Here is a 72,089-nt window from a genome sequence, read left to right as displayed (position 1 = left end):
GGAAAGAACCAAAAGAAAAGAACTGCCTTGATTTGATTACAACTCCTAAGCCCTTCAGGGTTACTTAGTTGCCTTAGAATTGTATTTATTAATATAGACATGACTAGTAATGTGTAAGAAAATGTGTATGTGTGTGTATATGTGTGTGTGTGTGTGTGTGCAACTGCGAACACGATGTACTTCATATAGAGGCCAGGGGATGGTGTCAGGCACCTTCCTTTATTGCTCTGCACTTTAATTTTTGAGACACTGTCTCTCACTGAACATGAATCTCACCCTTTGGGCTAGCCTGGCTGGCCAGCATGTTCCAAATGTCAGCTAATATCCACGCCCAGGTTCTGGGGTTACGGGCTCAGCTAAACGACCTAAAAGCCTCAAATGAACTAAGCAACTCCAGATAGGAGTTTGAGAGGATGATAACACCTTTGGCAGGCAGTTAGGATCAGAGCAGCCCCCGCTAAGAAGTCAGCACTCCAAGCTCCAGTGGTATTTACAACATCAAGACAGTAGGGAAACATCTGCAAAAGGGATCACCCACAACTTCCTGCCCTATAAAAGCTCCATTCAGCCTGCACCCAGGTACTCTCCACCCACATTGAAAGACTGCTGCTGCCCTTCCTTGTTCTTCTGAGATCAACCTCCTCTTTCTTTTGTTCCCACATTGCCTCCATCAGTTCGCATCTAACAGCCGTGACTGGCCTTTTCATGGGTGCCAGAAAAGACTTTCACAAGTGCTTTTGACTGAGGCATCTCCCCAGCCTCTATAATAAAATTGCTAGCCATATCCATTGTGTTTCAAACTAAATTCACCTTCTCTCTCTCTCTCTCTCTCTCTCTCTCTCTCTCTCTCTCTCTCTCTCCCTTCCCCTCTCTTTCGTGTGTTTCGTGTGCACAAACACAACTGTAGATCCCTAAAGTCCACAGTAAATAATTTCTTCTCTACTTGTTTGCATTTTTCTTTGTACAGATCTTGGCAGAATTAGCCTTGCAAATCAAAAAGCACAATTGAGAGGGAAAGGAAGCCTGGTTTGAATGGACAGAAGTTAAGTTGTAAGGACTGGGCCGCTGTAGGTAGGTGTCTTGTTGATGCCAGTTAGAGCCAGCTTAGGGGATTTTGTTTGGAGAGCTAGGACCTGAGCATAGTTAAAAGTCCTTTAAATAACCTCAGATTTTACAGTAAGCCCCCTAGAAGGTCTCATCTAAGGACCATTTTTCCCTTCCTCTAATCTAGTTACGTATCTCAGTGCTACTGTTTGGAATTGTTCTGTTTGAAGGAAATCAAAAGGCAGGAGCCATGGCTCAATGGTGAAGCATTCTTTCTGATTCTCCAGCGGATGTGAGCTCACTGGGTCAGCAGCACCTACTTCAGGCAGTTTACAACTCTTTGTAACTCCAGCTCGAGGGGATCTGACACCCGTGTTGCCCTCTGCTGGCTCCCATGGCCACCTCCGCACACATGGCACGGCCACAGATACACTCTCATTCACATGAATACAATATGAACCTTTAAATCTTTTTCTTTTTAGATAAATATAATTACCAAGGTTCCTACTTCCCTTTTCTATCTCCAAACTCATATACTCATTGCCACTCTCTTTCAAATTCATGGCCTTTCCCCAACCCCCACTATTTGTTACTGCATGCATGTATGCATATGCCCCTTCCTGTTTCCCAGCTTATAAAGGTCCAGTTTTAGGAAGCAGCCTTGGCTAAGTTGGTTGCGCTTGCCTCAAGGATGTAGGCATGCAGAAGCAGTTTATAATACTAATTTGTATGAGCATAACATCCAGTGTGAGAATGGGAAGTGTCATTCAATAGGATTCTAGCCTTGGTTTTCCTATGGCTTGACTTTAATCCAGATTCATGCCCTCTCTATGCTTTTAATTGAGCTTAGAAATTGTTTTCAAAGATAATTTAAAAACAAAAGATCTCCTGATGGTATTTGGTCCACTTATGTAATTTAGCTCAGTTCTTTCACATGTCCTTTTTATTCATTTATACGACATGAATAGAATAATACATATGTCCTTAAATACTTAATGCAGTTCTAATAAGTACAGCTGTGTTAAATTCTACCAGATGGAATACTTATGTTTATTAGTTATTTCTACCTGAACATGATGGAATGACAAGAATTCTCTCTCTCTCTCTCTCTCTCTCTCTCTCTCTCTCTCTCTCTCTCTCTCTCTCTCTCTCACACACACACACACACACACACACGTCACCAGCCATCTCCCTAGCCCCAAGTCTTCTCAAGTTCCATACAGTCCTCTCTTTTCTCACAAGTACCCCAATACAGTTGTGGATTTACTTGATATGAACTTTACAGAAGAATGCAGTTTGTTCAGTTTTAAATTTTGGATCACTTGACATTATTATCTAATTTGGGTTATGTTTAAAAGTCAAAGTCATTAAATATTTTAAGTTTCCTTTGAGGTTTGTCTTTCTTATTAGGATTGGGACACAGAGAGAAAGGATATCTGAAGGAAATTGGTAATGAATTTGCCAAACCTCACGTGTATAAAGGGTCAAGTTCCCATGCAACAGAAGAGCCCTAGTTCCTGTAAAGAGGAATGGAACAGAACTTGATTCCAAAACTGAGAGTTTCAAGGAGATTTTGAGGTCAACTCTTTTCTCCTTTAAATAAATGTTTAGAGGAAAACTATTTTACTCTTTTTGTTAAGTTCTCTCTATAACAGACTGGCATAGAACTTGCTACATAGCTGAGCATGCCCGTGAACTTCTGATCTTCTGGTCCCCTCCTTCTGAGTGCTGGGATTACAGGTACCTGCCACACAGCCAGTTTATGAAGTGCCAGAGACCAAATGCAAGGCTTTATGCACACTATCAAGTACTCTAGGCACAACGGTATACCTTCAGACCTTCTTCTTTTCCTCGGTGTCCAAGGCCCAGGAAAGAGGAAAGGTGAGAGAGCTGTGCTGTCAGTTCAAGGGTCTTGACTGTGGTGTTAGAGGTAAATGATAGAGTGGTCTCTGTTTTAGGATGTGTTCAGTTCATACAGAAATCCTACTACCTTATTGACAGTGTGCCTTATAGCTAGAGAAGGTTAGAAATGCTCATCATTTGTTTGCTGAGGTATGGGCTTTGATGACAAAACAATCCAGACATCCAAAAATATGTTTCAGCTGCTAGACAGACTGCTTGCACAACAGTGTGGACAGATATAGCTCAAGGAGCATGTGTTTATATATCTGCTTTATAAAGGGATTGAAGGAGCTCTCTCTTTCTTTCTTTCTTTCTTTCTTTCTTTCTTTCTTTCTTTCTTTCTTCCTATATCTCCCTGCATATAGACTCCTGGGAGTTTGGCTATATGTCATTAACTTTCTGATTGTAAAATGTAGACCTGAAGGGAACTTGCATGACAGCAAGAGAATTTGAATTTCTACATGGCTTCCAGTAACTGACTTGACAGCTTTAGACAGACATATTGATTAATAATTATGTCCCTGGCAGTAAGTATCTCCACTAAGCCATTCTCCATTTTATTATAGTGTAAATATGTAATCTGCATAAAATTAAAGCTGTTATGTACTTGAAACACTGCCAGCTTGAGAGACGCTTACTCTAAAGAACAGCCATAGCTCAAATACTAACTCCTGTTTATTTTTTGTCAGTTTAATACTAATTATTCTACTCTCCATTTCAAAACTATATTTCTTTCTGTATTATCATTTTTGTCTAAACTGTGCTATCTCAGTCTTACATGTCTCTTTATAGAGCTGCAAATGATATCAAGTGTGACTATCCTGTGTTCATATTGCCACCTCTGCTAAACACTGAACTGTTAAATTATGAATCTGTGGTCTCGTTACTCACCATACTAGTCCAGGCTAAACGTTCCCCTAAGACACGTCAGTTTTCATTTAAACACAATCAACAGCAAGTGCCTTTTCCCAGAAGCATGCCTTATTTGTTGAAGAAAGACATAGAAATTTCAGAGTTCTCCAGTTATACAGAGTCATCACCTATCTGGTTTGGAAAACAATTGTGCATCTGGAAAAATTAATAGCTGACTTGGAGGCATTCTACTGTTAAGAGCAGTTCAAAGTGCTTTCTTTTTTTTTTCCCATTGTTTTAGTTTTTGTCTTTTCCATAAAGAAAAATGTCAATTTTCTCTAAGATTTGTAGAGATTAATGTGTTTGGAGGAAAGCCTAAATAAATGATGTTACAGACATGGTTAACAGGGTGTTGCTATTGCCATAGTGTTTCCAAGTTCATGGCTAAGTTTATTATGCTATACTGTAAGGATAAGGATATTTAAGTATGTAAATTATTAGCAGCTATAAATCACACAGGCTTCACAAAATTAGGACATTTTCCCCAGTTCAAGTGACTTTTATCTTTGGGGTATTTCATACCTGACAATGTTAGACTTGCATATAATATGGGCACACTGAAGAATGATTTAACTCCACAAGCCATCATTTGTAGGGGCATGGAAAGGGGTTGCTTTTATGTTTCTGAGCATTAATGTGCTCAGAATGAAATAACCTTGTATGTTTCTCAAAGGTAGACAAAATGAAAGACAAAGCCTTTCAAGTATGTGTATAGATTCTTAGACCAGGTATGTAACTCCAGATCTAAGAAGAACTTGCATAGATCCTGTTCTAAGGAGTCTGACTTAAAGTTTACAAATTAACTCCTGAAAAATATTTCATGATCCATTCAGAAATGCCTAACACCCAATCAATGGATAAACTTTCCTCCAGTTGGCTAGAACTGTGCTAGGGAGTCATCTACCATGCAGCTGGTGGCTGCACAGGAAACTGTAAATACACAAATGCCTGATTTCGGACAGGCCAACCAACTGGATAAATTACAAAATGTGGCTGAGGAAATTAGCAGCTAGGAAGTACCCACTATACAGACACACACAGACACACAGACACACACAGACACACACACACACACACACACACACACACACACACACACACACACAAAACCAAACAAACAAAACAAAAAAAAACCACGACTCATAATCTTGCACAGCCAAGTCTGTACTCTCCTGTTCTGCAAATTCTGGGAACTGAAGAGAACACTTTACACAGAACTCAGAGCCAAGGACAGTGCTCAGCACAGACAAAGGAATACTGAGACTGAGGCTTTAAAGGTTTAATATTGATATTATTCAAAAGGAAACAGATGTAGATAGACTAAGAGAGCTGAGTTCTTGTCTGTACTCCAACATATCTGAAGTTGGGCAAGACCATTTAATGGTCACGGCTCTTATTAACAAGGTCATGGCTGTAGCACTTTTAATGTGGGAGGCACTTGTTATATTTATGTTGAAATAATGAAATCTCTAAAACTTATGCTAAAATGTTTAAAGCTGTGTAAAGCCTTGCTTTTCTCCCCTGGAGAAAAACCCCACATTACCTTTTGCAACTTTAGAAAAAAAACACATTTTTTTTTGAGACAGGGTTTCTCTGGAATAGCCTTGGCTATTCTGGACTTGCTTTGTAGACCAGGCATGGCTCAAACTCACAGAGATCTGCCTGCTTCTGCCTCCCAAGTGCTGGGGTTAAAGGCATACACCACCACTGCCTGCCTTTCAGAAATATTTTTCAGATTATCTTTACTTTGAATGTAAAACACCACAGTAGTGTTAATGAGGTAGAGTATAGGAGAGTAGAGTTTAGATGTGTGCTGGTCCTTCTTTGCAATTTTTCTAACAGCATCACCATGTACTGATTTAGAGTGGCTAAAACTAAGCTTAGGTCATCATGGTCTCACTGGGACAGAACTGAATTGTTAAATGAGTATCTACTAATTTATTAATTCACTTATCCATATTGTTGGTTTATCAAAGTCACCCTCTTCCTGAATATTTCTTGAGTATCTACTCTGGCCTAGTCATTTTGCTAGGTAGCAAAATATAGAAGTGAACCAAATTGACAACATCAATGGCTAAAATGAGCTTATATCCCAAGGACAAGAAGAGAAAGATACCAAAAACTATATAGTAAGTTAGATAATGACTAGTACCAAGCAGAACCATACAGCAGGGTATAGCGTAGGGAGTGTAAGAGACTACAGAGACAGGATGGCATATCTGTTGGTATTGTAATTGTATAGGTCTTGTTTAGGAAGCCATGTTGTTTTGGAATCCCTGTCATTTCAAGGAAACACAATCTCACAGCAGATTTCTTGGTCCTCTGGCTGTTATAATTGTTCTGTCTACTCTTCCGTAACAGTCCCTGAAACTCAGTTGTAGGCGTTGGGTTGTAGGTGTCCCCACCGGGGCTAGGCACCCCATGGTCAATTGTTCTCCATGTTTCAGCCAGTTGTAGTTTTCTGTAATTGTCTCTGTTACAAAGGGAGGCATCTTTGGTTAGCAGTGAGAGCTATATTTACACATGGCTATAAGGATATGTATTTAAATTGCAGTTACAAATTACATTGGTTTAGGAAAACAGGAGTAGTGGGGTGAGAAGCACTTTTACTGTCCAGATGTTTATGCCAACAAATGATGCAAGCAGGGTGAAAAGACATAGCTCTCAACTTTACTTCTGGAGAGCTATGTCCTACCCATAGGCAGGGTTTGACTCAACCGGCTTAATTCTCACATTTGCCTCAACTTCCTCAGAGGCGGAAGGAGTTGTTTTTCCTACCCACATCCTGTCTGGTTTGGTGACATGCTGTCCTCCACCTGCAGCTGTTTCTGAAGACACTTCTCAGGACTGAGTTCCTGTCGGCTCGAAAGAGAACAAGAATGAATAATGAAAACAGCCTTAGTTGGAGAGTGAGTTACCAGTTGGGAGAGAAAAATCCAGCAATTCATCAAAGAAGCCAAGAGTCTACTCTGTTGCAAAAATATCACTCACAAGAGAGGCTGGACGGAACAAAAAGGAGGGAGTTGGGTAAAGAGAGACCCCGAGACAGGCAGCGAACAGAGGGTGCATCACATATAGAGCATTAGGCAAAAGAACTTGAAAGATCTATATATGTGTGAGTAAATGGAAGAAAAGCTATTTATTGACTTAGGAAATGTCTGGTTTGGAGTTTTTTTTTCTCTGTAATGTCCCCAATGTATGTTGAATGGTTTTATAACAGGCAAGCAAATCTTATTGAAAATAGATGAATTTTAAGTCTTTATAGCTTTATTTTTTTTCCTCTACAATTTATCAGGGTAAAAAAAAAAATAATGTGTCTTCCTAGTTATGTCCCCATGAAATTTACCCGCTGTTTACAGACTGCAGCTACAGCCCATGCTAATGGCTGTGACAGTCCATCCCCAGCAGCCTACCTGCTGTTATCCTTGTTTGCCTGGGTCCTGCCTTCTCCGGCTGATCTTTTATTAATGATCTTGAAAGCTGAAGCACTATGGCATGAAGTGCTTTCACAAAGACAACAATGAGATGCTGGGGAGCCCACTAGGAGCCAATTGTCCTGGTTTCTGAGCTTTTGTCCTCTACAGTTTGGACTTCCGATGGCCAGCCTTCCTCAGTCAGTCTTGTGTGGTCCACTCTGCCTGCCTGAAGACATTGTTTTTGAGAGGTGTGATTTGTTCTAGATGGAGCTTGGATTGACTGATTTTATTCCGAACATGTTTAAATTGCATCGCGGTTGAAATTTGAGAGGAAAAAATGTTGGAAAGTTCATGATACTCTTACTTTATTAATTTTTTAAACTAGGGAGAATGATTATTCAAGCTATGATGATCCAGCAGCCTAGTTTGCGGAAGTTAAATTATCCGTCATCACTGTGTTAAATTCTACAAAATTAAAAATGCCGTCGAGTGGTTCCAGGATCCCTTTTTTTTCTTCTTCTTCTGAGTTACATATAGGGATAGTCGTGCCTCATGTTTTATTTATAACGTAGAAGATAGTGTGTGTTCAAAGAGTGTATTAAACACTAGAAAGAAATTCAAAACAGGGAGATTGTTAAAGAGTCAGCAACTGCTTGCTTGCTTCTGTCGGGCAACAACCAGGGCAGTTTGTAAAGAACTGCTCATCTTGGGGATCACCAACGCACACTTGGTGGCATAAAATGATGAAACAGAATCTTTTTTAGCATCCAACGAGGTCATGTGGTTCGTAGGCAGCTGTTGTCCTTTGAAATGGAGAGCGGAGACCTGACATCTCGTCCTCTCTGGCTGTCACACATTTAGTACATGTCTAGTTACCATGGTTTTGACAGAGCTGTAGTAGGCGGAGCAACGACAGGAGCAAAGTTGGTCACAGCGGGTGCAGGTGGCACTCCTGCACCTCCACATGCTTGGGGAAGTGGATGATCGCTTCTGATTTCCCCAGATGAAGCGATGGAGGACACACAGCGATTTGATGGCTTACAGGAGAAGAGAACAAACCCGAGATGTTCAGACTTTCACACTCTGCACACAGCACCGCTCCACGGGGGCTTTATTAGACACGGTGTCCTGAAGCCACCTCAAGTTCTTCGTTGCTACTTATAAAACTTTCTTGAGGACTTCTAAAAACTTTTTTAAAAAATCCTGTTGTCTCTCCTCTAAGCATCTGCAAACAATCAACACCTCTAAAATGAAGTTCACCCAAAATAGAAAGGCCTTCCAGTAAGACGAAACCATAAAGAGCACACCTGGCACACTTGAGAAAAAAAAATCCATTTTGATGGTTTTAAATTGGTCTTCAGCATTAGACATATTTAACATGTTATAGATGACCCCAGAGTCACCTCCAGGCTGTCAAATGTACCTTTTTGAAGACTTACATCATACAGTTTATGCTGATGCGATTTCCTGAAAGGGAATCGACAGGAATGGCTAAATCTGAGAAGTAACACAGCGATTTTTAAAAATGCGTCGCCCCCCCCCCCCACACCCACCTGGAAACGAAAAGACTCATCGACATAAGTGCCTGTGCCGTGGCCATCCGGCTTTGGCAGAGTGCTTGGCGATCTAATTGGATGGCTTCTAATCCAGCCCTCTCTCAGGCTTCTCACCGCCTGCCTCTACTCAAGAGCTCCAATTGATTGGACAGTGATGGGTTATAAGGATTTTTCTCGGAAAGTATGTCCCTAGGCTTCCATACATCAATAGCAGAAGGAACAGGGCCTCCACGAGTGCCATTCATTGTTCTTGAGAATTATACTCCCAGCTTCTCATAATGGGTAGAAATGATTTCAGTGTCTCCTTTGTTGCTTATCGACCAGCTCCATCTGTTGCTGTCCTTCAGTTCCTTCAGAATCCTCTTCTCCTATCCCCACCAGAAGTCCTGCTTCCTTCTCTCACTGTAATTATCTTCTCATTACTCCTAATAAACTATCCAGGATACGCTGACACTAAAGTATAACTCGATTCTTTCTTTCTTTTTTTTCTTTTTCTTCTTCTTCTTCGCTTTGATTCATCAAACAAGTATATACTGGCCCTGCCTTACACAGTTTCAGACATTGGTGATACATCAGTGAAGAGAAAGCCCTCTTGAAGTGCATGCTCCTGGGGAGAAGGCAGACAGCGAACATAGTAATTAGAAGGTCAGATTGTCATAAGTGCTATAGAGAAAAATAAGATGGGGTGGGAGCAGAGATGCATGGGGTACCATTTTATTTTCAGCAATCAAGCAAGGGCTTGATTTTGAGAGGATGCTTGATTAGAAATGGGAAGACTGTGGGTTAAATCTTTGTATATAACCGGGTCTGGGAGAGTGGCTCTGGCAGCTAGGCCAGAAATTGCATTCAGGAGCTGATCACGGCTGAGATGGAGAAGGAAGCAGGGAGGAAGAAGGATGGAGATGAGGCTACCTAGAATGTTAGATCATGCAGGGTCTTGTATGTCATTAGGAGAGCTTGGACACTCACTGCAAGTGATAAATCTGGACTCCGGATGGGTTTAAGACAAAAGGGGAACAAACCTGGCTTTCATTTTGAGAGAATTATTGGAATTGCTAAGATAAGTACAGATGGTCCGAGAGGACGGGAGACAGCTGGGAGACCTGCTACAGTAGCCTAGGAGGAAGATGAACGTGGTTTCTACTGAGCAGAAATAATGGAGGCCGCAAAGTCAGTTGACTCTGAGATGTTAGTTATGATGATTCCATTAAGAAAGCTTGAAATTAACAACTGTGGATGTTTAAAGTTCTCCAGCTCTTCCATTTTTTTCCCTCAGTGAGAAAATTTCAGGTTATCTTATATGCCCTTGACTCTCCAACTTCAAGTCAAAGCTACATGATACCAACAAAGAAACAGAAAATGAGATGAGTGATTGACAGTCCTAAATAGAATTTAGGTATCTGAGGATGGGAGGTTGCCCAGGCTCTTCACATGTGCGCGCGCGCGCACACACACACACACACACACACACACACACACACACACACACACACACACACCCCTCAGGATGACATAGATGAGTAAATGATATGGACACACTGAAAGCACTTAGCACAGTGACTGGCATGTGAAGAGAATTCAATAAATGCTGGCTATTACCAAAATTGTTTTAGGTTACTGCACATACTTCTTTCTATGTCGTCAGTGAATGGCTAGAAAATTCTACTCTTTCCTCAGTCCTGAACCTTTATTTCTCAGCCTCTGAAACTGTTTATTCTAGCCACCCTCACATCTCTGATACATTCCTCCTTTTATACTTGGAGCCACATTTTGGGTTTAAATGATAGAAAAGAGAGCAGAGCTAAATAGATCCATGTGAAACTTTTCCTGGGATGCTCTGACCACAAGGAAGTCCATCAGTGACTCACCAAAAGAAACTAAGAGTGGCAGCAAATTCAGGTAGACTTTCCACCCAAAGTTCATTTCTACATCCTTGATACAAATAAGGGAGTCTGGCTTACAGAGAGTGGCTTTGACTGGGAAGAGTCTGAGCTAAGTTATAGGCAGCTCATTGTTTGGCTTTGACTGCTAGGGAAAGGCAGGCTTGCTGCATGCTGCTCCATCTAGTTTGCATGTTTATAGCTATTGTATTTTTAATTCTAGACCAGGGGTGAACCCCAGGTCTCTACTTACAGCCGTGATTTGCTTTGCTGTGAAAGCACAAAAGAAAAATCTGATTACTCTAACTCCTTTTCGGGTGGTCTCCCATGGTCTCACCAGTGTTTTCAGGCTCAGTCTGTTCATGCTTTCCTTTCCCAGGACCGCCCACATTACCCTGCACTTACACCCCAGAAAAAGTTTTAAAGAATTAATCAAGATTATTTCTCATTATATTCGTGGCCAACCCAGAAGCCTATTTACACCTGTTTTCTTAGATTTTTAGATCTGTGCTGATAGTCGTTTAGTTCCTCCTATCCATATTTTTGGTAATTTCTCTTTCCCATTCCCACCTGTCACTTCTACATCTGTCCTTCCTTTTTATCTGACTGCAGGTACAGGGAGGCTCATTAGCCCATCCCACCAATGTCTTCCAGTTCTGGCTTGCTACTAGGTAAGGCAGCAGTGCAGTTCTCAGCTCTTGGTTTCTTCTCTACCTCTTAGAATCTGGCTGTAGGTCCTCACTGCTTTACCTTTCAGCCTCCTTGTGATGTAGGCAATTTGAGAGTGAGTGCCTGCAGGAAGGATCATGGCCATGACTCTCTTTGCTAATAAAACTTTTTGTACTACTTTAGGATGCCACTAAATCCTGTAAATGTCCTCATGAGCCTCAACTTTGTGTCCTTGAACAGAGGCAAATGTGTGTTACCTGGGCACATTGGCTCTATTTCATGCTGTTCATCCTCAGAGACCTAAACTTCCCAAATGGACCTACAGTCTCCGAAGCTGGCTGTGACCATTTCAAGTCCAGGCTGATGGTTTGTGCTGTGAACCTGCCCACACCTGGGGATTCGTCCATGATCACAACAATGCACTGTTAGATTTTTCTTTCCATTGCGAGTTTTATGATTGCCTGATGACTGTACTTGTATTCTCAATGCATTCCAAAGAGGACTCAAGTGCACTAATGCACACTCAATTTCTATTCAAAAAAGAAGATAAAAGAGGGTCCTTAGAGAAGCATGACAGCATTAAGAATTATTACAGAGTCTGAGACTTTTCTTCTAAGGTGTGGCATTGATATCCTGTAATTCTGATTTTAAAAAAAATATAACTTCTATTTTTGTTCTTTTTGCTTTAGTTCCTTTTTAAATAAAGCAGAGCATTTAAGCATCACTTTATAAAGTACATTTATGCAAAGTCTATTATTTAAATAATGCCTAAAATATAGAAGACTCCTTTAGAAGGAGACAAAAATAAACTAGTTTTCTGTCTTCAGGGAGGTTTCTATCTACTGGCATAGAAACAAACATAAAATAATTAACTTGTGATTATGCTATTGGATTTATCACTATTACATAGCCAGGTTTGGTCTGGCCAATAGGCAGTATATTTAGACCAGTAGGAAGAAGACTGATGAAGCTTCTGACACCTCTCTTCCTCTTTGCTGGATGAGCAAACAGCTTAATCTGCAGCTTCTCCACCTGTCTTCTAGGGAGTGCCAAGAAGTCCCCGCCCATTCCTCCAACTCCCGCCAACTGTGCTGGGCTGGGTCTGTGAACTGATTGCATATGTTACCCAAGAAATTATTGGGATGTCAAATGGCAGTGTCATCTTCCTGGCAACCCATTCTTGAGCAGATTGTGATGTAGTAACCTGCAGGCACATCATTCAAAATGCCGGTTCCACTGCTGGTCCATCTCCTGCTTCCACTCTTCAGGCACAGACCCCCACCTGGCAAAACAGAGGCACAGATAGACCTAGAGTTCTACATCTTTAGCCTTTTTTAAAAAAAATAGCAGATGCTTAGTCCCATGTGATCAGTGAGCCTGATCCCAGCCACAGGTCAGGGCATGACTGGCCCCTGTCATTGCCTCTCTCTTTTGAATATAGTGTCGTGGGCAGACATCTGCTTGGCTTTGTAATACACTTCACAACCATGCAGAGGAAGGGCTTGTAAACTTACTAAACTAGAACAAACCTTGACTTTCATATTTTCAACCACAAAGTAAGCAAATACTTAACATATGTTTTCTTTCTTTCTTTCTTTCTTTCTTTCTTTCTTTTCTTTCTTTCTTTCTTTCTTTTTTTTTTTCAGGAGAATTTCTCACTTCTTCCCTGAAGACATCAGATACTTTTTCATCCTCGTCTCTATTCTTGAGGTGATTGCGTTCATGTACTGCCCCGGGTTTTCTTAAGTCTCTTTGATGTAGACTTAGTTTGATATTCCAGATGAATATTGTGTTTATTTTATTACAGGAAAACATAATTCTCTTCAAAAGTCAACAAGCATGTTTGAGCTCTTCAAAGCCTGCCTTATGCACATGGAGCATGAAAGCCTGGCTTGTTTAATTCATTGTTACGCAATCCTCCATGAATTCACTTGGAAAGATGGCTAGTATACATCAAGTGTAGTGCTCTATAAACAATATGAGGGTAGAAAGACAATAAAACATCTTGTTGATGAGAAATGCACAGCCCCCAAGTAAGAGTAATTGAAAGCTGAGAAAAGTTGAATTTAAATACCAAGGAGAGACACTCAGAAAATTTGGTTGGGAAATGTATGTTTAATTAACATTTTACTTTTTTTCTTGTCTGCAAAGTTCAATTTTCACAAATTCATGTTTAACATTAAACAAACAAACAAATAAGCAAAGCCCCCATGCACCCTATTTGGATAGGGAGAAGCTTTTAGAATCATTCTAATGTGAATGTAAATGATGATTTGGTGACCAATGTTGTTTTTGAAGATTTACTTGATTGGCTTTAGGAGTTTTTCTTTTTTCTTGATATTCAAAGTTTAAACCTAAGAGCTTAATTTAATAAAAATTTTAATGTGGTGTCTTAATTCTAGACATTTAAAATAATATACCTTTCATCAATTTTAGATGAAAATAAGGTTGTATAGTGATGACTCAATTTAGAACTGAAGGCATTCTAGTACTAGATGTGAAAATGGTAGATGAGCAGAATTGTGAAAAAAAAGAAAACCCAACCAATCAACCAAACAAACAAACAAAAAACCAAAATAACCAACCAACCAAACAAACAAAAATACCAAACAACCAACAAAATAAAACTACAACAACAAATTCACAGCACCATTTTTATTTCTGCCCTAAAATATAAACTAAATGTCCTATGAAAGAAAAAACAAACAAGCAAAAAGCAAAACAACAACAACAGCAGCAGCAGCAGCAGCAGCAACCTCTGTCTCTCCTCTACTTTTGCACCTCTGGGGCACTGACTGTCTCCTGTGAGCAGGAGAGAATACTACCTTGTTTCTCACAGCTTGTGGGGCATACACCAGAGCAGCACATAACAGACGCTTTTTAGACCCTGGGATCTAGGCATATTACTTTAAGATTCTCCTTTCTCTCATCTCAAACAGTAGAAAGAATTCTTCCTAGAATTCCTCTGCTGTTCTTTTGAACTCCTGGTCCTGACTGTGACTGGCATAAATTATGAATTAGAGGCATTGTGTGTCTGATAAGAGCATGATTGCCCTGTGCTGACTTGGGGCATCATGAAAAGTTGTGAATTTTGAAAGTAGGATAAAGAGTTTTACAAATACATATAAACAAGCAAACAAATCCACAGCCTGATGAGGGAAAAAATGTTCTTAACTCGTGAGGTTTTCATTGTGGAAACTGTGTACTTGCCAACTGTAGAATCAGAGGTTTGCTGTTCCTTGCAATGAATCCTGATGACATTTTACCCTAAATTTATAGAGAGAATCTTTTTTTGTTGATTTCTTTTATTTCCAAACAAATGGAATCAGAAAACCTTGACTAGTTAATGCTGAACTTTGGCTCCTTCTTCATGAAAAGGCCCTTTTCTAATTACTCATCTGGGACACACTTTTTTTTTAAATTTTTATTTATTTATTTATTTATTTATTTATTTATTTATTTATTTTACCTTTTATACCCCGTTATCCTTTTCCTGACTTCTCTCTCCTGTTCAAACTTTAAATATCAATTTAGGTTAGGCCTCTAGTGTATTATCATAATCCATGGTATCATGAATTTGTTTTTATATCTTTTCCACATTTTAGCAGCAGTATGTTGAGCTAGTTCATAGAAGCCATTCAGAAATACTAAAGAGAGAAAAGAAAGGAAGAAGCAGGCAATGAAAGGACTAAGAAAGGGAAAAAAGAAAAGAGAACGAAAGAAAACAACTCTGGTTAAATCAGGCTACTTTCCTTCTTCCCAATTTTCTTTGTATTTCTGTATTTACGAAATAACCAGAAGTTAAGAGGGCTGGCTTCTCTTCCACAACACTCACTTTCTGTTCCCAGCATTCACGCTGGGCCATTCGGCAGCTTACACCCCCTTTATAACTCCAACTCCAGGGGATCCAACACCTTCTTCTGGCCTCTGTGGGCACAGGCAACTATGTGGCACGTACACACATAAAAATTGAACCTTGAAATTGTATTTTTAAAATAATAGACAAATGTCACTACAAAATTGTTAACAAAATGTACAGAATTGAGACCTAGAAAATGGTAGCATTTGGAATTATGTGGTAGTGTATGGTGATTCATAATAGTATATGGTAATATATGGTAGAAACGTCGTCCTTTAATAACTCTACATGTATATATGGTCATTTTTTAAAATCATTCTATAAGTGTTTGGGTAGAGTTGAATTAATACGCCTACTTGTCCACTAATGACTATCAGGATGGTTTCCATTATTGTCATCTTCAAATATCACTGCAATAAATATCTGTACACATGTCAATATTTATGTAGAGGAATTATTACAAAAGAATTGGTGTGTCCAAGCACGTGAGCTTTGATCTTTAGAAACATTCTGCCAAAACGCTTTCCAAAAATGATGGTGTCAGTTTCTAACATTGCAACACTTTCATCATTATTTACTACACCTGACATTTTCAAACATAATTTGCCTTCTGGATCAGTTTTATGGATTAAAATTTGTTTAATTTTACTTTAATTTGCATTAGGGAGATAGACTATAATTTTATTTATCATAACTTATAATTTTTTTTACCTATCTAATGCCCTTATTTACTTACTTTGGTTTTCTACTGTATGAAGGATTTTAGTTTTGTTATACACTCAATAAATAATTTCTTTTACTTATTTACACGAATTTTCAGGGAAATCTCATAAAATTCAATGTTTAATGCAATTTCTTGGCAGTTGATGATGTGTGTGTCATTTCATAGCACTTCTGTGTCATCAAAAATTAGACAGAGCCCTTCTGTCCCCAATGGTTCTGTGTAACAAGGATTTCACACTACTTTAGTCCCAAAGGGAATCCAGTCCTACATGTAAAACATGCAGTAATTCATAATGCTGAATAGTTAATGAAATTGTGCACCAGCCTGGATTGATTTGATATGCACGTACCGCTTTCTTCCTGGTGAACTCCTTGGTTTTCAGGAAAACATGATAGTGATTCTGACATGCCCTTCATGGTTTAGCAACTTCCTTCCAGGGAGAAAGATGCACCTGCAGATCCTGCTTTCATCTGGTCTGGTGTGATCAGAACCCTCATCATGTCCTAGCTAGGAAATTCTCATCAGGGTAACACACTGGGATGAGGTTTTCTATTTAAGTTGTGTTTCAGACTGCTGGGTCAAAGGATATTTATTATATCTGCAGGTGCATTTTCCTTCTGCTTCTGTTAGATTTGAATGTGAGATGTAAAATTTAGCCAATTTACAGCCTCTTTAAGGGACTCCATTAACTCATTACTAGTCTGGGAAATTATCTCCACCTGCATCCATCTTTCTGCATTACCAAGTGCCATTTTTTATTATATAAATACAGTGAAAATACATAGTTTAACTTCTTTTATTAAGGAAATCCCTAGGACTCCCTATAACTAGGAAAATAAAATAATTACTGATGCCAAAAATAAAATCCAAGTCCCTTATAAGGCCCAGGAGGGGGGCATTTATTTATGACATAAATATACTAATTCTTTATTGCTCCTTATGCAAAATTCAAACTTCTCTGTCTGTATTGTAAGACTATAATTGGGCCCTCCCATATCACTTCCTACCTACTTCTTCTGTGTTACTTTGTTAAGATGCAGTTTATGGGACAGAGGGGAGGACATCCTATTGGGACTCTAGGTGAGAGAAGCATGGAAGAATGGCAAAATAGAAGGATCCAGAGGGTCCTAGAAACCTACAAGAAGAACATTATGATGGGAAGATCTAGGCCCAGGGGTCCTTCTCAAACTATGGCACCAGCCAAGGACAATATGTGCAGTAAACTTCAAACCTCTACTAAGATCTAGCCAATGGACAGGACATTCTCCACAGTTGAGTGGAGAGTGGGGTCTGACTTTCACATGAACTCTGGTGCCCCATATTTGACCACGTCCCCTGGATGGGGAGGTCTGTTGGCACTCAGAGGAAGGATAGCAGGCTACCAAGAAGAGACTTGGTACCCTATGAGCATATACAGGGTGAGGAGGTCCCCCTCAGTCACAGTCATAGGGGAGAGGAGTAAGGGGAAAATGGGAGGGAGGGAGGAATGGAAGGATACAAGGGATGGGATAACCATTGGGATGTAATATGAATAAATTAATAAAATTAAAAAAGAAAAAAGATGCAGTTTATATACAATAAAACTCAGCATATCTGTGATGGCTTTTCTTGGTTGTCAACTTGACATACTTGGAGATAGGTAAATTTAGTTGAAGAATTGTCTCCATCAGATTGGTCTATCTATGGAGTATTTTCTTGATTTGTAATTGAGAGAAGGTCCAGTCCACTCTAGGCAATACAATCCCTAGACTGATGGGCCTGGGTTATGTGAGAATAGTAGCTGAATGTGAGCCCAGAAGGAGTCAATAACCAGTCTTCCTCCACTGTTTCTGTTACAAGCTCCTGCCTTGAGTTTCTGACTTGATTCTCCTCAGTCAATGGAACAGTGAGACAAAGCACACCTTTTCCTCCCCAGGCTGTTTGGGGGCAGTGTTTTATAGCAACAGAAACCCACGCAACATTGGAACATGAAATTCAGCCATCTTTCTATAATTATATATAGTCTTGCAACCACTGTCACCTTCAGGATATAAATATTGAGTGTTTGTATCACCCCAAAATGTTTTTCTGTGGGTCTCCCCATGCTAAAATAACCAGAAGACTCCAGGAAAACAGTGTTCATTTACCTTCTTCTTTCAACTTTTCCAGAATTTCATAAGTATCAAATCCAATTGTGAATAGTCCTTTGTTTTTGTCCCATTTGCTTAGTGTGGTTTGTGGTTCACACCGGCTGTCCCATGTACCAAAATCTTGCTCTTAGTCCCAAGTATAGTCAGCTATGTGAATAAACCACCATTCCTTTGTTCATCAGTTGATGGATATATGCTTTTATCCCCAATTTATGGTTATTCAGAAACAAATTTCTATTAATCTGTCAGTGGAACCATTTTGCCATATGTGTTAATATGTTTAAGCACCTAAAGATGCAGTTCTCCAAGTCACCAGGCAAGAGTCTTTCTGCAGTAGGAACTGGTGAGCTGATTTGCAGATAACTGTATAGTTTGCATTCTTGTCATCAACATGTAAGAGTTACGGTTTCTCTAAATGGTTCCAAGCACCTGCTATTGTTAGTCTTGTTAATTATGGCTATTTTACTGCAAATGTAATGATGCCTCACTGCAGCTTTAATTTACATTTTACTGATGACTAATGATGTTAAGCATCTTTGCCTGCACTTGTCAGTCATTTGTCTTATGTGGTAAAGTGATTGTCAAGTCTATCGCCAATTTGAAAATGTGAATCATGTGGATTTTTATTATTGAGTTGAAATAATTTATCTGTTGTGAATGTGATCTTATCTGAGGTATGTACTGTGAAAATGTTCTTTGTCTGTAATTTTAAAAAAAGTTTTCTTAAAGTATCCTATGAGAAGCAAATGTTTGTAATTTTGAGAAAATACAGTTTATTTATTTTTACTTATGGTTTGTGATTTTTCTATGCCACGTCACAGGAACTTTATCCAACTAGATTATAAAGATTTTTTTTTCATTTCCTTACATAGCTTTAGATTTCATTCTTCTATTCAGCTCCAGAATCTATTTCAGGTTAATTTTTGCCAATTGTTTGGGAGATTACAGATCAATGGTTAACTTACATATGCATTTTTACCATGAGACAGGGGTTCTCTGTGTAGCCTTAACTGTCCTGGACTCGCTTTGTAGACCAGGCTGGCCTTGAACTCACAGTGATCGCCTGCCTCTGTCTCCAGAGTGCTGGGATTAAAGCTGTCCACCACCACACCCAGCTTTACCATGATCTTTATTTAGTTGGAGAGAATTATTCTTTTCACTTTGTTACCTTAATGGTAAAAGTGTAGTGGTGTTGAAAAAGTATGCTAGTACATTTCTGGACCCTCTATACTGTTCCAGTGATCATTGCATGATTTCCTCTTGTGCATGATTTAATCGTAAACTGTTTTGCTCATTTCATCACAGCCAAAAGCATAGGCTTGAACGTGTGGCTTTGCTATGTGTGTGATGCACTTCGTTATCTAGATTTTTGCAAATGTGGTGTATGACAAAATTGCCTAAGGTCAAATTGTATTTTGTTTTGGGCTTTTTTTTTTTTCAGATGGTATCTCCTTTGTTCAAGAGTGCAAACACACAATCCTCTTTCTCTCCTTCCCTCCACCCCTCAGTCCACTACACTCTACCTCTCCCTCTCATTATAATTTGGGTTTCAACTTATAATAAGAGATTGACTTATCATTTTTAAACTTTATGATGGATTCATTGGGGCACCAAATTCATTTGGCGCATTATATTTTTTATTTATTATGAGTTTTTTGAGATGGAATCTCACCATATATATATATAGTAAATTTTGCATATACATCCTCTCTCTCTCTCTCTCTCTCTCTCTCTCTCTCTCTCTCCCTCTCTCTCTCTCTCTCTCACACACACACACACAGTATATACATATATATATATATAATATATATAATTATCTTAATTCCAATAAATACATTAAATAAATAAACTCTTTTGGTCACTGATAATCATAGATTTATAGAGCTTAAATTCAGTGGTGTGAACTTTCTAATTTTAGTATTTTCAGAACTGATTTTTGTTGTTGTTATATGTTGCTTGAATTTTGATATAAATGATAAAATCAGACAGGCAAGATGGCTTAGTTGGTAAAGGCATGATGGAATCTACATAGTTGAAAGAGAGAAATGACTCACACAGCTTTTCTGTTCCACATGCACACTGTGACATATGGACACCCACCAAAGTAAATAAATATAATTAAAATATAAATAAATAGATATAAGTTACATATAAATTTCCATTAAAGTAAAACAAAACAACAACAACAATAACAAAACAGACAAGTGAGCAAACACTATCTTCCTTTACGGCTTTAGGAAGTACCAACAAATATACAACACTGAGTGTCTGTATCTATGAACATAGCATATATGCTCATGTAGTGCTGTCTTTAGATTATTTCAATAGAATCTTATATTCTGTTCATCATGGTCATGTTTTATTTCTGTAAATTCCATAACCTTTCTTTTAGTTTTTACCCATTTGTCAATTTTTCTTTTGACTAGTCACTGTACAAATCTTTTAATCCTTTCATTTTTATGATATTCTGAATATTGTGAACTTTATAATTTTGGCTCTTAGGTTTTTCTTACTATCTTTGGAGATTTTTGAGCTTGCTTTTCAGTGTCTTCAAGTCATATCTTAAAAACTCTGGTTTCAAATATAGTAAGTCAGGCTCAAGACGGTGTCATTTTTATGATTTATTTTAGTTTTAATTATGTACATTGCTTGTGTCCATGTGCAAGTCTGTGCACATGTGAGTGCAGGCAGGTGTGACAGGCAGGAGAGGCTGTGAGAGTCTTTGCAGCTAGAATTAAGGGTGCTTGTTTGCTGCCAGGATGTGGGTGATGGCAACTGAACATGGGTCTTCTGCAAGAGCAGTAGTCAGTCCAACTGCTGAGCCATTTCTACAATTCTTTGCGGGCAGTATTATTACTATTATCATCATGGTTGTTGTTGTTGTTACTATTATTATTATTATAAGTTTTTTGAGACAGAATTTCTCTGTGTAGCCTTGGCTGTCCTGGAATCACTTTGTAGACCAGGCTGGCCTCGAACTCAGAGATCCACCTGCCTCTGCTTCCCTGAGTGCTGGGATTAGAAGTGTGTGTCACCATGCCTGGCAGAAGGCAGTATTATTTTGAGCAGCCTTGCAGACACTTGTGTATCATCATGTCCTTTACTATTCTTCACAGCTCCTTGAAAACTCTGGAACTTCAATATCCTTCTGTCCTTCCGGGATTCCTTCCCAGCCTCAGGTAAGTGCCTTACAATATATCAAACCACTCAGACCCACGTTCAAGGATTCCCTGCTGATTTTCAGAAGGGATGTTTCTATATAATGTCTTCTCCTTTGGTATTTTAACTTGCAAATTCTAGTGTTTTTGGTTTCCAGGAAGTCGGCCCTTTATTGCCTCAACCTAGACGAACTGTTGGTCAAGAATGGGTGCTGAGGCTGCTAGAAATGTAGTTCCAGCCTCTTCTAGGTTATGACAGGGGCAGTGATAGCTTAGTTGTTTGCCTCTCCTCAGAAATCATAGTCTTGTGTTTCATGTTCAGTTCCTTTAAGATGTTTGATATATGACTTACTCAGTTTCTTGATTGTGGAAAGTTCAAGAGTTACTTCATCATGGCCACTTTTAATATGTTTATTCTGCACCCAAGACACATGGGCTGTCCTCCATTGGTAATTATATAATTATCATGTTTACATATTTTTAATATAAATTCACTATTAATGTTTAGGCTCAAACACTTTTTCTTATATATATAGTATACAACTTGAAAGAACATATTATTTTTTAGTTTCTTCGAAGAGTACTAAGATATACTGATGTAATAATGGTTAGAGAAATGCATGGCAAATATTAGAAAACCACCCATAGCTAACTTTGGTATATTTATTTTACAGAGAAATAAAACTGTAAAGTTTTAGAAGTTCCACAACCATGCACTTTGATTTAAATCAACATAAGTGCGCGCGCGCGCGCGCACACACACACACACACACACACACACACACACACACACACACAGTAGCTTAACTTTCAATGAAGGAACTAGGGAATAATAAAAAATAGATAAATGGAGGAAGCTAGGTGGGAAATCTTCATCAATCAGATGAAATTTAAAAAGAAACTAGTGCAATGATATGTACAAACATGCTCAAAGTCATGGAATGGGATGGGTGTTCAAGAAATGCTCATGGTTTGGCAAACATGAGTGATTGCCAGGGAGGGATGGACGGAAAGGCCAACCAACACAGCAAGAACATCTGACGTACTAAGCCAGGGTATTAGGTCATATACTGTAGGCTTTATAAAAGACTACAGTAATTGGAGCAAGTTCTGGGGCAATAAAGACAAATATACCCCAGAGAGTTTTGGTCCTTTGGAGAAGGCAATGAAAGGGGCTATTTGACTCAGTGACATTCAAATCTTGCTTCCTGTCTGGCAAGGCGCTTTAAGGCTGCTCTAAAATGTGCTTTGCTATTCAATCACAGCAATGAGACAACCGTGCACATTGCCTGCCACAGCTCCCCATCATTCCATGTCCCTCCTAAGCCAACCACGAGACAGTGACGTCTTTGCCAACACTAGCACTCTGTTTATCTCTGAATCTTACCTCGTGTCTCCTTTTCATAAGCCCAGGTTTGATTTGAACTCAGCCAGCCGGCTTCTTAAAAAAAAAAAAAAGAAAGAAAGAAACAAAACAAAACAAAAAAAAGAAAACAAGCAATGCTGCTGCTGTGTCACAGGGATAGTGAACAAATATAGAACCAGCACCCACTCTGGCCTTTCTATGGCTCCTTGAACTAAGCCTGCTAAAAAAAAAAAAACTGATCTTAATACTGAAGGAAAAGGATGTTGCTACAGAAGTGATTGACACTGAAACATAAACATCTGTGAACAGATTGCTGAGGGTGTGGAACTAGTTCGGCATATTTGGTATGTGGAACAGTTCTGAAGTCTGAGGCTGGAAAGTCTGCTGTGACAGGCACACCAAGGAGCCCGTCTCCTAACACCCCGATATCTAGATGTGCAAGCATTCCTCTACAGGGAAAGCCACACTTTAAAAATAGGATTAAATTAGAGAAAGTGAGATGGTAGATTATTCTGGATCATCTACTGAGACCAAGATGGTCAGAGATTTCTGGAATCTCAGCAGCCACCATGTCCAGCAGAGTCACGGTGAGGCAGTTTGATTTAACACAACCAGATAGCGAGTGCTGGTTTAAACTCTCAGAAGTCTGACCCCCTAGTCATCATATTTTAGACGTATTTTAGCACAGCGCAATTTGGTGAAATTCTTCCTGATTATAAGTAACTCAATTCTGTGTATACAATAAAGCATACATAAATCTCCTTGACAACAAAGTGATGTAAATAAACATCAGTTGTGACTGCTTCCAAGACCTTTGTCAAGTACCTGTGATAAAGATGCATGGGTAGATTGAGTGGGAAAAACAAAATTATGATAATGGTCTGGAGGGAGAGTCTGGTGTGGTCTTGGACACACAGATAGTGCAAAGTCACCAGGCTGTTTGCCCATACCCACTCCCAGGCTTCTAGGTGGATAACTGGTGATGAATCTTGTCCTTTGACTGAAGAACCCTGTGGATTTAAAGTTCCAGGTTCCACAAGTGCTTATTTGTAATACAAGGATCTTTGAGCCTCCTACAACAAATGTCTTTATTGCAAAGTAGTAAGACTGTCAGAGTCAGAGGAGAGGCAGAAATAGAAGTGGAAGCAATAATGAAGGAAAGTATGGCCACGAGCCAAGGAAATCTGGTGCCTCTGGAATCAGAAAAAGCAGATCAGGTCACTTGCTAGACATTGCCCTACAGAACACTAGAAAAAAACACAGCCTGGCTGCCCCATTTGGACTCTCGAGTTCTAGAACTGTGAGGGGAGAAATGAGTGTTTCTTTAAGCCTCTTATTTTGTGTTAGAAAATTAGGGTCAAAAGAGCAAATGCAAACAAAACTATTAATTGGTCATTTTCCCATTTTACAGATCAGACTTATTTAAATTCTACTTATTTCATCTTATCTTTGGCATTCTTTCCTTTGTATTATAATTCAATAAATACAGTAGTCCCTGAATGCATTACTCATGTATAGAAAAATCAACAATAGATTCAATCTGCCTATATATTTGGATTTGTAGTCACTTTTCACTCTTTCTCACACTTTCATATTCTTATCTAGTGTCATTTTGCTTTTTTCCAAACTCGCCTTCACACTTTTTGCAGTGTGTATTTACTACGACAGACTCTCTGGATTTTGCCCTTTAACTGCATTGTCATGTTGCCTCACTTGATGTAGAGTTCTCTATGATACATAGAGCACCATGCATCTGTAGCTTCCAAGATGAACACTTCCTTTGAATGTATGTACCATTTTCTCTGCTGGTTCTGAAACAGGGTCTCATTTTACAGCCCAGGCTGACCAGGAACTTGCCACTTTTCTGCCTAGGTCTCCAGTACTGGGACTATAGACACAAATGACTATTTCTTGCTTTACCCTAATATGGAATTTACCATTTGTTTGTTGGTTTTCAAAGTATATTAGTGTTATTTTCCCTGTTTCTTCTCCTTTTACTCAATATGCTCACTATTTGTAGTATTTCATATTATGTGATGTTACCTCTTTTAATGTTTTAGAAAATCCACGGGTTTAGAATGTCATCTAAACAGTACTGTTTAATGGCATGTTTTTGTGCATTTCCTTCTTGGCTTCTGGTTACAGCTTGATCACGTTCACTAGGTTACATACAATGGCTGTGTCAATTCTGCACAGTCCGTCTTATTTTTCTTCCTAATTATGTAGGAAAATCGCCCCTTTATTACTTCATTAACAGTTTACTCTTTTGTTATAAATCTACAGTTGAGTACTTGCTTGACCACCATTAGATACAGTTCTTCCAACTTGCAATCCCCTTTAATCACCTTATAACATTTATTTGTGATTGGTAGTTGTTTTTACCAGTCATATTTAAGAGTTCCGAATACTAAGGTCACCTGCAAATCCATTTAATTTGGTTTTATTTTTCCCTTGGTTCTATTTGGTATGTACTTTAAGTGTTGCATGAATGAAGGGCACAGTGTTTAAATACACTCAGAAATTGCTAAATTGCATTTGGGTGTATGAGTGTGGAAGAGGGTCACGTACATGTGGGAATCAGAGAACAAGTTGCAGTACTTGGGTGTCTCCTCTGCTGTGTGGATCCCAGGAACTGAACTCAAGTCATGAGATATGGCAGTATGTACGTTTACCCGCTAAGCCATCTGGCCTAACCCACGTTGTTGTAGGCTAATATTATCTTTGTTTGATGTGTGATTTCCTTTGCTAAAGAGTATATCCCCTCCAATCAGTGCCTGCACTTCTGCAGGCTTGGCCTTTGGTGTCATTAGGCTCAGACTAGAATGGACAGTCTCACTCATGATACACAGTTCTCTAGCGGTAAAAACTGACAGCCGGCGTTGTTTGCTAGGATCCCTTTTCTTCAAAAAGGCTTATTGTTCTTTCATTATTACCTCATGGCTTTAATTTCTATTTGGTTATCCTTTCCCTGCCTCTGTCTGTTTTCTTATGCTTCTTACTTAAGAACTTCTCTAGCAGTTCAAGAGGGTGAAGTAGTAGACCTCAGCTGGGATAACTTTGCTCCTTAGGGGCCACTGAAAAACAATGTGAGGCTTAGCTCTGCAGGAAGGGGCTGAGCTGCCACTGATATCTAGTATGTCAAAGCTCGGCTATTTCCAAACACCCTATAATAAATGAATAGGCCCACCCTTTCTGCCCTGGTCCACCCATGACAAAGAAGTATCTGGCCTGACTCTTAGTACTGTGGAGAATGGACAGGAAGTCCTGAACTAAGCACCTGAGTGAGGTGCACTTCCTTTAGCTCTGTTCTCTCACAGATCATCTCTCCTCAAGTTCGCACTGCCTTGGAAGCTTCAACGTTCCATTTAAAGTACGAACTTCAGCTTCATGAGGGATTCAGGATCTTTGCTGGTTTTCTGTCTTGCAGCACTGAGGCCCTGCCAAGTATTGCATGGTCACCTCTTATGCCAAGGAGAGGAAAGTCTCCCTGGGCACACATGGCTTCCAGAAAGCCACCCTCACTTCAGTGTGCTTTGGTTTTTCTGAGTCTGGCTGTTCCAGTCACTAAAGTTCTGAAGTCTTTAAAGTTTCGCAAGCCTGTCTTACTTTGTGTTATTCTTGAACAGATCATTGGCCACTGTGTTTGTGTAGCTAGAGGCCACAGTCATACTTGCTGGGGGTGAGAGCAAGAGGTGCTAGACAGAACTTGGAGTCAGAAGTAAGTGGGAAGAGTGTTTCATATTAGATTGGAGACAGGAGACAGGCTCTGTGTCTCCTCCACAGCCAAGAAGAAGAGGCTGACATACTCCTTTGCAGAGCATCCCCAGGATCATGGTTTTAGAGGAAGTTGTGAAGATAGGAGGGAAGAAGAGAAAAAAAAAGTCTCAAAAAAAAAAAAAACCAAGAAAAAAGAAAAAGAGCAAGATTCTCAGATGAGTCTATAAGGCTTCTAGAATCAAGGTGAGACTGCCCGAGAGTCTTCACTAGAAAGCAGAAAACAGAGACAGGTTGAAGTGAGGCTGTGAAAATAACTCTGCATCCCAGGGGAGAGGCAAACGCCAAGATCCATGACTAATTTCACTATCAATCTGTCCTTGCCAAGTGAAATTTATATTATTTTAAATAATGAAAATAAGTATATTTAAGATGCCACAAAACAAATAATTGAATAGCATCCACTCTGTGGGACATGTTTTTATGACATGAGTAGACTTAAATCATGTAAAGAGGCAAATGAAAATGTTAATATGATGGTAATTTTTATGTATTGGTTCTGGGGGTTCGGGATGAGATAAACATTAGAATTAAGGAAGTTTAGATAAGATTGACTTTCCACATCAATATGGTTAGTTCTTAAACAGTTCTTCAGGTCCAAGTAGAGTAAACACCCAAACTTAAGTAAAAAGAAGTTGCCCAGCGAACCACTCTCAGACTTAATCTGTGCCATCAGCTTCCTTGTGTTTCTAACCTGTTTGCCCACAGCAGACTTATCCGCCAGCCTCCATAATCAAGTGGATCAGTTCCTTAGTATACATCTCTGTCCAGTTCCTTTGGAGACTGTATCCCAAAATACACTTAGAAAACTTGCAAATATTTAATAATGTATACAGCAGATTATAATAAATAAAATCCTTAAATAAGTGGAGTGTAACCTACAATTCCCCATGTCCACGTAGTCATACTCTAGAAGAAAATGCAGACACAAGCCATACAAAAGCATCACACTCTAGCTGAGTGTGCTTAGCAACTCTTGGACCTTGCTCAAAATAACATACGGAAGGTTGTGGCTCATGCATGAAAGCAAATCCATAGCTTGAAATATAGCAGTGACGCTCTAAATCATGAAAGAGAAAAGAGGAAAACAAAGCGAGCAGAGAGCAGACAGCTCACCTCTGATGAGCTGGAGCCCGGCTGAGTGCTGGCTTAGCAGAGAGAAAGTATGCAGCTGGTAGCAGAACGGGACATTCCAAATCCTCAGGGATACACTGGTGACCTCGACTCTCTGCTCAGCTCAGTCTTGTTCCCATGTGAGGGTTTTGTGGAACTATATTTTGGTCACATATTGCTTGCTCATCGCTTATGGAACATTACCCAAAGATTCTTTATCATGCATGCATTAGGAGAGCTAAACAAAGGCTTGGGAGAGAGGCACAGGGAGGATAAACGCATACCTATATCATGTACATACACACTGTGTCTTGTAAACTTAAAGAGCCCCTTGCATTACAAAGATAACCTAGAAAAATAGATACCAATAGCATAATCGTGCTTTATGTTATTTTACACGTACTAAGATTCTTAACACATCTTGGAAGCAAAAAGAAATATTGAGTAATTTCAGGAGTCATTTGAAAAAAATATGAAGTTGAATGAATATGAAGTAAAATGCGACGAAGGTATTGATAGTTTTAAGCCTGCCAAGAAATACATGGATTATTAGTTCAATAGAAATCAGGAGGGTGGGGAGAGAAAGAAAAAAAACCAGAAAACAAATATTACAGGTTTTTACTATGTTTAATTATTTTAGGATAGTAGAAAACATCATCCAAGCAGAACATAGTGACATGCAACTCATAGAGCTCAAGTGCCTGGGTCAGTAGTTTAAGGTGAGCCTTGGAGCCTTGACTATATAATGATTTCTACCCCGGGCTAAGCTACATGAGACCATGTCTGAAAACAAAGCAAAAGCGTAAACATCAATAACAGAAGAAATAACACCCAAGCTAAATTATAGGATGCATATATACATGCATGCATGCATACACACAGGCACACACATGTGTAAATACATACATATAAATATATACATATCATGTATGTATGTGTATGCACATGTGTGTGTATGTATGTTTGAGTGCATTTGTGTGTGCCTATTTATATGCCTGTGTGTGTTTGCATGCGCGCGCGCGTGTATGTGTGTGTACAATTCAAAAGGGCAAATAAATGTAAGAACTAGAAGGCCAATTTCACATAGGACAATAAAACTAAAAGCCCTAAATAAAGCTAAGCCATTGCTTTATTTAGCGTTATCCATGTGTTAAACAATAATGAGCTATAGCAAATTAGACCTTACTATAATAATGCAAATGTCTTGATCGTATCAAGTGTGTGAGTGGCAACAACTCACAGAAACTCACAGTAGCAAATACTGGCAAGGAAGCAGAATTTCAGTGAAGAAAAAAGGTCCGTTCTGTTACTGAGATGATGGCTACTTTTCTGTGAATGAAGATGCAAGGGTAAAAGAGAATACTGTCAGAGTTCACACTAAGTGTATAATGATACCTTGACATGGGAAAATCAGCCAATGAGATTCATCACGTGCAGATAAGCACAAAGACTGTACCAAATGAGAGGCACCTTATAAGCCTCAACATGGACTCATAGTTTTAAAAATAATATAAGGAATGAAAAGTAGAACCTAAGAATAAATTGCTAGCTCTAAGACGTCTATAGGAAACTTGCAACATGGCGACCGAGAGTAAGACATGATCACTACTTCTATTAACCACTGTAGAGAAGCTTCTAGACTTGGGCCACAACCCACAGAGGTTAGCACATCATGCCTGTGCAAACATTTGTCTAATTGTGACAGTTTTCTTTTGCATCACCACAGCGACTCTCCATTTCAAGGTGGGACAGAGGTTTGTCTGTGACCCGCAGGGCCTGGTTCTGTTCCCTCTCTTCCCACTACTTTGTGGCTCTGATATTATTGTGTGAGCTCCCACTGGCCTACTTGATATGCCTTAAACTCTACAACAACTTCCGTCCCTGGCCTTTTTCCTAGACAATTTCTATGTCTAGAAGTTTACCATGACGGACACCTAACTGCCAGTTTTCCTCACCATCTTTACATTTTCCTACACCCCTAATGCTCTCTTATGGGTCACTTTGTCCCCATTAATTAATGTACTAACTCTTTTTAAATAATTAATGTATTTGTTCATTTTACATCCCAGTTGAAGCTCCATCTGTCCTCTCCTCCAAGTTCTACCCTCCTTCCCTCTCCCCATCACCTATTCCTCAGAAATAGGTAAGTCCTATCTCCACTACCCTAGCTCATCAAGTCACATCAGGATTGAGCCTGTCTTCTGCCCCTTTGGCCTGTCAAGGTCATCCGGACAGGAGGAAGTGGTAAAAAAGCCAGCAACAGAGTCTATGTCAGAGACAGGCCCCACCCCGCTTACTGAAGGACACACATGAAGCCTGAGCTGCCCATCAGCTACATCTGTGTAGAGGGCCCATTTCCAGTCAATACGTGGTCCCTGGTTGGTGCTTCAGTATCAATAAGCTCTTCTGGTCCCTGGTTTGTTGGCTCTGTTGGTCTTCTTATGGAGCTCCTGTCACCTTCAGGTCCTTTTCTCTTTTCTCCCATTTTTTTTAAACAAAACTCTCTATGCTTTACCCAATTCCCAGTGTTTGTCTTTGAGTCTCAAGTATCTGTTTCGAAGCACTGCTGGGTGCAGCTTCTCAGAGGGCAACTCCGCTAGGCTCCTGTCTGTAAACACAGCAGAGTGTTGTTAACAGTGTCAGGGGTTAGCTCTCTTCAATGGGGCAGATCTTGGGTTGGGTCAGGCATTGGTTGGACATTACCTCAATCTCTGTTTTCTCTGCTCTATTTTTATCCCTGTACATCTTGTATGCAGGGTTAATTTTGGGTCAAAGCTTTTGTGAGTGGCGTTGTCTTCCCCTCCCTCCACTAGGAGTCTTGTCTAGTTAGAAGGTATCCTCTCTAGTCTCCATAGCCCCTTCAACTAGGAGTTTAGCTAGATTCCCCTCATACCCTCCCAGTGGCCTAATCTGACTTACATCTCTAGCTCGTCACAGAGATTTCCCCAACCCACAGTTTCTCTTTTCTCTGCAGGTCTTCTGTCCTTCCCTCCTCCACCCCCGCCCTGCTCTCCCTCTCCTCCCTTACTCCCTCCCTTCCACCACCAACACTGTCTATTCTATTTCTACTTTGGAGTAAGATTTAAATATCCATCCTTGGGTCCTCCTTGTTACTTGTCTTCTTTGGTTCTGTGTATTATAGTATGTTTATTCTGTACTATTAGGATAAAATCTGCTTATAAGTGAGTACATACCATGGAATACACAACCCTTATCTGATCCACTGTCTTTACTCTTACAAATGTCACAGCTATATAACACAGTGTATAACTTTGCTATGTGTATAATGCATCATTTCTTCTCTGGTGCTACACTGCAAGCTTTACATACAGTCACGTCTATCTAGCATACCTAAAGGCAAGGTGTACTGTACATAACATTTAGTAGGCATTCAAGAAATACTTATTAAATGATGAAAGGAGAAAATTATGTGTGAAAGCTAGATATATTTAGAAGCATGTTTTGAAAATTCAAAAGCAAAATATGTCTAGTGACCTTAGGCCTTTTGAATTCATTATGTGTATTCTATACCAAGCACTTTCTCATATAGCTGTTCTTTTGCACACTTTAAATGATCTTTTTTCTTTTTAGTGAACTTCAATGTATTTGATGAGAACATTGACTGAGACGCTTCTTCTGTATATTCCAAAATCTTAGGAAAGGATGTGTACTGTACATTATATTCAACTGAAAGGCCACATCTGTTTAATTTGGAATGTTATATCCATAGCATCAGGGGATACATCTCCAGAAACACCTGAGTCGCTCTGCTACATGAATATCCCTATACAAATATTCATGCATATACATACATATGCAGACACATGTGTGCACGTGAATACTGGTATACTGTGTGTGCACATATATTAAAGCTGACACCATTCAAGCTCATTTTAGATGCTTTTGAAAATCTAGCCTTAGGCCGGTTACTTTATACTTCAGTATGAAATAAAGTTCTTTTCTAGGCTATCATTTTTTCATTTGTATTAAAAAGACTAATTTAGGCAAACATATAATTATGCCTGCCTTTAGTTTGCTTTCTTGATTGTTTGCTTGTGTCTCTCAGTGTGGGTAAGTTTGGAAATGCATACACACTACGGAGAAAAACTTTCCCCTTTTTGTGTGCTTGGCCTCAAATCTCAGACTTACTACCTAATAGTTCTGTGACCCCAGGACAAATACTTTTCCAGCTCTTTGTTTCACTTCGCTGGTCTCTGCACAATGGGTGTAACAGCGACGCCTACTTTCTTGCGCAGGATTCAGTAAAGTGTGAGGGACTTCAACCAGCGCCTGGCCCACAGCCGGCACAGTGTGATTTTCCTTCTCATCCTATTTGGAGAGTAAAGGTGGATGCTGGGAAAAGAAATGAGAGAAGCTATCAATTTGTTCTTTTCTATACACCCAGTTTCTGGTTGAATTCAGCTCTGCCTGACTTGCTATTTCTGTCTCTTTGCTCAGCTTGTCCTCCCGCCTGGAAAACACACTCTCAACCTTCCACACTCATCCCAAGCTCTACTGCCCCAGGTCAGTCTGCCTTGCCACTATTTCTATGACCCCCATCCTTCCTCCCTTTCTGTTCACTAAATAAGCGTCCACAAATGCAAATCCAAATTTCACATCTGATTGTGACTGTACCGAATAAGTTTTTGAATTCTCACTCTGTATTCAGCATTATGCTAATAACTTTATTTATATCATCCAGTCTAATCCCTCTCAATGATACTGTGACATAGGTGTTAGTTCTAATATTTACATGTGAGAACACTGAGATTTAAACACAAAAATTGACTTAACGCTCAGAGAGAGCCCAAAGAGCTACTGGCAATTGTTGGAACCAAATAAGGCTTTTTACAATTGATTCATAAATTTGGCTTCACCTATATGTTTTCAGGTGCTGTTGCTACCTTTGGTGTTAGACAATGGTGTGGAGAGATGAGGTTTTATTTTTTTCAAAAGATGACTACATCAAGAAAGTTTGGAAGAAGATAAAATTGGAGATAGAAAGATGCTTCGTAGGCTCTGGAAGTAAAGTAAAGCCACTTCATTGTCCAGTTCAACAGGAAACTCAACAAATGACCACAAAGCAGCAGCTTATAAAGGTTCATTTCATATAGCATCTAAAGTCAGCAAGGTTGTCACAAAGTGATGGTTAGGCCACATTCTCCCATGGAGCTTGAGGTTCTCCAAACTTGTGTGCTCTTGGGTAGCTTAAGATCCTTGGTATTGTAGAACTGAAGCTCCGTGGTTTTTTTTTTTTCTACCAGAGATTTAGAGCCTAGATCCTGGCACTGAACCAAGAGACCTACATATAACTCCTTACCATTTGGCCTTTGCATAGATACTTAATAGCATTTCAGTTCCATTCTCCTGACTTAGTAGGAAGGCTTCTCAGTTCAGGATGTCCCAATCCCATGAGAAACTTTTCAATTATTTCTCTTATTAAAAATAATCCCAGAAGACTATCTTGCCGGTACCATGTGATGAAATAGCTAGAAGGCATATTCTATGGACTAGAAAGTGGGTTCTCAGCAGAAGTTGTATCTAACAGGGACTTTGATTATCACTGGAAAAACTGCAGCCTCTCTGATTTATAAGACATCTAGTTTATGGTACTTTATTATAGGAGTTCCAGTGTACTAATTGACTCCAATGTACCTATTAACCAGATGAAGGGGGATAGTGATCCCCAAGGTCCATCTTTGGAGTGCTTGCATGGGTTTAAATTTGAATAATATATTAGTCAGGATTCTTTAGAGGAACATAACTAATTATATATATCAAATGGGGCTTTATTGGAGTGGCTTATGGCTGTGATCCATCTAGTCCAACAATGACCATCTCTTGATGGAAAGATGAAGAATCTGATAGTTATTCTGTCCATAAGGCTAGATGTCTCAGCGGGCCTTTGGTCTGTGTTGGAATCCTGAAGAAGTAGGGTCTAATACCAGTGAAAAAAATCTAACCCTCAGCAGCAGAGTAAATGAGTTTGCTAGGGAGATTGGAGTCAGGCAGGCAAAGAGCGAAAGTCCTCTTCTAACTTCTTTTTATGTAGGCTGCCACTAGAAGCCATGGCCCAAATTTAGGGTGGATCATCCCACCTCAGGTGACATCATCATCATCATCATCTTCATCATCATCATCATCATCATCATGATCAAATACCTTCAAAGATGTGACCAACTGCTTGGATTTTAGCTGATCTTAGATGTGACCAAGTTGACAACCAAAATTAGCCAACACAAAAAGAGAATTAGGCCAAAGAGCAAGAAATAATTCAAAATTAAGCAGTCCTAGTAAAGCCAGGATCTTCTTGATGGTCATCTCAGCTCAGGTTCTCCAAGGTTGTCCCAAAAAGTCTTTATTGCTATCTTTGTTTGAGGGGATCTACTGGTTACTACTTAGCTTGTATGATTTTTGAACTTATAAAGTCCCAATTATTCATTGCCCATTAAATAATTCCAGGGTCTTTTTTGGTGAACAAAAAAATAACATTTTGAAAACCATTAACTAAATAAAACCATCTATAGAACCATGAAGATGTTAGGCTTAATTGGAATTTTTAAAAATATATATCTTATGGGACAAAGAAATGACTTAGTACTTGTTACTCTTGCAGAGGACCCAGATTTATTTCCCAGCATCAACATGAAAGTTCATAACCATCTGTGACTCTAGTTACTGGGAATATGATACTTTCTTCTGCCTTCTTTGGGCACCAGGAACACACATGAAATGCATACGTACATGTATGCTATAGTGGTATGAATAACAATTGCCCTCATAGCCGCATTTATTTGAACACTTGGACCTCTCAGTGGAACTGTTTGGGAAGGGTTAAATGGCATGGCCCTGTTGGAGGATGTGTGTCATAGGGATATGGGGGCTTTGATGTTTCCAAAGTCCACACCATGCTTTCTTCTCTGCTCTTCTCTTCTCTTCTCTTCTCTTCTCTTCTCTTCTCTTCTCTTCTCTTCTCTTCTCTTCTTTTCTCTTCTCCCCCAACCGGCCTTGTTTGTGGATAAAGATGTAATTTCCTCTTACAGATTCAGCTTCATGCATGTCTGCCTGCCTGCTGCCATGCTCCCCACCATGATAGTTACAAACTCTCATCCTTTGTAACTGTAAGGCCTTCAACAAACTCTTTCTTCTATAAGTTGTTTGGATCATGGTGGATCTTCACAACAATATAAAAGCAACTATGATATAGATAAAACACTCATGTATATAAAGCAAAATATAAAAAATTAATTGTATTAAAGTAAAAAAAAAGTGGTGAGAAATGGAAATTTATTGAAGGAGCAAAAATATTTACAATGAAGCACAGAGCCCAGTTCTCTTCAAATCCACGTAGTGATGTTTTATTGATTTTCCTTTCTTACAATTATAGGAGATGTCATGGTCATTCGGGTGATAACTTCTTACAAAATCAGGCTTTTAAATGCTTGTTTTGAGGTGCAGGATTTAAAATGGCCTGCCCTGTGAATGTCATGCACATTTAAGACCAAGAATTCTGAGTAGAGCTGTCCACACGTCCATGTGATTTCACGGAAGACAGAGGTGCCTGAGAATGAGGAGAGTTGTGTTTCCATGGCAGCTTGAGTTAAGAAGCATGGCAGGCAGTGTTCCGGTAGAGGAGAGCTTGTGAGCAAATGCAAACTCCTTAAATCTTCCTGTACTTTCATGCATGAGGAGGTACCAGTGACAAATGACATGGGAACTAAAACACAGTGAAGAACTTCAGTCTCCTTGAAGGAAGCTGGTCACAAATAGATCTGAGAGTCAACTTTTTCAATCTGTAGGTAGCAAGTAAGATCATGGCCTACAACCAATGTGTGAGAGAAGTCTTCACTTGAATGAATAAAAGGGAAGTGCTTTAGGATGGGCAGTCTCTCTTATTTTAATAAACAGAGATGCTAGGACAGGAAATTAGATCCCCATGAGCACAAAGATTCTTTGATACATTTCAAAAGACCTAAATCTGACTTCCTGAATTTATTTCATGTATGCACATGTGTTTCCTGAGTAAGCCTTTAGAATACCTGTATAAAAAGTTCTGGGGCAGTGTCTCATGTAAATTTTTGTTTCTCAAGATGAATATAGAATTCACTCTTGGTCTCATTGCTTAGAGCAGAAAACTTTTAGAAAAAAATTTCCCTCAAACAGAACACCCCCCTTTAGCTGCCACCAGCCTTGGGTCTCTGTAAAGGGTAGATGTCCTACATTCACTGACCTGGGATATGAACAAGATGTCAGCCAGCAAGATGCGGGCCAGCTATTGAACAGAATTGTGTGATTTTTATGTCTCAAATGTGTTTCTAAGTTCTGATCTCTGACACAGGTAGTGAGCCCTCAAATTTTTGGGACACCAGTGCTACATATTAGAGTCAGCCTAGAGGAGAGCAGAGAAAAATCCCTTCAGACTCAGAGATGTAAGCCTCTGATGGGTGACTAGGGAGACTGGCAAAAGGGAGCATGATAAAAATGTGGATTATGGTAAATGGGCTTTCAGGAGATATCCTTGTGTCCATGAGAGGTGATCATGGGGCCAACTACAGGAGGGTTTCAAAACACAGGCCTCAGAACACGAATACATTCTGGTCAAAATGTCTTTTCATTTTCAGTGACACCCTCCCTTCAGTTTTGGAGCACGTCTATATTTCCAATTGAAACTTTCATGATAAAACGTGAAGAGGATTTCCTGTGACTTTCAGAGCACATTGACTTGACACCTCTCAACTGTATACACCATGCTTTGTAAGCATGAATAATCCTTGGGTCATGAAAACGAGCATGAAAAGTCCTGGTCAAGATAGGTACTCATCAATTTTAGCTCTTTGTCTCAGCCATGAAGAAGTCCCCAAATATTCTGTATTTTACTTAGAAACTGAAGTAGAGAAATATATAGCATATCTATGGTAGGTATGACTTAAATGTCAGATAATCATTAGCACCTTCTTACGTCTTTTGGGCACAAGAAAAATCCTTAAGCTGGCTTCCCTGTGGGGCAGAGATGCCAGCAAAGACAATGATGTGGATACTCACTGTCTGTTCTTTGAGTGCAGTGTTTCCAATGAATTTTGACATTTAATGTTGACGTCTTACTTCAAACTAATAAAATATTTATTAAGTACAAAGAAACATTGCCTAGAATCCTGTAATCTTAATAGAAGTGTTTAATTAATTTTATATTTTTGATTAGTGTTCACAAGTGTTCTTGTTTGCAGTAGGAACATGGATGTCAATACTGTCTCTGGGTGGCAGGTGATAGCGTCAACTTCTCCTTGGTTGTTCACATTCACTCCCCTTCCATTGTCTGGACACTAAAGCCTACGCAAGAGACTTTAGATTGTTTGATTCCTTGTTTGCCTATAGTTTTTCATAGATGTGGTCATGAAATTTAGCATAGGAACCTAGAATGAATGTTGTTGACTTTGGTTCTCATATTAAGTAGTAGTAGTTGGTGTGCTGGCTGACCTCACTTCAAGGAATGAATTTTTCAGGCTGCACATAAAACACCCCAATTCTTCCTGTCAGTCCTGTAGTCTCCTCATCTCCTGGAGACTTGAAAAGCATGTATCAAAGTAACTATGTATAGGAGATGAAACCTATGCTTTCCATAAGAAATCTAATGTGTATGCATAGAAAATTCTCCATAGTATCTGCTTGATGTACATAATGTGTTTAGGGTCTATGTTATGGCAAAGTTGCTATGTAGTTGGCATTGAGAGTGGCCATACTCCAAGGCTCTGACTCAGAAAGAACAGGGCTTACGGCTCTGCTCACCTCTACAACGACTGAATAGTTCCAGCAAGTTAGTTCAGGGTTTTTAAAAGATGAAAACATGAGGAGCACAGATATAACTCAGGAGTTACCAGAATATGATCAGATGTATATTTTTCAGGCAGTGCCTATCTAATTCTTACAGACAGAGTATATGCTACTTTTGCAGCATACATCACCATGCCTGAAATTGGAGTTAGTATTATTACTGTGGTTATCATGTTCCTTCTAAGATAGATACCTTAAGGTAGTATATAACCCTTATCAGCCTTTAATACTCCTGTGAAATAGAATTCACACTAGAATCTACCCTCTAGTATACTGGGAAGTTTTACAGAGGTCATGCATACGTACATAGGTAGCTCAAAGTAGTGTTTTAACACTAAGAAATTACTCAATAACTGTGTACTATTATCTGATTTTGTTTGTTGCCTATATATTACCAAAGGACCTAAATAGGCATATATTATTATTATCCTCATTTGTTCTGATAAGAAATAGAACCTCAGAGTGGGCTCTGTAACCTTTCAGTCACTTCCCTACTTACCTAAGTTTAGACCGTCATTGCATAACTTTGGAGTCTCTGTGAGCCTCTGAACCATAGAAAAATGGCAGAAAACGTGAGACCAAGTTCTTGATAGACTATCAATGGGCACAACAAGCATAGATGTCACAGAGGAGAGGTATCAGCATTGGGTGTGTTCACCAAGGAAGGGAAAAGGCTATGCTAGGTAAAGCAGAAGAATAGGCACTCTCCTGGGTGGAGTGTTAAGGAGAACTTATGGAGAACCTACCTTGGGCTTCCCTCTGTTTCCTGAACTAACTCACATGTGAATTCTAGAAGAGCAGTGTGGAAATGAACTTTATATTTGTCCAGATGAGTGAAGGTGCCCTTAGGGACAAGAAATCTGGCTGAGTTTTGACATTCAATTTCTAAGCACTTTAGCTTCTAAGAGGAGCTTCCTAATCTACTTTTCTGCTCCATTCCCTGGTCTCTCCCCTGTCTTTGCAATGTCCCTGTGGGCTGTTGCTTATGCTGCAGGCCAGGGATTTTGGGCAACAGACTCCTGATGTGGAATTTTCTAGAAAGTCCAAATGGAGAGTTGAGAAGTAGAAACACAGAATAAATGACTAAATGGGCAGCCTGAATATTCCTGGTTTCTACTTCTATAATTCACTGGCAGCTAACTTAATAGAAATGAATTACAGTAGCAAGGAAGAAAAAAACAACTTTTCAAAATCACAACCCAGTAGCATCCTTGCAGTTCAGATGATAAATTTGCACTTGATGAAGAGTAAAAGGCATTTCTTCATTAAAAGGCTGTGCTAATGTTTGGAACGATTCTTCTTTCTAAGCTAACAGTGCCAGCACACAGCCCAGGATAAGGCTTTAAGGACAGTCTAAATGATGCTTTTTGAGTAACTTGTAAGATGACTTGACTCAGGCAAGCATTTTAGGAGGTCATTTCTTATCTATCAGCAAATTCCCAGCATAACTTATTCAAGGTATCACAATATAAATGGGATGGCTAGTTCACAGGTCACCCAGGAGCACTTGCGCTTGTTTCCAGCTTCAAAAGAAGGCAGCACATAAAGAGACCAGGCCTGATCCACCCAGAACTAAAAAGTTAAATGGAGCCATGACTTAAAATCCGCACTTGTTCTATATGAGTACTAAATTTTGCCTATGCAGTGATAGTAACTTAATTTGACTTGCTTCCTTCTGGATCTGCCTTCCCAGGTGGGCTGTGAGCTCCCAACAGAGAGATGCACTTTATTTAGCATAGATTCTGGCACCCAGATCCTGTGTACTGACAGTATGGTGTGGTGAGAAGCAAGAAGTTGGTAGGGGATGAAGCTGGGGTTCAACGACACTTCTGTTGCCCATTCTGTGATTTTGCCCAGATTTACATTTTTTTCAGCTCTAAAATCAGATAAATGTCTCACGCTTATCTATGAGGTTAAGTTCTGGATAAAGTGTGATGTGGACTATGCTGAATGTGGCATACATTGCCTCAAAATTCTGCACTAGCATTAATAATTACTGTGGGGTTTTTTCTTTTTTATTAATTAATATTGTTCTCGGTCACTTTGGAACATGAATGTAATGAATACTGACCCTTCTCACCCCTCACTCCTTACAATCCCTGTCCGTCCACACTTTCTCCACAAATCTCTCTCTTTTATCTTCATGCCTCTTTGTTTCATTTTTATGGTCCATTGAAATTAACAAGAGGCACCTCTATGACAGTGGATTTAGAGCTATGCAGTAGAGCCTGGGGTATCAGCAGTAGGTACACCACTTTTGTCGTTATTGTTCTAACATTCAAAACCCATACAATTGAGAATGGGAGGCGGCATGCGTTATAATGGTCATCGTTTTGGCTTTGCTTCCTTTGAGAATCAAGCATTTTGACATCGTATATCACAAGTGATGGACAATGGCTACCTGGCTTATGCCATTTGACATCCGATACGTTCACTTGTCTCTTCATCTTCTATCTTTCTCTAATAGCAGGAAGGGCTTTTGTTCTGTTTTTTTCACTACATTATACCTGGCATCTAATAATGTCAGTGACTCACTGATGAGAAGCATCTCTGGCACTTTATATTTTCCAGTTGCAGACACCAGCAGAGAGAAAGCTCTATGTGTGCCAAGTTCAAAAATCCCATGGAAGCGACACTTAGCTTCTTTTGGCTCAAGTGTTAGTAAAATGGGTACCTGATTTTAAAAAAACATGCCAATTGAATGAAAAGAGAAATAAAAGGAAAAGCTAACACTAGTGTTGCCCTCGTGTTTGTGGCACCAGTATGAAGGGAAAGAGAAACTTTCTCAAACACAAAGGCAGTGCTCAGTATATAAAGAGATAATGAACGAAGATAATATTGTCTTTTTCCCAAGGAGTTTACCTATAGTAATTGTATACTTTTCTTTCTAGTTTTGAATTTAGGAAGGGCAGGCCATCTTGACCCAGTAAAAGCCCTTTATGCATTTACTTGAAAGAAGATCACCTCCATCTCATCCTACAGTCAGGCAGCAAGTATTTACCAAGTAATGATTGCCTGCCAGCAGCAAGCAGTAAGTACACCGTGATGGAAAGAGATAGACATGCAAAGTGGGGGAATAGATTTGGGAGTCATTTACATCCTGGTGAGAGAGGAAGTGCTGAAAGCAGATGAACTCCTAGAGGAGACAGGTGGAGAAGAAAAGGGATACAGCTCACAGTCTCAGGGGACTGTGCAAAGGCTGAGATAGGATGGAAACAAGACACCAGGTGGAGCTGAGACTGAGGTCCTGCCCAGACCCAGTCAGAGGAGGACACTACATAGGAAGGAAGCCATCCTACCAAAGTCTCATTAGGGTGGAAACTGGCAAGCCTAGAAATAAGATCCCATCTAGGACTGAGGTTTCATTGTATTCAAATTTGTTTTTCTCTCCTTAGCTTAGGTTATATTTCTTAAAACACCTTGGGTTTATGTGTTGCTAACAGTTCCAAATATTTGTGGAGTCACTGATACCACAGTGGCCATGAAGAAGTGCTACCATTTGGTTTGTCTTCCACCCCACAAGGACAAATGGTAGTATCCTTATGCTTTCTTGTGTGGTGTTAGTCCCTGTTAGTTGCTAACAAGTCTCTGTGAGGCATCTTCTGTGCTTTGAGAGATCCATAAACATGATGATTTTAGGAGTACATGGTTTCCTTAGGGATATTCAAGCACACAAAGTTTTTGTTGTACCAGAGTCAAATTGATAGACTTTTAAAAAAAAGATTGACAATTACCAATAACTGGAGATTATAAAACTTTTTTTATATACTCTATGAATACGTTGCTATGACTTTATTTCTTAGAGGGCTCCTGACTCATCCACTGTAGCAGGAACACTTAAAAATGTATCAAGTGGAATTGGAACAAAATAAACTAGATTTTTGTCAGACTCTTGTTTGTTAGTTGAATCTCATATACTGTAATTGGCTCACTTCTGGGAACTTTCCTTCCCTCAACCTCATAACAAGGAGAACTTCCTCACCCACACAGAATGTGGTGAGTATCATATGATAGGAAACATGCATTACTTATATTCAAAGACTGACAACTAATGAGGAATAATAAAACAGGTTCACCAATAGCTAAGATACAACAAACTATGTAACAATTACCAAGTAAATTCTAGTATATTCCCTAATATACTACTATTTCAAAATAATATTTTAACAAATATATAAATGAAGACATTGACTTTAGACATGAGAGATTTTAGAGAAAGAATATAGATCTCATGAAATATAGCCTGTTACTTTCCATTTCATGTGGTCTGGAGAGGAGGAACAGGTTTTGGTAGGTATAGCTGAAAGGGTAAAAGAATAGCATATTTTGGTGACAATATGTTGGCAGGAGCTTAGGAATCTGGGAGACTGGGGAGGGTGTTGTCAGTAGTTCATGGAGGAAGAAGACCAGCTCTCTTGCTTGAAGGATCTTCAGCAGTCACAGTATCTCTCAAGAATAAGGAAAGTGTATCAGCAACTCAAGTCTTGTATGTAAAGACTTCAGTATAAATTTAAACATGTCTTAAAGATATATCTTTCATATTACAATAGTCTCTGCATTATTTATCATCTTAATTATGTTTTTATAATCATACGCTTAGGCAGAGATAATGTATATGAACATTTAAAAGTGATGTTAAGAGAAAATCAGCATCATCTAAAGTTATACATTATCTGTATATTGGATTTATACTGGAAATCTTTCTGCAAATGCAACTTGTATCTCTTAAGGAAATTGGGCTTGGTGTCTTTAGTGTCACTGGAGGAAGAAGCCCTTTGAGTTTGGAAAAATACTTCCTATTCAAAAAGGAAAACATTCATGATTTCCAGCACCTTAATTATATTTAAATAAAATAAATCACTTTTGATTCTTACCTTTGGTCAGAGAAAGTGGGAATAGGCATTGGGAACCTCTTTCAAGAATATGTTGTCTGAGTATTTTGAGAATTCTAAGATGAGTGCTACTGTTGAGGGGGCCTGATTTGCACATCATGTTCCATCGTTGTGACTTCTGTGTAATATCCATACTTATTATGGGATAATTTACTTGACACTCAGATACAAGTCCTCATTAGAACAGGGAAAAAGAAATGTGGATGACTGAGGCAAATGCTTCCTTTGAACAAACTGATATATCAAAGCAGTTTTATTAGCTAATTTAATTAAAAACCAACTTCTGACATTGCAGCTTGGGCTATAGGTCATGTTTTGTATCATTTAACCACTGAGCATTCTATTTTAAATATGTGAAAATATAAATAAGCAAAATGAATTCAGATCTTTAAATATATCAACTAGCTATAAAGCTAGGCTAGACAGACTAGGCTATCTATGAATAAAACAAAACATTAGCTCTATTTCAAGGGAGACCTATGCCTGTGGCCACTGTAAGCAAAACTGAAAACTCATCATATATAGGGTCAGCAATTATAGAGTTCAGAAATTGACAAAATATCAAAAGCAAGAGTGTTTAGATATTGGTTGACCTTTAGCAATGAGAGTATGGTTACTTAAAAATCATTGCTGCTCATTGGCTGATTTTCAGAAATATTGGGCTGTCACTGATTGGCTGGCAGTCAGAAGCATAGTTAATGATGCAAAGCTGTCATTGATCAACTAGGATGGATTTAGAGTTGGTTCGACTGATTACTGGCTGGCAATGGCTGAAAAAGTATCAGTCCTTTCTAGGAGGGAAGGAATTTTATTGCCACCAGAAACCGAGGTTATCAGTCTCCCTGTCTGAAATTTAAAACTCTGCTCTGACCTTCTTTTCATGTTGAGGAATACAATGAGAGAGGGATAAAATTCTTTTTACAAGATAAAGTATGAAAAAATACTAAATATTATAATGGACTGTCAGAAATGTTGACAGGTGAGGATAACAAGTGATATATGAATCATTAACTTTTGCATTACATTAAAAAATCTCTGGGCATATTATAGTCCTGGAATGGTCTATGTTGGACTCTGTGTCTGAATTGCCTTCCTGATTATATAGAGCACCTTCATTTGCTTCTCGCCTGCTATAGAAAAATGGACACAATGAATTGAATTAGTTTGACATATTACTTAGTAAAAAAGAAAGACAGAGGGATGTGTCAGGTTGAAGTAATGATTCATTCCATTTTCCCCTTGTGCCCGTTCTGTTTCACAAGGATCTGGTGTCCAGGGCCTGTGTAATAAGAAGGATGGGCTGAAGGCCATTGGCTGATGGGTAATAGCATGAAAAGGTAGGCAAGAAGAAGTCATCTGAAAGTAGACAAAGAAGTCTTTAAGAAGATTAACTAATTTTTTTTTTTCAAAAACGTATCTGGAATCAAACACTAGATTTTCTACATTTATCAAGATGAGTATGCCATTTTGGGTTGGGGAGATGAGTCACCAGGTAAGAGTACTCACATATTCATGAATTCAAGCCACCAGAACCCATGTAGGAGCCACGCTGAAGTTCTTACTACATTGCACTTGCATCTAAGGGGGAAATGGTGGAGATGGAAGGATTTCTGGGCTTGTTGGCCACCATTCTAGATCCATTGTTTGCAGGAGACCTTGTGTTAAGGGAGTAAGGTGGCCAGTGATATACTAGACCACCTAATGTCCTACTCTGACACTCACGTATATGTCTAGTCATACACACACACACACACACATACACACACGCACACACGCACGCACACGCACACGCACATGCACACACACAATGTATCATCTTGTGAGGAGATGAGCCTGATCACATAGTGCCTTGCTTCATACTACTGGCAAACTTTGTTATATCACTCTGTGAGACCATCCTAAGGAAACCTAAAAAATCCTTATTTTTAAACTTCTCTAATTGCTAAAGGCCCCTATGGGCCTTTATCTTGTTAAGAGAGCAACAGCACGGTAGTCACATTAAAGTCAACTCTGGAAACCTATGAGAATGGAACAATTGGCAAGAGAAAGGGTTGACAGAGGGATCTCCTGAGGAATGACATAAGATAATTTGGGAGCAGTTTGCAGTTGGCCAGTGGAAGATTTCACGTTGACACAAGAGCATCAGCTGCAGTAGAACTGCACAGTAAGTGGGAAAAGACCAGGAAGTGACCAGGCCTGTGTATACCTGTGGTGCTAGCCTATGAGAGATGAAGGTAGGAACGTTACCACAAATCTGAGGCCAGCATAGGCTGCAGAGTAAGACTCTGTTTCAAAAGTACACAAAACCTGAAAACTGAAAACATTATTTTATCTTTAAAAGCAATGAAGTTAGAAACAGGTAGGAGCTGAGATATTATCCGCATCCCCTGGGCCACATTGGGAGCCAAAACCGTTCTCGTTTCTCTCATCTCTGGGCATTGGCAATATGTTAAGGAAGAGCTGAGAAAGTTGACAGGGCAGAGAGAAAGACAAGCCTCCTTCAGAAAGCTCTCTTTGATGGAACCACACCCGTGAGCCCTTTAAAGCACTTACACTCTTTCCACTTAACATTTTCTCTCTTAATTGCATCTCATCCTGTTTGGTTCTCTAATTGTCTTAGGTGTGTCCAAGTCAAGTTTCCTAGAGGGCAGAACTGCACTGTGCTCTTTCAGTACTTCCTGGCAGAGTTAAGCGCTGGGCTGAGAGCATAATTAAGCAAGCTCTCATTTCAGAGTTGATTGGCTGGCTGATTAAAATGGAAGTACACAGTTCAGAGGATTATTTTGTCCATTGGAAAGCAGGCTGAAAGACACTCACTTCACGACTGTTGCTGTTTGTCATGTCTAGGGCCTCACTCTGAAAACCTGAAAAACATGGTGAAGGAACCATGTTGGGAACCTTGGAAACTTTTCCATTGGCCAAGAAAGCCCAGGAGTTCCCTGAGCTGGGATTTGAAAAGTGCTCTGGCATACTGCGGAGAGTGATGCACAGAATTCTGAGTATGGGATTTTTTAATGCTGGGAAGAGACAATATGAAGTGTACTTCATGCATTCCAATTCTCTTAAAAATAATAGTGAAAGCTCCTTGAGAAATGTTTCACTACTTTACTTTTGGTTCCCAAATTAATGCACTGGCTGGCTGTTAGAACCCCTGGACAGTGAGGGAGCATTGCAGGCTGGAAGAAAACAACAACTCCTGGATAAGGCAAGCAAGTAATTTATCTTTTTGTTTCCCCTCTGCCAGTAAACATCTGGAAATTACAAACATTCACTTCTTAATAACTATTTTGATACGATATATTCATTTGAATTCCTACCCTCAATAATTTAGATTGTGATGGGAAGAAAGAAAAAATAAAATAGCTTTCATTAAGGATCTCAATGCACTTCTGAAAGTGATGTTCATGTTCATGTATTTGATATGTCCCCTGTCCCTAGGTAGGCTTTGCCTTACACCACTGAGGCATACCGCTCAATGGGAATTTGTGCTTGGGGAGTGAAGGGAGTATTATCCTCTGTGTACACCTATTCTCTTCTCTCTGCAGGTGCTCACAGTTAACTTAGAACATTTGCTACCCTAAAGACTTTTAGTTCCTTCTTTGGATTCCAAATGGTAGATATTGGAGTATATAAACTCAATCAGATTCCAGGCACCCTTGATACAAAATGCCTAACTCCTTCCGTGAAGGCATTTAAGAGGTTGTTAATGATAAATCATCGTGATTGCCCATATGGAAAAGCAGAAGCAACAGCTAAACTGGAATAGAACCTCTTCTCCAGATTGTGAACAGTATTTAATTAATAACAAAGAGATTGACAGGTTGAGGGAAATCAACAGTATTGCCTCCTGGAAACATTCAACTGACTAAGCAAGCCAGGATCCTGGTTAGGGAAAACTCACAAAGACCCAGGGAGATCAACTGTATACAATGTTAGGTGATTAAACAAACAAACAAACATACAAGCTCCTGTAAAAAAGCAAAATTAAACCTAACTCATCCAGATTGTGCAGTTTTAGGGGAGGCAGATGTATGATCAATGGTCTGCTGTACTTGAGATAGAAATTTAACATTATAAAAAACTTAAAATATAATTCCCGTTAATTAATGTATAAAAGTGCTATAATTTCTTCTTTGTTTAGGCATCTCTCAACCACTTCATAATTTTCAGACTCTATTAATTTGCTAACAATATTTCTTTTGAAAAATTTGTAAGCCCTCCAGTTTTTATAATATTTTCTAATATCTATCTATCTATATATATATAAACTACCCAAACCTTGGATTATGTTTATCCAGCATAGAACATCTTAACTGCATAGGGAATGAATGGAGTATCAGAGACATTTCTTATCCAATTTGTACATGTATTCCCAAGATCTAGAGAGCCTACCTGTTTTAGAACAGTCTTTAGACTGTATGGGCCTTTGATGCCCTGTAGGTATCTATGTCTCGAAGCCTGGAGCTTTTGTTTCACTTTCCATAGGAATTCCTATGATAACATGTATCCTCCACAAATTTGGAAATTGAAATTTGGAATTCCTGTGGGAAAAATAACCTTTGTTACAATTCATCCAGGTTTATTGTTCTAGCAAATAACATTTTTTAAAAAATCACAGTATTGAACTTATATATTAGGAACTCTTGTATGCCTTTTCAGTACCATCAGAATTGTTTAGAAATGCAAGCTGCTTTAAAAAAAACTAATTTTAATACTGTTTATAAAAACTCAGAAACTTGATTTATGCAGGTTTTTTTAAACAAGGAGGAAAACTGTTACTTATTTTGTAAAAGACCATTTTTTATTGTAAAGACATGTTAGCTTCAACCCAAATTTCCCAATGTTCTCTTATCACTGACTTTTATTTTTCCTCAGTGGTCCAAAAGAAGGCTTCTTTGATTTGAACTTGGTTCCTAAAGAGCTTTCCTTTTCACAGGTCAGATGTCATTTAGAGCAGAAATAGTCAGCTTAAGTATCCAGAGTTGCAGTTGAACACATTTCTGAAAAGGAACAATACAAAATGCTGCCTACCCCACTGCGCCTTCCAAAATGACTTATGCTGCTTTATGCTAATATTAGCAGGCTGCTTCAGGCTGCAACAACACACTGGAAAATTGTGGTCTGCCATGCATTTCTTTTGATGTTATTCCATGTCGGATCGGTAGGTAGTTTGCACACCCCTCTCTGGGTGTAGTTCTGCAAGTTCAGAATGCTTGCTTCAGCACCATGTCTGGGGACAGCTCCCCCTGCAGTCATCTTCTTTGCCTGCCTTGTGGATACAGGCACAAAAGACAGCTTACGGTTCCAAGGAACTATAGTACCCACTGTCTCTCACTTACATCTTCCTTGCTTAGCAGTTTGTTTGAACAGGGTGGTTGTAATTATTATTTTTAAGCACAAAGAAATCTGAGGGGAAGGAGAGCACTTTGAACATAAAAGATGCATATTAGATGGCTCTAAAGTGCTCTGTAATGTTAAAGCCTCAGATGCATGCTCCACTCTAACAACACACTACAACCATGCACTCACTTCTAGATTCTAAAACTACCACCGAGCTGAAAAACATTACTTCCTGAGCCCAAGCATAGCCATAATACCGCCACTGAAAACACAGCTGCTAATTGCTTTGTACGCATTATCCCCACAGGTTAGGCCTGCAACAGGCATCCATTGCTCCAGATCACAGAACAGAACAGAGTGATCTATTCTGTGTACAAAGCCTGGATCCACCTCTTTTCTCCTTATCCTCTTCAGGTCTCATTTTCCCCTGTGTTAAATGTAACCAAGGGTCATATATCTCTTCTTGTATTTCTCCCTTTAGAAAAGAGTTTTGCTTAGCCAGGTGCGGTATCACACACTTGTAATCTCAGCACTCTGAGGAGACAGAGCACGTGGATCACTGTGAGTTTGAGGCCAGCCTGGTCTCCAAAGCAAGTCCAGGACAGCCAGGGCTACACAGAGAAACCCTGTCTTGAAAAACAACCAGAACAAGAATAACAATACTACTACTAATACTACTAATAATAATTTTTGAAAATTTACCCACACTTTCATATATGGATAAAATGGATTGTGATCATATTCTGCTCATTTTCCTCTCTAACTTTTCCTTCTTCCTTTGGAATTCTTCTTTCTAACACATTTCCTTCTACTCTTATGTATTTAATTACAAAACTCCTAAAAGTTTTGTTTTCTATTCCTCTGAGCTTCATTAGGATCATTTACACATGCATAGTTGCAGGGTTTTCTACTGGATTATGGGCACGTAATCCCTGGTTGTACCCTTGGAAAACTAATTATTCCTCCATTCCCAGTAGCCTTTAACTGCCAATAGCTGCGTAGATACGTAATAGAGCAATGTGTGCATCTCCCTTATAGTGGCTCAGGTGTAAAAGACCTTGGCTTGTGCAGGGAACCACAGCTACATGGATTCATGAGTACAAGGGTCATGTTAGATCTAGAGGACTGAATTCCACAACAGTGCACCCCACTCCCCAGCTCTTACATTCTTTCTGTCTTGTCTTCTGTGAAGTTCCTGGGCCTCACAGTGGGTGTGTTACAGATGTCCCATCCAGTTTAGGACTAAGCACCCAACAGTCATTTATTTTTAGCGATGGGAATCTCTGCTTTAGCTACCTGCAACTACAAAGACAAGCTTCTCTGACCAAGGCAGACACCAGCACATGATTATATACAACTTACAAGGTTTTTAAAAAAGAACTAGCATGTGATAATGGCTATATAGTGCTTATCAAACTATCTGGAAGTTTGATAAAAATAGCTATTAGGTGTTTACTTACCTACCATACACAAGTAAGTATCCTAAGAGCCAGCCGTGCAGCATGAACTTTATTTTCAAAAGAACTACTGTTGTCACAACACTGCCTATTAGGGAAATCAAGGCAAATGTGGTAAAATAATGATTTCAGTATTTGACTCACTGGAAAATATTTAGCAAAAGCAGAACCTGAATGGTGATACATATGTACCTAGATAATACTTAAAAATCAATAAACATTTATAGTTGTTGTTAGCAACTCAAAAAGGAAAACAAAAATCATTCTTTAACATAACACCAAGGAAGACTGATCTGACAGTTGTTCCCTAGAACTAAATTTATGGAGATGATGTATTGGCTGTGACTATTAATGTAATTAAAACTCTTGGAGAATACTTGGAAGATAGCCAATACTGTAGGTTTGTTTCTTCAATAGTATCTTTACAGAAACTCAATATAGTGATTGATATTGGGACCTCTCTTTCACTGGACAGGCAACTAGGAGCACCTGATCTTCAGACCTAGGGATTTTATACTAAAGCTTTGATCTCTATGGTTATTCTTCTTGGGAGACATCCATTCATAAACATTGTTGGTGAAAAAAATAAAAGTTGCATAAGGACAATTATGTCATTATACATTATACATCTCTGGCAAAAAGTAGCCACTAGACAGTGCAGGTATTGAGTACTTGAAATGTGCACACCATGAAGGAGGATCTAAATGTTATTACTTTATTTTAAAGAAATTGGAGTTAAGTATAATCTCAATTATTTGTTCTCTTCATAAAAGAGTATCTTAAACAGTCACTGTATTATTTCTGGAGCAACTCATCTCTTTAAGGTCAGAAACTCACCCTTAAAGACAATGAGGACACAATAATGGGTGACTGGTTTTCAGTTAATAATAATAACAACAACACCGCAATTCTTTATTTATATTCTCTCAGGTTCAGCAGCTTGTGGTATGTTCCATTGATTCCTTTGTCGACTGGTTGTGTTATCTTACATACAATGGGCACCAACCCCAGTCACAGCATTGGAAATGAACAACCTTAAAATTGATGCCAAATAGTATAATAGATTTAATACTGGTTTTCGTGTTTTCAATCTTTGTTTTCATGCTTGTTCATGTTCTGCAGTTTTGGCTTGTTCTACTTGATGCGCACAGCTATCAACATCCACTATTGACAAGCTGTCGACAACACTGCAGAATCATCTGCCAGTTGTTAGTACTTTTTGAGGACAGCGTTTCAAGTAAGCAGGAACAAAGCATGTGTCTTGAAACTATGCAGAAAGGAAATATTTTTCTACTTCTCCCTTTGGAAAAAATTTCAATCCAAACATGGATTCAGGCAATTCCAGAAGACAAAGCTTATAGTGTTGAACAAAAGAAATAAAGTAACATATGTACCCTGAGATCACTTACATTTTTCAGTAAGTTTTCTTAAGGACAAGCAGAAATGAATTCTATCAGCTGTGGCTGTGATGACTCTTTCAATTGACAAAGACTCAACATTAGCATTAAGAAGAGAACTAGGTACTGACAGACAGCTTGGGGAGAATATGGGCTACACTCTCTGCTGGTCTTGACTTTTGGTCCAGAAGATTTTATGTTCTCCTGACTTACCTGATGCCAGTGAGGCTTCATCATTTAGTCCAACAGAAAGAACAATAGCTCCTGAAAGTGTTTATTACTTGTTTCATGTTGTCACTATACTAACATAACATGATAAAAAAACTGCTTATAACACAACTGCTTTTCTGACACCAGATTCAACTTTAGCGTTCAGCAGATGGGAGCAGATAATTCTGGCCTCAAATTTTTACAGAGATACCTTTGAAAAATGGTATGTCCTTTATCAATATGAGTTTTTTATTTGCTGTGAGAAAACTGGCTTTTAGCATCCCTTATTTCCCTGCTGGATCCTAGAATGCATGTCTGAGAGGTACCAGAACCAATGTGTGCACATGGACAGAGTCTTCCACTGAAGACATGAAAAGATGTGAGCAGTGATGGTGAAGGTCTTAAGTCTGCATCATCAAACAAAGTGACACAGTGTGGTTATTTAACCCTCTTTTTTTGTGGTTGTTGTTTCATACTCACATTTGCATATCAAATAGAACAGTGTTTGTAAAAATGCTTGAGGAATTAGGCAGAGTTGAAAATAATATGATTTATGTACTGACAGCACCACAAACAAATTTTCAGCAATCTGAACAGCATAAGGATGACAGAAAGATCTTTGTAGGAAGAAAGGGGGAACAACACAGACAAGCTTCACATTTAATTGTGCAAGGTACTGAAAGTTTTTCCTGGGCCCAAGACATGGTAACTTATCAAATACTGGAATGAGTTCCAGTAATAACTTTATTCCATAAATAATAAAGATGCCTTAATTCAATTGGTAAATTGTTCCACTTTTCAGGAACCAGGATGGTTTATGCTATATAAGCATTGTATCCAAAAGCGTGAGCAAAGTGAAATCTGCACATTAGGTTGCAAGGATTGTCGCCACTGAAAAGATCTATAAGGAAGGGCCCTTATTTTTCACGGTGCGCATTGTGCTTGGACTCAGCTCCGCAATCAAGAAAACACGAGGCTGAGTTCCCCGTGCATCAACAAGGTACAAGCCGTCATGCGTTTTCCTGGAAGAAAACATCTATATGTGCGGCAACAATAATAATGTAAGGGGGAAGAGATTGTAAAATGAAAGGACAGAGTTTCCTGTTTGCTATTTTTCAAAATAATGACTGTGGGTTCTTTCCCCCACAGAAAAGATGCTATTTATTTTTTAATGATGAGCTGTTTCCCTGAGAAACAAAGTGGCATTCTGTCGACACCATATGGTGGTGGAAAAACAGATTCCACCGCGTTCCATTTGTTAGACCGTCTTCTGCATCTCTGTATCCATAATTTATGTGGGGGCCTCTGTGATTGCCAAAATATTCAAATGGATTTCTCTTAGCAGGGCAGCCTGCATGGGGGGAGAAAGGTTTTCAAAACAGCAGGACCTGAGCAGTCCCCTGCTGCTCAGAGAAGCATACACTTCCAAGCTTCTGTCCTTCTGGCGGCTTTCTTTGTGATACTAATTTACATCCCTGGTTTAGGGACCGTGTTTGCATTCAGAAAAAGCAGCTTATGTTCTCTCATGCTAATACAATCATACTTGAATTATAACCCACACCCTTAAAGTCATATTACTCCTTCTGCCACAGGGTAAGCAGAGAACCTGGCCTGGAAGGAACTGATACATAGTGACAACTGAAGGATGCCATTTGGAACACATTGATTCTGCAGCTGGTTTCCGAAAAAGACATCTGAAGTGGTTATAGATACATGAAAAATAGTTGTGAAAGACTTCCACTGCTGTCTAAACATGTGATTACCACCTATGTACTCAGAGGCTGGTTGTTTTCTGGTACATAAATAGAAACATGTCAAATTCTTGATACAGAATGTGAAGAGGGGAATTGATGAGTGGGACTAATTGATGTTTTGGCAAAATGAAATATCTTTAAAAAAAACTGTTGCATGTTCGTCCCATCCCCAGATAACAAGAATCTAACACATACATATTTTATTACAACTAATTGCTTTTACTCCTGAGACACTCAGATGTTCTTTGTGTAAGCTGAGGTAATGGGTTATCTGTTGGGGGAAATGTGAAATAATTCAATATGAAAAAAAGAATACAGATCTGAAAAATATGGTCCAGTCATAGATGGAAAGGATGGTAAGGATGCAAAAAAAAAATGCTATTGGCAGGTTCTTAGTGGCTCCAATGTCTAGGCTTACTAAATTGGTGGGCTGTTATTTGCTGTTTACAAGAATAAGTAGTATATTAGATTATGAGGGAAAGACTAAATATCTGGTGACTACTGGTTCCCGTTTCTTCCAAACTGACTTGGATGGGCAACTATTCCTCTTCAGGCTGGAAAGACAAGGGTTGCAGGCAGTTCCCTCTTTCTGTTGCTTCTCCTGGTCAGGCAGCAGTGATTCAATGAGCCTGTGGTATCGATTGGTCTTTATCACTTAAGTGTCCTAAAAGCCTGCTTTTCCAGAGAGGGCCTTCAGGTGGAGGTATGTAAGACAGTAAAAGTCAGAGAAATCTCTCACAGGATTTCACGAAGACAGACTGTTCACTCACAATCGAGGAAGGCAAAAGAGAGCCCACCCATTATTCCTCATTTAAGACATGAAAGCTTTTTATTGGGGGATAAGGATCAAAATTTCAAAGTCAAAGTTTTCACCCCATTATTCAATACCCTTGCACTTGGACTAGACTCTAAACCTGATTGTATATTTCTCCAAATTTTGAAATATTTCGCTGGTGCATGGTTACGATCTGATAAGCAGGGTATTTCTAAGTGCCTCCATTCTCTCAGTAAAGCTTGTTGGAAGGGAAGGATCTAACTTGAGTCTCACCCTATTGTTAGAACTCACATCTCATACTTTTCCCCATTTCAATTAAAAAGTTATACATTCAATTAGACTACATCTGTGAACCTGCTTTAGCAGTAATTAAGATGAACATTATGATATGGGTAATAAAAAGTAATAGTTTTCTTCAATCTCTTGGGTTTTTTGAAATACATTTTCTCGATGGAAATCAAATTATTTCATTGCATAGAAGTAGTGCCTTTCTATTCAATAGGTGAAACGATCCGTGGGCTGTTGCTGGTACAAGCACTAAGGCAGAATCATTAAGAATAAAGTTTAGTAAATAAAGTTATTGGGTGGCTGCTTTTCCACAAAAGGTTTGGATCAGTATTAAATTAACAGGAAATAGACCTAGAGTTTTCTCTAACTAACCTATTCTCAGTGGAAAAAGAAACGAAATGGCCTTATTCAAGGACATCCATTTGAAATCCATAAATATTTTATAAGGGTGGAATAAATTGCTTATTTTCAAACAGGTGCTATTGTAAAAATTATTTTGATTTTTCTTCTGCCTCGGGGCCCTTGAACAAAATAACAATATATCATGTACATAGTACTTAGACATTAGGTTATGTCTGTGTTTTCCATAATTGGCTCAGGCAGAGGGAGGCCCACACTTGGGGTTCCTCTGCTGTCTCCCCAGTGTCTTCAGATAAAGAAAAATCACACCTTCAATGGGACTTGCATCTCATTGCTCCTTCTATAAATTGTCAACTGAAATTGTACCATTTCTTTCAAGGTAATGACAATAGATTGAAATGTATTCTGCCAACTTATTTGATAGATAATTTCCACTCTCCATCAGCACATTCAAATGTTTCCTGACTTTTGTGGATGGTTCTACATTTGAACAACTGCAAAAATACTGTATCGGGAAACAGTGTTTTCTTATTTCTCTGTTAGTTCAATCCCACTTTTCTTTCTGGCTGCAGGATTTCTGTAAATAACATGTGTCATACAAGTCAAAGGTGGAGTACATCTGTTCTGTCAAAGAAATGATGTAACAAAAATGTGATGCCACTAGCTTATCACTATGAACTCCCAGTCATATCTCTAGGAGACAAAAGAAGCTCCATTAAGCATCCCTATCCTGCTTTGCTGCCCTCCTTAAGGCTAGTGGTCAACTGCAGAACACTCAAGAACTTCATCTGCAGTCAGGGTGAGGGGTCAGTGACCAACCAAGGACTTAATTCCTCCAGGAAGAACATTTAGATTGTACTGAGGAAGCAAGAGTTAACTCATTTGTTGGCGATGATCAAGTGGTAGCCAATTGGAAAACACTCAACTGCCTAGTTTTGTAAATATAAGCATAGTGGAAATAGTAGAGATGCTCATAATTGAGAAATTGGATTTACCTATAAAAAAAGAAACCTGATTGGACGTAGGAGCTCTGCAAAAATCAGAGAATGAATGTGAGAGTCATGATAGTACAGTCAGATTTTCACATTTGGAGACCTGGCTCCGAGATGTAAAGATTCTGCACATTTGGTGCCGAGCCAAAGTAATCACATTTTCAGAACAAAGGGTTGGGAACTTCTCATAATGCTCCTGAAGCGTTTGGGGCTTCTGGAGCTGAGCGTAGGACACAATGAGTCAAAGGCATGGTTGACCCTGATAGTGTGTTTCTCTCCAGATCCCATCTCACGTAACTGCAGTTCCTTCCATTAAAACAGCAGAGGCAAACTTCTTGTCCATTGACACTGAGTTTAGCTTTTTAAATAGTTTTCACCAGTGGGACGCCTCTTTTGAGTTGATACATGCTGTGATGCAGAGGTGATGCATCTCCCAGAAGTTCATGGTCACCTCTGTTGGTGTGATATGATATCTAAGTGATAAGGCCTAATGCAAAGTTCTTAGCTGCTCCCACCACACTGGTTTCCTATCAGGGTGATGACACATGCTCCTGAATTTGTGATGTCATATATTAGGGACTAAACTATAATTGAGCTGTGGCAATGGGAGTGCTATGCATGCCCTTGAACCTCTAGACTATGAGATAAGTAACTATATTTTCTTGTAAAGTCATCTGACCTAGGTATTTCACCATAGTGACCAGAAAGAACAAAGTGCGGTGGTATATGCTACATTTCTAACATTTAGGCAGCTGTGACAAAGATTATAGGCTCAAGGATAGCCTAAGCTACATAGTGAGATCTGTCCCAAAACAAAAGCTAGAGAAAGAATAAGAATAAAACTGTTATAGTTAAGGGTATGAAATAACTAAAATTACTCTAGGAAGTGAGCAGATGGATATAAGACTGAGAAATATATCTTTGTTGGCATGTAGAAACCTTAAAAATGTATTGTGATCAAAGGTTGCTTTATGGGTATTGTAGTTTTTTTTAATTAATTTATTCTTGTTACATCTCAATGGTTATCCCACCTCTTGTATCCTCCCATTCTTCCCTCCCTTTAAATTTCCCCCTTACTCTCCTCCCCTATGACTGTTTCTGAGGGGGATTACCTCCCCCTGTATATGCTCATAGGGTATCAAGTCTCTTCTTGGTAACCTGCTGTCCTTCCTCTGAGTGCCACCAGGCCTCCCCCTCGAGGGGGATATTGTATTAATTACCTTTTTCATTGATGTGAGAAAACACCTGAAAGAAATAACTTAAAAATATTAGTTTTGGCTTATCGTGTAAGAAGGGATATGGTTCATCATGGCTCAAATTATATCTACATCCAAAAGAAGGCGGGCGGTGCTAGAGAGCTTGCTTGTGTTCATACAGTTTTCTTCTGTTTGACTTTATAATCCATTCAAGACCCCAGCCAGTGGGATGGTGCCACCTGCCTTCATGGTAGGTCTTCCCTCTTTAGTTATCTTTCTAGAACCCCTCTCTCCCCACCACAGTCATGCTCAGTGCTGCATCTACTGGGTGATTCCATGGCATTAAATTGAAGATTAATCACCAAGAATGTGGAATTTGAATGAGAGAAAGATAACTAGAGGATATAGTTGTGTAACTAATTTCAATGTGTGCTTGCAAGCCTGTGGTGGTGACGCTCAGACAGGTGACATCGCTGATGTCTACCCATCTGTGTGATTTAGTCTCTTTGCCTTGATTTTCTTCAGTTATGTTGACTCCTAGATTTAATTTTCTTCTTTGGTGAGGTAATTTCTCTCTCTCTCTCACTCTCTGCCGCATGAATGTTGTATCTCTCTTCAGATTGGAGTGTCATATTAATTTATCTTTTAAAATCATTTCAGGAGAGGATAATTTCGATAGACATATAAACTGAATTTATGATCAATTTATGTATAAATAACAATCATTACTTCACTTCTTTGAAGATACTAATTTTTACCGAATTTTTCATCAAAATTTTGAAATTGCATTTTATTTTATAAGCAAAAGTACTAGCTCCCCCACTGTGGCCTCCTTAGTGTGGATGAGAGTTGAAAGTACTCTTATTCAGAATGATTCTGACCTTCTTCTTCAGGGCTGAGAGATCACACAGAGAGCAGGATGCACAGGGCCCCTGATCAGTTCCCAGTGGAGCTAATTGATAAGGAACATATTTTATGAATGAAGTTACAAGATAAAAACTGAGACTAATGAAATACCCCAATGACTCTGAAGTAATTAAGGAAGGCATTTCATACACTACCTCTAATTAGACTCTGAGGCTGAGAATTTGCAATTGACTCTATATTCTCTAGTGGCACTGACCCCTTGTTTAATCCAAAGGCAGCTGAGGATATTCATAACAAAGGAAAAGAATTGCTACTTTCTAGGGTGACAATGAGCCATTTGGGGGAGGCTAGGGTAGGTGATGGATAATTAAAATCATAGCTAATTTAGCAGAATCTGTGTGGTTTTTTTTTTCAGTAAACACTTCTTTAGCCAAACATTTTCACAAAATGTTTTTTAAGATAATTTTTGTAACACAAAACCTTTTCAGCTTTGAAAAAAAGATGTTGAAAAAAATAAGGTCATAGACCTTTTAAGAATACGTTTACAAACCATTTCTGCTTGTTAGTATTTTCACTTTTGAGTGTAATCTTGTAGTTTCCCTTAAAATCATTCTTTCTATAAAATACACCATTTCAAGCCTGCAATGGTCTTACACATTGGACAGTGCCTAGTCTTTAATTCCTAGCTCTCTTTTCATATCACATCTCCTTTGTAATACTTCATGAGTATTTTACTGTCCCTGAAAGGCATGATAATACCATTGCAGACAGGAAACATAAATGGGCTTTCAGACTGTGGCTATTTGTTGAGTAGAGTGTGCATTCTAGAAATAATGAGAAAGTAGATTTGACCATGTAGCTTTGGTCCAGAATCTCATAGTCTATTTTTCAGAAATGAAGTGGACACACACAAAACAGTGAAACTAACAACATATGACAGAATCTACTGTGTGTGTAACTGTAGACCAGACTCCATCTTGTAGGCATTCGGATGAGGGTAATGAACAAGGCATGAAATAGCAGCAAAGCCTTTGGAGTAGGAGGAGAAACAGCATTATGTCAAAAGGCCTTGGATTTGTACAACTGGAAGGGGAAGTGCTGGGCAGCAAGCTGAGGGTATATTCTATAAGAGATTCGGCACCTACTGTGTATGCACAAATGAGAAATGGGTAATTGTCTATATTATGAGTTCTCTGGGAAAACAAGCCAGGATCACATGCAATGATTTCACTTTTGATAAACCCAGGCCATTGTACTGGGTTATGAATAATTAGAAATGTCAGGGTAAAATTATTAAATTTTCATTTAGAAAATTCATCCCTAAAATGGAATAATCAGTTAGGGACTCCAGATAATATTAACTTAAAGATCCCTCCAACTAATATGAGGTATTGTACCCACATAACTCAAGTATAATGCAAGGTTTACTCCTAATGCTTTGAAAGTACTACTGCAAGCTGTTTTGGATAAATAAGTTGTACAAGTTAATTGTTAATTGATCAAATTATGTTCATATCAATTACTAGTCTACTTTTATCACAAGATTGTACATCTTAGATGCAGCAGATAGATATGATTCTATAGAAAGATAAGGTAGAATAGTTAGATAAGTTCTCCAAAAACCTCAGAGACATGCAGAATCTGGCATTTTAAAATGTTTTTATTATTTACAAATTTGCTGACAATAAGACAGGTTAGCTCCTTGCAGCACCCAGCCTACCTCAAAGAGGATGATGAGCATCAAAGAACCAATTCATGGAGATGGCTTCAAATGTGGCAAATAAGCCACTGGCAAAATGTCCTCTTTTCTAACACAGACTGAATTCTGCATAAAAGGGCAAGCTTGGATGCAGGCAGAATTGGTTGCCAAATTCTGGCAAGCACAGGGTAAGCAAGTCCTCAATAGTTCCTGCCTCACAAATATATCTGTCAGATATATTGGGCTGAAGAGGATGCTCCAACACTATAGAGAGTTTTCGGTGACTATTAAGGTAGCAAACTGTCTCTGTCTTCTTCTCATTTGGAAACTACTAACCTGCACTCCCAACATACTCAAGTAATCAAGTTTATTCCTTCTCAAGTGTCTAATGGAATTGAAGACCAGGTAGCTTAATTTTACAATGAAGCTTAGTTGTTTAGGGGTTAAGATGTTTTTAGGTCTAGATAGGTGTTTTAACTTCATAAGGACAAGATGTGATGGAGATTGTTTTACATTCAGAAATTTAGACACACCAAGATAGAAAAGATGTTTTATTCAAGGCTGTCAAATACAAATAGGCAAAATACTAAGAATGTAACATTTATATAATTTCTGATTGTGTCATAGTTCTTCTTGCTACAGGTAATCTATTGTATATATGTGTAAAATATAAATGTATACGTAAAAACGATAAACCTTTAAAAAGAGCAAAAATGTTTGATGTGCTCCTAGGAACCATAAAATTATTAAACTGCCTCCTAAATATATTTTTTAAATTCTTCCAAAGATGACATCACAATTCTGAACATCTGTGCCCTCAATACAAGGGCACCCACATTTGTAAAAGGTCTGTTAATGAAGCTTAAACCACACATTGATCCCCAGACAATAATAGTGGGAGACTTCAACACCCCATTCTCACTGAAGGATAGGTCATTGAAACAAAAACTAAGCTGAGAAATAACATCATTAACCAATGCCATGAATCAAATGGATCTAAAAGATATCTACAGAACTTTTCACCCAAACAAAAAGGAATATACCTTCTTCTCTGCAACCCATGGAACCTTCTCCAAAATTGATCATATAGTAGGTAAGAAGCAAGCCTGCCTCAACAGATACAAGAGGATTGAAATAATACTTTGTATCTTATCAGATCACCATGGTCTTAAGCTGCACCTCAACAACAGCAGAAATAACAAAAAGCCTACACAAACATGGAAACTAAAAGTCTCTACTTAATGACACCTGGATCAGAGAAGAAATAAAAGAAAGAAAATAAGGACTTCCTGAAATTCAATGAAAATGAAGGAACAACATACCCAAATTTGTGGGATACATTGAAAGCAATGCTAAGACGAAAATTCATACCACTAAGTGCCTTTAAAAAGAAATTGGAAGCATCCCACATAGCAACTTAATGACACAACTGGAAGCCCTAGGAAAAAAAGAAACAGAAACACTCAAGAGGAGTAGACATCTGGACATAATCAAACTCAGGGATGAAATAAATAAATTAGAAACAAAGAAAACAGTCCAAAGAATCAACAAAACCAAGAGCTGGTTCTTTGGAAAAATCAATAAGATAGACAAACCATTAGCCAAACTAACTAAAAGGCAGAAAAACACTATACAAAACAACAAAATCAGAAATAAAAAGAGATATAACAACAGACACTGAAGAAATACAAAGAATCATAAGATCCTATTTTGAAGGCATACACGCCACAAAATTTGAAAATCTAAGGGAAATGTGATCAATTCCACTTGCCAAAATTGAGCAAAGAACAAATAAACAAGCTAAATAGTCCCATTTCCCCTACAGAAATAGAAGCAATCATTGATAGTCCAACAACAACAACAACAACAACAACAACAACAACAACAACAACAAAAGCCCAGGGCCAGATGGTTTTAGTGCAGAATTCTACCAGACTTTCAAGGATGAGCTAATACTAACACTCTTCAAGACACTCCAAAAGATAGAAATGGATGGAACATTACCAAATTCATTCTATGAAACCACACTCACTTTGATACCTAAACCTCACAAAGACACAACAAAGAAAGAGAATTTCAGACCATTGTCTTATGAACATTGATGCAAAAATACTCAATAAAATATCCGCAACACAAATACAAGAACACATAAGAGATATCATCACCCATGGCCAAGTAGGCTTCATTCCTGGCATTCAGGGATGCTTTAATATATGGAAATCCATAAATGTGATCCATCATATAAACAAACTGAAAGTAAAAAACCACATGATCATCTCCTTAGATACAGAGAAAGCATTTGATAAAATCCAACACCCATTCATATTTAAAGTTTTGGAGAGATTAGGGACACAAGGCACATACCTCAACATAATAAAGGCTATATACAGCAAGCCAATAGCCAAAATCAAAGTAAATGGTGAGATACTCAAGGAAATTCCTCTAAAATCGGGAACAAGGCAAGGCTGCCCACTCTCTCCATATCTCTTCAATATAGTACTGGAAGTTCTAGCCAGAGCAATAAGACAACAAAAGGAGATCAAGGGTATCCAAATGGGAAAGGAGGATGTCAAATTATCCCGACTTGCAGATGATATGATAATGTATATAAGTAACCAACCCCCAAAATTCCACCAGAGAACTCCTACAAATTGGCTGGATACAAAATTAACTCAAAAAAGTCAGTAGCCTTCCTATATACAATGGACATCCATGCAGAGGAAGAAATTAGGGAAACTACACCCTTCATGTTAGTCACAAGCAATATAAAATATCTAGGAATAGCTCTAACTAAGCAGGTGAAGGACTTGTTTAAAAAACTTCAAAATTCTGAAGAAAGAGATTGAAGATGAAATCAGAAGATGGAATGATCTCTCTTGTTCATGTATCAGGAGAATTAACATAGTGAAAATGTCCATCTTACCAAAAGCAATTTACAGATTCAATAGAATCCCTATCAAAATTCCTATACAATTTTTTAAAGACATTGAAAGTTCAATTCTGAACTTCATATGGAAAAACAGAAAACTGAGAATAGCTAATACAATCTTGTATAATAAATGATCCTCCAGAGGAATCTCCATACCTGATCTCAATCTATACTATAGAGCAACAGTAATCAAAAGAGCATGGTACTGGCACAGCAAGAGGCTGGTTGATCAATGGAATTGAATTGAAGACCCAGAAATGAATCCACACACATACGGGCACTTGATTTTTGACAAAGAAGCTAAATCTATTCAATGGAAAAAGGATAGCATCTTCAACAAATGGGGCTGGTCTAACTGGCTGTACATGTAGAAAAACGCAATTAGATCCATATTTACCACCATGCACAAAACTCAAGTCCAAATGGATCAAAGACATCAACAAAAACCAGAGACACTAAATTGGTTATTAAAAAAAGTGAGGAAGAGTCTGGAACACATTGGTATAGGAGACAACTTCCTGAACAGAACTCTAATAGTGCAGGCCTTAACATCAACCATCAATAAATGGGACCTCATGAGTCTGAGAAGCTTCTGTAAAGCAGAAGACACTGTCAACAGAACAAACCGACAGGCCACAGACTGGGAAAAGATCTTCGCCAATGCTACATCTGACAAAGGGCTATTATCCAAAATATATAAAGAACTCAGGAAACTAAACACCCAACCAAATAACCCAATTCAGAAATGGGCCTCAGAACTAACCAGAATTCTCAACAGAGAAATATCGAATGGCTGAGAAACACTTAAAGAAATGCCCAACATCTTTAGTCATCAGAGAAATGCAAATCAAAACAACTTTGAGATTCCATCTTACACCCATCAGAATGGCTAAGATCAAAAACTCAAGTGACAACACATGCTGGTGAGGATGTAGAGAAAGAGGAACACAACAAGGACATATGTTCAACCATGTTCATAGCAGCCTTATTCATAATAGCCAGAACCTGAAAACAGCCTAAATGTCCCTCAGTAGAAAAATGGATAAAGAAACTGTGGTTCATTTACACTATGGAATATTACTCAGCTATTAAAAACAAGGAAATCCTATAATTTGTGGACAAATGGAGGCAACTAGAAATGATCATAATGAGTAAGTTAACCAAGAAACAGAAAGACTCAAATGGTATATACTCACTTATAATTGGACACTAACCCAAGGGGCAAGTCCCATGAAAGACTTCACTTACCAGGAAATGGGGATAGATGTGAGGACATCCAACTGGGAATTGAGGTGAGAGAAATATGGGAGAATGGGAAAATAGAAAGATCCAGTGGGTCCTAGAAACCTATAAGAAGAACATTGTGATGGGTAGATCTTGGCCCAGGGGTTCTGCTCAAACTACTGCACCAATCAAGGACAATACATGCAGTAAACTTCGAACCCCTACACAGATCTAGCCAATGGACAAGACATTCTCCCCAGTTGAGTGGAGAGTAGGTTCTGACTTTGATACGAACTCTGGTGCCCCATATTTGACCAAGTCCCCTTGGTGGGGAGGCCTGGTGGCACTCAGAGGAAGGATAGCAGGCTACCAAGATGAGACTTAGTAGCCTATGAGCATATAGTGGAGGGGGCAGTCATAGACGTAGTGGAGGGGAATAGGGTGAAAGCAGGAGGGAGGGAGGAATGGGAGGATACAAGAGATGGGATAACAATTGAGATGTAATTGAACAAATTAAATAATAACAGAGTGAAAAAATAATCAAAATTGATAATAAACCTAAATGTAAAGTCTAAATCATTTAAACTAGATTCATTACAATTTGAAACAATAAACTATAGATATAAAATACAAATTTGAAAATTCTCCTAAAATAAAAAGCACAGGCTGTTTTAGGCTTCAGGTTTTATAAAGACTTCTTAGGTTGAATACAAAATGCAGACAGTAGAAAATATCAACAAATTGACATCCATAAATTTGTAAATGTTCTTTCAATAAAACAGTCTGGAGACAATGAAGTAAACAGCCACCGCATGAGTGAGCACTTCTGAAAACCATGTCTGTGGTGCTAGAAAAGGGTTTCAGCACTTGAAGTGTTTTCTCTGTGTGTGACAATATAACTCAGATATTTGGCTTATTTTCTAAAAAGAAATAAAATTCAAAAGTTGACACATTAACAATTCATCTCCACTTTACTTATTTTAATTGCAAATTATTTAAATGCAAATTAGAAGCAATATAAATGACCACAAACACATGGACAGATATAAACTACAATATACCCATTAAGTGGAGTACTACCCAGCTCAGGAAGGAATAGTTGTTATACATCAATTAGATAAAGATATAATTATGGGTGAATATAAGAATCAAGAACAAAAAAAGAGAGAGAAGATATCATCTACATAATATTTTTGAGCATATAAACTAATTAACTGTGACAGATATAAAAACTGGGGTGGGCTGGGAATGGGTAGAAAAGGCAACAGGGTCAGGAAAAAGGCACTAATTTATCAAAATGTGATGACATGTAATGCTCAAAATATGTGCACTTTATTGTTTGAAATTTCTACTCAATATAGCTAATAAAAATGATAGAGAGAAAACTGTTGATTTTAATGAAAACATATACCTCAATGTTAATGCTGCCACCCAAGTATCTTGGGGAAGACTCAGTCACAAAGGTATTTCTTTTGCAATCATGAGAACCTTAGTTTGATCCCCAGAGCACATATTTAAAAGTCAGGGGTGTGGTATGTGCTTACAGTCCCATCACTGTACAGATACAGGAAAGATTCTGGGTCTCCCTGGCCATGTGTCTGCCATAATTGTTGAACTTCAGCCCAATGAGAGACCCTGTCTTAAAGAAGGTAGATAGTATTACTGAAGGGAACACTTGAGCTTGTGTTTAACCTCCAACACTCCTCCCATACAACACACACACACACACACACACACACACACACACACACACACACACACACACACACACACATTCATTTTAAAAATGTAGCTGATCTGAAAGCAAAGAAAAATTCATCAGCTATTATGTACATTACATCAGGGTAAAGAACTGGTACTTTCTTCTGCCTATCTTTATTTTTGAAACAAGGACTAGTTACCCCATCGGCATAATAGACTAAATGGTAAGGAAGTCAAGTAAAATTAGTGAGTTGTTTTGCTTCTCAGGCATAGGACAGTATTTAGTGCATGTCTGTAAATTAAATAATCATTTATTATTTTATTTTTAATTTAATCTTTTATCTAATTTTTATTATAATATCCATTGTATTTCTATAGGATCCTGATTTATGGGTAAGATGACAGAGCAGAAGCCATTCTGAATGGGTGGCTGGTTATAGTTTGGGAAATAAGGAAAACACCATGATATTGTCTCCCCACCAGCTGCTTTGTTAATCCCAGCTCAAACTTCTAGTTTGGAGAGTCAATAGTAAGATTGTCCTGCTCCCATTATTTGTTGACAGGTGATAGTTTCCAGGAGGGGGAGAGTTGGTTTTCTTTAAGGATATTATCACTGTTCCAGAGCTATATACCCAAAAATATAAGCAGCAGCAGACAGTCAACAGTGATGTTTCAGAACAATGAGAGTGAATACTTGGGTGGATAAGGAGGTGTGGCGGTTCTTAGAGAGCTTGGGAGCACTGAATATGATCAAACTACACAGAGTAAAAGTCTCCAGTAGCTAGGTTAAAAACAAAAGGAAAATGGAATTCAATAAGAACTAGAAATAGAAGTAGTGAACAAAATGAAATGACGATGGAAATGAAAAATACTGTAGGTAAAATGAAAAGTTGTCATCAATAGAATGGATCATATTGGAGACAGATAATAAGACTATCAGGGTGTGAATACAAAACAGAGGAATTAAATCATTTAGTCAAAATCAATGACAAAATATATTAAAATGTATGAACTAGACTTGCAAAAACTTCAAAATTCCATGAAAATGCTAAACCTGTGTACAGGTTTACAATGAGGAAAAGAATTTCATGTAAATGCATAAAAGTATTTTTAATGAAAATCACAAAAGAAAATTACCAATTTTGGGAAAGGGAAGGCCATTCGCATACCACACAGGACCCCAGACCATCCGAGAAAAGCAGCTTCCTGTGTCATATTAGAGCTAAGACACAAAATATACAAGACAAAGTACACTGAATACTCTAAAGGAGAGGGCCAAGTCATATGCAGTAACCAATGGCCTGTCATTCCACACAATAAAATCAAAAGAGGTTTGGATTTAGACAGATCAAAAGTTCCAACAAAGTTTGTCATAACTGAAGATGAAAGAAAAACATTTATGATTAAAAAAAAACAAACTAAAAGAATTTATTATGCCCAAAAGGTCAAGTCTACAGACAACAACGGAAAAAATACTTCAGTGTGAAGACAAACAAACAAACAAACTCAAGAGATGATAGGAGGAAAACTACACTATGGCACTCATTAAACAAAGACTATTAAAAACCCAAAACACTACAAAAAAACTTAACATTACAAGGAACAATACACGACTTTCAATAATAGCTCAGATTCACTCAATTCTCCATCAAAATACACAGAATACCTCAGTGGATAGAAAATAGAATATTTTCCCCTGTCTTTTTACAGGAAAAAAAAAAGTAAACATTACCTTGGGATGGAAGGATGGATGAAGTATTCCGAGCAAATGAAAGCAGAACACAAGCAAGCGTTGCTCATCTGTTCCCACTAAATAAACATGCTCGTGCGTGTTCGTCCCTGTGCTCTTCGCCATATGCAGAGTGTGGAAACAGCCTAGATGCTCATCAGCTGGTGAAGGGATGCTGAAAAGGTGGTGCCTATACACAATGGAATTTCATTCATGATTAAGGAAGTGAATATTTCTGGTAAATGGATGGAGCTGGAAAACATGACACTGTATGTGTGAGGTAACCCAGATACAAAAGGTCAAGGGTCATATGAACTGACTCATACACAGATTTGTGTGTTTAACATGGAGTAAGCATAGAATCCAATAAACGATGGAAAGAGGAAAGAGAAGTTCAAGTGACATGAAGGGGCTAAAGGCAAGGAAGGGTTAGTCAGGAAAGGGAAGTGAGGTAGAGCAGAGGAGGCAATAGTGAAGGGCTAGCTAAAACTAAAACTAAGGATGTTCGGAGAAACTATTATTTTATGTTTCCTAGGTATATTCTTATATTCTTATAGAGGAGTTCAGTGGGAGTTAACCTACACAGAGGGTAATTTTGTTCCCAGGAGGCATCGGTTTCCAAATAAAAAGCTCAGTGCCAGGTGTGGAATAATTTCTGTCAAGTTGTTGGTCAAGCATATCCTGGAGGTTCCAAAACAATACAGGTTATCACCATTGTTCGTGGCGGCCCACCAGAAATTGATGGTAAGATGCGACTGATGAGGACAACACATCTTGATTCTATAACATAGAGAAATCGAGTTAGTACCAACCAGGGAGCCGCCGTCCTCCTGGCTAACTTTCGTAGCGCTGGAAGGTATGATGCAGGGTGCAACGGAAAAGTCATCATCTGTCTATGTCAGCTGTGACCATTGTGCTTCAGTAGTGACCCACGTAGTAAGATACGCACATGGGTGCATGGGTGCATGGGTGCATGGGTGCATGGGTGCATGGGTGCATGGGTGCATGGGGGCATGGCGGCATGAGGGCATGGGTGCATGGGGGCATGGGGGCATGGGTGCATGGGTGCATGGGTGCATGGGGGCATGGGTGCATGGGTGCATGGGGGCATGGGTGCATGGGTGCATGGGTGGTATGAATATTATGATGGTATCTAACCATTTTCTGAATGGATTTAATGTCTGTTTCACAGGAAGATATGCATGTCTTGTATAATAAATATAGCCAAGAACCAAAGGCTGAGAAGTTCGTAAGTCCCAGGAGTGAAGCTTAGTATTTATTATGTTAATTGTACAGAGCACCAGAATAACCTCCAAATTATTATACCCATAAACTATGTAGCTCTCTGATTTCATCATAAACATCTCTCGGGGCAGTATACAGGAGTTAACATAGAAACTCACAGGTGATTCAAGTACAGTGAATAAGTGCCAGTCACAAATGGGACACTTGTTACTATCACCACTTCCTCTTGCAAGGCTAAAGTACCATCTCAGAAGAGGAAACAGAAATACTGTAAGAGCCAGAAGTTGGAGAAGGCCAGAGTAAAACTGTCTTTGGAACATGCTAAGATTGTTCCACTCACAGAAGCTGTAGGTGTCTACATAAGACCTTTATAAGATCAAGCAATTCAACATTCCAGCATGGAGACGGGACAGATGCCTCAAGAACCCACATCCCTAAACGAAGGAGTTATTGACACCCAATGGCCTCTCAGTAAGAGTGAGTTGGTTTTTGAGAGCGAGCCCCCTAGTAGTTCCACCAAACTTCAGTAGATGCCTCCATACCAGTCAATATTATAAATATCCAAGAAGCACAAATGGACTAAGTAGATTATTAAAAAATAAAAGACAAAACACAAAGTTGGGGTAAAGGTGTATCTAGAAGGAGTTAAGGAGAGAGTGAGGGTAAATATAATAAAAATATATTGTATGAAATTCTCAGCTAATATAATATTATTGTTTTAAGATAAGCTCTATGGCAGAAAAGAGATGTCCATACTATAAGTGTTGAATCCACTCAAGTGTGGTACCCTATGATGGGGCCATTGCAAATGCACTGAAATACTCCATGCTGACAGTAATTATCTATTATTTAACTGTACCCCATGGGATAAGCATTCTATGAATAGCTTCTTGGATATGGTAAAATCTGACTTGCATATGGTCTTTCTATCCTCAAAATTTTTAAGATGAGGGAGGGTACTGTGTAAAAATGGTGAATTTAAGGAAACTCTGTATTTCTAAATTCAAACTGTAGAATGAATAAATGACATATCATGACTTAAAGCAATACCTAATTCAGTGCACTGAAAATGCCTATAAACAATTATGAATTCCCTCCCTATCACGAAGTGCCTCTAGTGTCTGGTTTGTGGTCTCCAAAGAACTTTAAAAGCCCCTGATTCCAAGTACAGGAAAATAAACAAAACAAAAACTTAGCATGTCTTATCAAACCAAAAAGAAAAAGAAAACAAATCAAAATTAAAAGCTGCAGATATCGTTTCCAGATTGCTAAGGTGCTAACTTAAGGAAGATACTCTATCAATAATGGCACAGTTTGGTTTTTCAGTAAGAACTGGAACTGTGTTGCAGTGAATCATATGAAATAGTGTAAGTCCATGAGTCCCAGAGTAAAACTCCAGTTTGTCATCTTGGAGGTTGCTGGAGAATTATTCTTTGTATTAAAAACAAACATCCATTAGTAAAATAATGGATGTAGAGACAGGCAGCTAGAGCTGCTGAGGACATAGTCAGAAGAAGACGTTTAACTTCCTGGGAAGCAGGTTGTGACACAGTAGCGAATATTCTCGCTAGAAAGGGAAGCTTGATTCTGTCACTACTGTACCTGACTCCATTTATAAGTCATCTGACTAAACACAATGTCAAAATATAATACATAGATTCCAATGGCAAAATATAGACCCCAGGAAACTCTACAGGACAACCTAATTTTTCCCAAATAATGTAAAAGAGAAATCAAATAAGGTAGAGTTAGGAAATCTAAGGAGAAACTGGTAAACCATTCTCAAAATGAATATCAAGCAGTTACTAACACAATGGACGACATAATATAAACCCTGGTTCAAACAAACATATTAAAAATATAATTTGGAAAATGTAAGTAATGCTGATAGTTGATGATATTAAATTCTGAAACGACCTCCTGTGTAATTAAAAGTAATAATTATGTATTTTATTGCTATGCCTCACAGGAATTGTATGGATAATGGAAGTAAAAGGTATCTGATATTTGCTTTCAATTACAATGAAGCAACATAGTGTGTACTAAACCATGACAGTTATGCCTGATCATTGCTGAGGCTGAGTGGTATGTACATGAGATTCTTGTGTTTTCTAGACTATCATCTTATGTTTAAATTTTCATGACAAAATGAATAAAAGGTTAAGCTGAGCCCAAATCTAACTCATAAAGCAAAAGAACTAAGAAATGATATTCTACCATTTAAAAAAAAAAAGTCCCCATCACCTGCTTAGAAGGAAACAGTTTCCTCAGTGCTTTTAAAATAGCTACTTATAAATCATTCAATATTAAACACAGGGCAGGAAGAAGGCAAAGAATAAATGTAAATGACAGGTGCCTACATGAACTGAAAATTGAACATAAATGAAGTATAACTGCCTCTGAAATGATAATTCAAGTTTATGGTAAAGTGGCTTTGGATTAACAAACAGGACCTCGGGATCAGAGCTATTTTGCAAAGCAAAGTACACTAGCAAACAAATATGTAAAAGATGTTTACCCTTTAGGAAAAGGCAGGCATAGGTAATTGTAACCACGCTCCCAGCCTATTTGTAAACCGTGGGAGTGTATTCCTCTGCCTCTCTGATCATGGTCTAAATATTTGGCATCTTTAATGTCTTTCAGAGATATTAAATGTTGCAGGCGTGTGAGAAAGGTCATATATCATTCCTGATTTGTTACCGGCATCACTGGCCAATGTGCACTTGTGCACAGCTATCTTTAATAAACTGCTAGCTTTCCTGTTTGTTATATGGCTTCTCTCACTTTGAATAATTTACTGCCCCCCACAATATTGGCACCACTTCTGAAAGATGTGAGTAGAAAAGGGATTCTAATATATCACATTAAAAAATAAGCCAGAGAAAACTCTAAATCAGGATGTTATTTTAAGCAGCTTCTGCTCATTAGGGAGCAAATGTATGAATCCAAAGTAAAAATGTCTCCCAAGCCTGCATAGTGAGGCAAAGAGCAATGGGATTGAGTGCTTTTGACCTAATGCTGCCTGGTCTGTGTGAGCTAACCCACATGGTCTCATAATTTTATTCTTTATTTAATATCGTTTTATCAGAGCATATGGAATTCAATCTACACCCTCCTGGCAGACTAACATGTCACATGTAAACATTTAATCTTGATTATCTACTTGACAAGATTTGCAGTCACCATGGAAACAAACCTCTGGGCTTGCCTGTGAGGGATTACCTCGATTAAGTTAACCAAGGTGGGAGACCCACCCTAAATCAGGACAGCATCCCACTCTGAACTGGGGCTCCTGATGGAATAAAAAGAAGGAAGGAAGCTGAGTAATTCCCATCATTGACCTCTCCTTTCTAAGTGCAGGTGCTATGTGACCAGCTATCTCAGCCCCTTGTCGCTGTGCCTCTCTCACCCTTAAACTGTGGGCTGAACTAACCCCCCACTTCTTAAAGTTTCTTTGAAAGGTCTTTGTGACAATCATAAGAGGAGTAACTAATATTCCCTGGTAATTGATACTTTGATTAGAGTTCCTTGAGAACTGTATGTGGTTCATTGACCAGCCCTAAGTTGTACCAAGGCTCCTGGACACATAAGCTCACCCATATAGAAACACAGTGGAAGAATTAAGCACTGATAGGCAAGGATCCTTGGTCCATCCATTATTCCTATGTGCTCACTTTGCCACGATTTCCAAAAGCCAACATTTTCCAAATGTTTATAGTTTTTGAAAGCGTTTAGGGATGTAAGAGAGATATGAAACATCTCTACATAAAAAGAAGCATATTAAAGAAAATATTACAAGCCATGTTGAGGGATTTTTTTTTAAACACAAGCATCCAACCAATGGCTCTTTTATTTGGAGGGATTTTTTTTTACATGATATTTATTTATTTTTTGTTTGTTTTTATTTTTTCCTTATATATATTATTAATTTAGTAATATTACATCTCAATTGTTATCTCATCCCTTATATCCTCTCATTCTTCCATCTCTCCCATTTTCCCCCTACTCCCCTTCCCCATAACTGTGACTAAGGGGGACCTTCTCCCCCTGTATATGCTCATAGTGTATCAAGTCTCTTCTTGGTAGCCTGCTGGCCTTCCTCTGAGTGCCACCAGGCCTCCCCACCAAGGGGATGTGGTCAAATATAGGGCCCCAGAGTTTGTGTGAAACTCAGTCTTCACTCTCTACTCAACTGTGGAGAATGTCCTGTCCATTGGTTAGATGTAGGTAGGGGTTCAATTTACTGCACGTATTATCCTTGGCTGGAGCCATAGTTTGAGCAGGACCCCTGGGCCCAGATCCACCCATCATAATGTTCTTTTTGTAGGTTTCTAGGACCCTCTGAATCCTTCTATTTCTCCATTCTCCCATGCTTCTCTCACCTAGAGTCTCAAAAGGGGTAACTTGAAGAGTATCAGTATTAGCTCATCTTTGAAGGTCTGGTAGGATTCTACACTGAAACCATCTGATGCTGGGCTTTTTTTCATTGGGAGGCTATCAGTGATTGCTTCTATTTCTGTAGGGGGAATGGGACTGTTTAATTTGCTTATCTGTTCTTCACTCAATTTTGGCAAGTGGAATTAATCAAAAAATTGTCCATTTCCCTCAGATTTTCAAATTTTGTGGCATATATGCCTTTGAAGTAGGATCTTATGATACTTTGTATTTCTTCAGTGTCTGTTGTTATGTCTCCCTTTTTATTTC

At 38.7% G+C, this 72,089-nt stretch overlaps 1 long non-coding RNA gene across 1 annotated transcript; it reads left to right on the top strand.

The window, feature by feature from the left end:
• Nucleotides 1–13,019: 13,019 nt before the first annotated feature.
• Nucleotides 13,020–45,227, top strand: LOC311602978. The gene is made up of 6 exons (XR_014780908.1): nt 13,020–13,089; nt 13,187–13,412; nt 21,208–21,270; nt 40,222–40,361; nt 43,485–43,559; nt 45,070–45,227. It is a non-coding gene; the product is annotated as an uncharacterized lncRNA (long non-coding RNA).
• Nucleotides 45,228–72,089: the final 26,862 nt, after the last annotated feature.

Source organism: Acomys minous, assembly GCF_964271855.1.
Source record: "Acomys minous genome assembly, chromosome: 8".
NCBI lineage: Eukaryota > Metazoa > Chordata > Mammalia > Rodentia > Muridae > Acomys > Acomys minous.
This window is presented reverse-complemented; position numbering and strand designations above follow the sequence as displayed.